The sequence below is a fragment of the Trachypithecus francoisi genome, unplaced genomic scaffold (genome assembly GCF_009764315.1).
Source record: "Trachypithecus francoisi isolate TF-2019V2 unplaced genomic scaffold, Tfra_2.0 Lachesis_group12, whole genome shotgun sequence".
In the NCBI taxonomy this organism is placed as follows: domain Eukaryota; kingdom Metazoa; phylum Chordata; class Mammalia; order Primates; family Cercopithecidae; genus Trachypithecus; species Trachypithecus francoisi.
This window is the reverse complement of record NW_022681457.1, coordinates 56,471,135-56,543,223: the sequence shown is the minus strand read 5'-3', so window position 1 is coordinate 56,543,223 and position 72,089 is coordinate 56,471,135. Positions and strand designations below refer to the sequence as shown.

The window sequence follows — 72,089 nt, the reverse complement described above, 5'->3', positions numbered from 1 at the left end:
GGTTGGGTTTAGAAGCAGCATAACATCCTTTCATGTGAGGGGATACACTTGAGTTAAATTCTGAAAACCTTCTATAAACCTATTGGTGTTGTCAGAAAATTGGACTAAGTCTTCCTTTACTTCTCTAGGGTCCTGTAATAAGAAGAAAACTTGCGGTGGCCCCAAATACTGGGAGTTCTCAGGTGGTTCCCCTGGAAGTTGCTTTTCTAATTCTGGAGGATTATTCTCTATAGTCCTGACTGATATGCCTGTTAAAATAGCACGGCTGATTTTACAATGCTTGCAAAGGTTCAGTAAAAATGCCATACCCTTGTGCAAAAGAAAATGAGTTGCTTTTTTCTTCAAAGTCCTGAGGTTAAAGAAATTCTAGTGTTTCACAGTGCACTCCAGAGGGGTGCAAGGTGAAGATCGTCTGTTACCCATCTAGAAAAAGAAGTGAGAATAAAAGCATCCTTTTAGTTTTCCTTCTTTCATTGTGACCCAGGGCGGAGGGGAAGATCGTGTGTCTCCCGACCATTCTCTTTTCTTGGTTCCTGGATCCTGGCACCGTGTTAAATGTGCTGCCCACGGTTGTCGGTGTGGCTTTCCAAGCCACAGAACCAGATGAACTAAGTGATAGGATTAACCGTGCTTTACCCATGCAACCTTAGCTTATCCACCTGTGATCCCCTTTGACTTTCTAGACTTGTGTGATCTTCCTGGCTCCCCCAAAAAACGAATCTTTGCAGAGAATCTAATAGTCACCTTTGGGCAAGGTTTCTTTAACAACAAAAAATTTTGCTAGATTGCCTGCTATTATGGCTCATGATAAAACATTCACCCTTAGAAAAGTGTTTCTGATTAACTTCTAAACTTAAAATTCTCCTTACTAATTAAGTACTTTTCTAATTAGAGGCAGACTGGGTGCCTTAAATGAAGGTAGGGACCTAACGGAGATTTTTCCTACCGACGGGACAGTATCAGAACTAAAATTTGGCTATGGAGGATATTTTACTCCTAATTGTTGAAGGCAGAGCTTTCCCATTCACAGAAGTGTTTTTTCTAACCGCACGAAAATAATTAAGAAACTGCAGTGTTATGGTAAATGACTGAAATGTGTCTCATGAAGAGAATTTCTATTTTCACTAGGTGACACTGTTGGCTTAGAAATACCATGTGCTCACTAGAGGAAAGATACAGATGCTTATCGAGTTCTGCCTGAGGCATTTGCCAATCTTTCCTAATGAAAGTGTTTCTCTGAACTGCAAATCTTCCTGCACATTGCACACACTGAGAGAATAAGACACATGTGACACCAGATAGAAAGAAAGGAAAATTTTGAGACAGGATAACTGAAGATCTTTTACCAACATTCAGATGGGCTGTCACAGGCTGGCTTCAGTCCAGAAGGCTTTGAATAATGCCAGGGTGTGCCCTGGACAATAATCCTCAGTTGCTTCAGACTTCTTCCAGCCTCACGTGATGGTTAGGACCTCTGTGAATAAAACTGATTTGAAGAAAGCCTTGAGATTAAAAGACAGACTTGAGGTCCACTCCATACTCACCAATCCGATGTTTGTATCTTCTGTTCCCATCCTGATCCCAAGTGAGAACCCCCAAATGAAATAGCTTTGTTGTCTGGGCCTCTACTTGTGGTTCTGTGTCTTGAATTGAGAAAGAATTCAGGACATAAACACACACAAGCAGGGTGTTTAGAAAACAGAAATTTTAATAGACAGAAAGAAGAGAGAGAGAAAAAGCTTCCTCATTCTGAGAATGTGCGTTACCCAAGAGAGGGTCTTTGATTTGGGGCAGAATGTGACTGATTTCATACGGTGGCTTGAGAAGGCAGTGATTGATTTACATAGGTGATGATTGATTTACAGGGGATTGGTTTGACTAGGTCTGCCAATTACATAGCCCCTGAAAACAAAGACCCTTAAAGTATCCACCCATACAAGAAGGCACTGGATGCCCTTTGGTTTTGACATGTGGGTGAAGTTTATCTTCCAGACCTCCCTTGAATAGCTTCCCACCCTTTGGGTTCAGAGAGGGAGAAGCTGTCTGTTGAGGAGATTACCTTTAAGATAGGCTTCAAAAGTTTTAACAACCTATGTGACTGTTTTGAATAAGTTATCTCCTGAAAACAATCTCTGGGCATATTGACAAGTTTTATTCTTTCCACAAGTGAAAAGCTTGGTGAAGCATTTTAAGGACTTTCCATTGGCTAGAGACTGGCAAGTGGAGTTTGCCATTCTTTAACTCTAGCTGTTCTGAGGGCTGGAAAGTGTACCCTTGAGTAATGACCCGTTTTATCTCTGCAGGAGAGTACTGGGGCCTATTTTTTCTCACGGAGCCTTCCCGTATTAGAGGGGTATGAAGTATGTTGTTGCCCTGAAGCTTCCTTTCTGCTGATTTAACTGCCTGATCAGCTAAACTATTTCCTTCGGCTACTTCCTGTTTTCTTTTTATATTCCTTAGAATGCATTACTGCTACCTTTTGTGGAAGGTAAACTGAGGATAATACCCTGTTGATTTTTTGATGGTTTCCATTTCACATTGCATTTTTGCACTCTGAATATTGGGGTGTTACAGGGTTTGAGGAGGGCCTAGATTTTTAGGTTACTAATAATGGCTTCTAGCCCTTTTTTATCCTTTGGCTTTAGGAGATACTTTTTCTGGTTAGAAAGGAAGTGGAATCCACCAAGTGTGGTGGCTTACACCTGTAATCCCAGCACTTTGGAAGGCTGAGGTGAGCAGATCACTTGAGGTTAGGAGTTAGAAACCAGCCTGGCCAACATGGTGAAACTTTGTCTCTACTTAAAAAAAAAGAATTACGCAGGCATGGTGGTACATGCCTATAATCCCAGCTACTCGGGAGGCTCAGGCAGGAGAATTGCTTGAACCCCAGAGGCGGAAGCTGCAGTGAGCCCAGATCATGCCATTGTACTCCAGCCTGGGCAACAAGAGTAAAAACTCCATTAAAAAAAAAAAAAGACAAATCAATAAATAGATAAATAAATAAAAAGAAAGTGGAATCCTTAAGTTGGATCCAGACTGGCCTCATATTTACAGCTTGACCTATTCTTCTTTGAATTGCCCACACTTCTGGATTAATATTATCTTCCACCAGATAAAGACATAGAAGTTGTCCTGGGCCTGTAAGGATGCTGGTCCCCATGCAAGCTAGAATGTCTCTAATAAAGGAGTGAAACTTTTTCAGGCATGATTTAAAAGCCATGTGTAAATAATAGGACCTTTTAACACAACTAAGGGGTTGAGAAAAATGTTGGATTAGAGTTTCTCCTGAGATGTCTCTCACAGTCATGCTATGGGAAAAGGGTAGAAAATTAGAAGAAGAGAGAGGTTGACTCCAGCTTCCAGAAGGAAGTCTACCTTCCTTCAATTTTCAGAATCACCTGGGGATCCTGTGCTGTAATGGCACTTTGAGCCATTGGGACCTGGGGTTTGAGCCCTGGGACCCGTAAAGTCCTTCTGGACCATCTGTGAGGCTGGTTCGGAAGCTGATGACCTCCATTTCTGGAAGCAGTTTGATTCCAGTGGACCATGTCACAGGCTGGACAGGGTTGAGGTGTATTCCTCTGGGTGCCTGGGCCCTCATTCGCAAAGTGCACTGACTTGCCACGTGGGTAGCAATTAGTGGATGCACCTTGGGATCCTGGACTTTGTAAGCCTGCAAAGCACCTACCAGAGCCTTTGTTCTTCTCTTGTGCTTTCTCTCTTTCTTTGGGAACTCCTCCTGGTCCCTATTACAAAAGACTAAGTTGGCCTCCCTCAGGAGGTTCTCCAAGGTGCTGTCTGCTCCTATAACCTGCTTCTGCAGTTTTCTTCTAGTATCAGGAGCTGCCAGTGTAATAAACTTGTTCTTTAGGATTAGCTGTCCCTTAACTGAATCAAGGGATAAGGAGGTGTGTTTTATTAGTGCCTCTCTCAGCCTTTTCATAAAGGCTGCAGGATTCTCATCTAACTTCTGGTCTATCACGGACAGTTTAGAGTAATTAAGAGGATTGGCCTTCTCCATAAGCCCTTCAATATGCACATTAAAAAATGTTTGATTTTCTATTTATCTGTGGCATCATTGGGGTTCCATTCAGGATTCTCAAGAGGTACCGCCTCTCTTTCTGTTGGGAATAATGTTTCTCCTATTTTTTCACTCACTATTTTCTTTTTTCCTTTTTGGCCTACTATAGGAGAAATATTGCTCATCTCCCAAAATTTTCTGCCTGCAGTCCTTCTCATTTTTCAGCTGCTTAGCAGCAGCATAACATCCCTCTATATGAGGTTAAACACCTGAGGTAAATTTTGAAAAGCTTCTATATACCTATTGGGATCATCAGAAAATTGGCCTAAGTCTCCCTTTATTTGACTAAGGATCTGTCAGTACATGGGAACTTGAGGGGGTCCTGAATAATGGGGATCCTCAGATGGTTCTCCTGGAAGTTGCTTCTCTAATTTTGGAGAATCACTCCTATAGACCTGGTTGATATGACTGCTAATAGAGCTGGGTTGATTTTGCAGTGCTTTCAAAGGTCTAGTAAAAATGTCAGTCCCTTGTGCAATAAGTCAATTTTTTTTTCTTTTTTCAAACTCATGAGGTTCTAGGAGTGTCAATGCTTCTAAATGCACTCAAGAGGAGTGCAGGTCAAAGATGGCTTGTTACCCACTAGAAAGAAAAGTGAGAGAAAGGCATCCTTTTAGTCTCCTTCCTTTCCCTTGAAGTGGTCCAAGGTGGAGAGAAAGACAGTGGTTTTGACTTTGGTGGGACACTCTGCTCCTAAAAAAATCACAAAACCAGCAACCCCTTGAGCTATCTTTCCAGTTACTATTGGCATTTTCGGATCTTGCCTAACAGGATTACTTTCCTGAACTGTGAAAATTCCTGCAGCATATGAAGAGAGGATAGAAGACATGGTGGTCACAGACAGGAAAGGGAGAAAACTTGTGATAGGGAAGGCTTGGAAATCTTGTTGCCAACAACCAATTGAGCTGTCAGAGGCTGGGATTGTTCCAGAAGCCTTCAGATAAAACCAGGGTGTGGTCCAGAAAAGAAATCCTCAATTATTTTAGGATCTCTTCCAGCCTCATGTGATGGCTAGGACCTCCATAAATGAAAAGCAGTTTGAAAAGTAGCCAACATTCATTCAGATGGCCATAAGACACCTATTTCTGGTTTTCTTTGATTTAAAATGGAGTGTGAGAGCCCCAAAATAAAAGGATAGATTTGAGGTCTGGTTTGTTTTGTTTTGTTTTCAGACAGCGTCTCGCTCTGTCGCCCGGGCTGGAGTGCAATGGTGTGACCTTGGCTCACTGCAACCTCCGCCTCCTGGGTTCAAGCAATTCTACCTCAGCATCCTGGGTACCTGGGATTACAGGCATGCACCACCACGTTTGGCTATTTAGTAGTTTTAGTACTAAAAATACATGTTGACTAGGCTGGTCTCAAACTCCTGACCTCAAGAGATTCGCCCACCTCAGCCTCCTAAAGTGCTGCAATTACAGGTGTGAGCCACTGCGCCTGGCCAGCATTTGCTTTGTTACTTGCCCTTCCTATAATCCTGGGCAAGCCCCCACAACAAAGCGGTGTCATTCACCTGGGGTAATACCTGAGGTTTATTGCCTCACAGCAAGAAAATTAAGGATGCAAACACATGAGGAGTGAGTTTAAAAGCAGAGGTTTATTTATTTATTTATTTTTTTGAGACGGAGTCTTGCTCTGTCACCCAGGCTGGAGTGCAGTGGCCGGATCTCAGCTCACTGCAAGCTCCGCCTCCCGGGTTTACGCCATTCTCCTGCCTCAGCCTCCCGAGTAGCTGGGACTACAGGCGCCCGCCACCTCGCCCGCCTAGTTTTTTGTATTTTTTAGTAGAGACGGGGTTTCACCGGGTTAGCCAGGATGGTCTAGATCTCCTGACCTCGTGATCCGCCCGTCTCGGCCTCCCAAAGTGCTGGGATTACAGGCTTGAGCCACCGCGCCCGGCCAGGGAGAGCAGAGGTTTAACAGGGAAAAGAGAAAGAAAACCTCTCTCTCCTGCAGAGAGAGATGGGCTCTCGAGCGGGTCTTCCAGTTCTGTGGTGAAATGCATGGGGTTTTACAGATGAGCTTGAGGAAGTGGTGTTTTTGATTTACATAGGGACTAAAAGATTGGTCACACAAGGTGTGCCATTTACACAGTGCATAAAGAAGCTGGCCACCTCACTTTAATTTCCTACTATGCACATGGGTTCTTTACCAGGCCAGTGCCCTGTTTCCTGTTCCGTTACACACATGATTCACAAAAAAAACATGGCGCCTCCATGTTGAAAATGCTTGGCCCCAGGTAGCTTTTCCTATTGGCACAGCTGCCGACATTCACCCATGTAAGCTTCCAGCTTGCTTATCTATGTTTGCAGGTGGATTTTACAGGCTGCTCTTTGTTGAAAAAAAAATCAATTGCGGACTGTTTCTTGTTAAAAGAGAACCTTTGCTGAGGACTCTCTTATACTCACAATTTGCCTAAATAATTTCTTTTGCGCTCCTGTATCAATAAAAGCAGAACATAGAACGATGTGGGGTGGAGAAGATGTTGGCCACAAATAGTAAGTATTTCCTATATATTTTTACCTTCACAAATAAGTTATTCTCCTCTCAGTTTTGATTCACCAAGAAATTGAATCATATTCTGAAAAATCAAAACTGAAGGAATAATATATTTGTTAAAGCAATACAGGTTTTATACTGAAATTTTAGAAGCTTAGCAAGACAATGTATTTTCTGCTCATATCACAATTCTTTGAGGGTTTTTTTTTTTCTAGTTAAGAGGACTTCTAAATAATCTTTCAAGGATTATGTTTTCTTTAATCTTCTATCTGTATTCTCCTTTCTTCAGCCAACAAATGAAAAAAGAGATGCAGAGAAGACACATTTGCTTCTTAACCAAACAGAACTTTTACTCACTATTAGTCAATGCGGGTAATGCTGAGAAGAGTAGTTTCCTGGAAGGGCAATAAAAAACACACTGATAAAAAAAAAAGTATAAATCTTTCATCAAAAGCTAATGTATTTTAAGTAAAATAAGCATGTGCATCAATAATAAAATGCTTGTGGTAAAATATTTCTTTGGTTGATTTCTATTGAGCTCAGGTAATATTTGACTGAAAGCTAGCAAATATCTAACAGAAAAAAATATTATTTGAAATAAGAATATTGTGAATGAAGTTATTCTGTCAAGAGAAGTAAAAATATGAGGATCTCATACTAATAGTTTCATCTTCAGTCGTACGACATCAAATGCTACTTTTTAAAGTATTTCATATAAGTATTTCACTTGTATTTACTTTTGTTTTATATAAGTCTTCCATTTATGTCAGCTTCCTTCACTATTTCAATGGCCTCTCCCCTTTATATCAGTGGAAAACAGTCTAGCTGGTTTAATAATGATGATGAAGAGAACTTGTTTGGGAGTATTTCTGTGCCAAACACTGTTATTTGGCCCAAAGTACTGGTTTTCTATTTGTCTCTAAATTTAGTAATAAAATACAATTATTGGCTAAGAACACTTCATCTTATTCAAATATGTTTTATAAAATTTGGTTGAAATTTAAGTGTTTGTGACTTATCCAGAGTATTGACATTTTATATAAATCCAAATTGAGTACTTTAAATAAACAAACTTTTAGTAAAAGGCATTGTGAGGCAGAGTAAGATTCATAAAATTTCTTTATAATATGAAATAAATGTGTTAACCATGTTCCCAGTAATCACTCTGAACACAACATTCTCAGGTCCCCGGAATTCACCCTTAGTCACAAAGGAGAAATTGGTATCTCTGTAAACAGGCACAAGGAGGTGCTGAGTGGAGGTGCATGGCACTGCACATCAATGCTTTATTAGGGTTTTAATTTTATTGGACTGTCATTTGCATGGCTAGATACTTACCGAATCTACTCATGCTATTTTTTGACAGCTACTGGCATCTGTTATCCATTAGTTTTATACACTTATTTGCCTAGCTGAAAAATAAATCTTTTGTTAATTTACTCTAAATTGAGAAACTAGATTTGCAATCTTTAATCTTCCAATGTTAAAGCAAATCAGAGAAGTGCAATGTGTGTATATAGAATGCACTTTCCTGCCTATTAAAATTCTTCTTGTATTACCTTGGAAGCCCTAAAAAGTCACCTAAAAAATATTCTTTTTAAAATCTTTGGCCGGGCGTGGTGGCTCACACCTGTAATCCCAGCAGTTTGGGAGGCTGAAGCGGGTGGATCACCTGAGGTCAGTTTGAGACAAGCCTGACCAACATGGAGAAACTCCATCTCTACTAAAAAATAAAAACTTAGCTAGGCATGGTGGCACATGCTTGTAATCCCAGCTACTCGGGAGGCTGAGGCAGGAGAATCGCTTGAACTCAGGAGGCAGAGGTTTTGGTGAGCCAAGATCGTACCATTGCACTCCAGCCTGGGGAACAAGAGCAAAACTCCGTCTCAAAAAAAAAAAAAAAAAAAATCTTTAGCCAAGATTTCAAATGTCAAAATGTTCAAAAACTTAAGCCAAAGTCTTGTCTTTGCATATTGTTAGTAATCTAGCCATTTTAAAAAGCACAGCAATTATGACCACTTATTGGAAAGATGCGGTTTTGATTAATTTTATCCCATTTCAAATGTTTTTGCTAATTGTTCTTTTATGTTAACCTACAAGAAACTATCTGCATAACTTTTCTGGATTCAAGAAACATTCTTATTAGGCTGGGCATGGTGGATCTCACCGGTAATCTCAGCACTTTGGGAGGCCAAGGTGGGAGGATCACATAAACTCCAGAGCTTGTGACCAGCCTGGCAAAAATGTAAAAACTCCATTTCTACTAAAAATACAAAAATTTGCCAGTCATGGTGTTCCACGTCTGCAATCCCAGGTACTTGGGAGGCTGAGGCATGAGAATAGTTTGAACCCGGGAGGCAGAGGTTGCAGTAAGCCAAGATCAAACCACTAAACTCCAGCCTGGGCTATTGTCAGCAAGTTGTTTTTCTCAGTGGCTCTTTCTGTTCCTCTGTAAAATAAGAATAATTATAATACTTATGGTATTAAGTTACTGGGAGAATGAAACTCATTAACACGTGCATAGTGTTATGGTTAGTGCTCAGTACAAACCAGTTATTATTAATATTTAATGCTGAATTACATTAATACATGCTTAACACAGAAATGCCTTTTCATAACCCAAGTTTTTCAGCCAATAATAAATATATATTTAAATTTTTTAAAAAATTTGACATAGATGCACAATGGAATACTATTCAGCCTTAAAAAGAGGAAAATCCTGACCAGGTGTGGTAGCTCATGCCTATAAACCCAGCACTTTTGGAGGCTGAGGCAGGCAGATCATGAGGTCAAGAGTTCAAGACCAGCGCGTCCAACGTGATGAAACGCCATCTCTACTAAAAATACAAAAAATTAGCTGGGCATGGTGGCGGGCACCTGTAATCCCAGCTACTTGGGAGGCTGAGGCAGGGGAATTACTTGAATCCGGGAGGCAGAGGTTGCAGTAAGCCAAGACTGTGCCACTGTACTACAGCCTGCATGACAGAGCAAGACTTTGTCTCAAAAAAAAATAAAAATAAAAAATAAAAAACAAACAGGAGGAAAATCTTATCGTTCAAAAAATATGGATAAATTCAGAAGACATTATGCTAGATGGAAGAAGCCTGATACAGAAAAAATAATACTGCATGACCTCATTTATATGTAGAATCTAATAAATTTTAACTCACAAAAGTATAAAGTGGAACAATGGTTACCAGTTGTTCCACTGGTGTGGTGGGAAGAAAATAGGGAGTCGTTGTCCGGGTTTGGTGGTGCATGTTTATAATCCCAGCTACCCGGGAGGGTGGAGCAGGATAATCACTTGAACGCAGAAGATGGAGGTTGCAGTGAGCCGAGATTGCACCAATGCACTCCAGCCTGGGCAACAGAGCAAGACTCCACCTCAAATAAAGACAAAAGAAAAAGAAAAAGAGAGAGAGAGAAAGAAAGCAAGAAAGTAAGAAAAATAGGGAGCTGTTGATCAAAGGGCACAAAGTTTCAAATAGGTTAAATAGCTTTTGAGATATATTGCACAGCAGTGTGATTATAGTAAATGACAATGTATTGTATATTTCAAAATGACTGAGTAAATTTCAAATATCTCACCATGAAAATGATAGTTGAGTGAGTTGATATGTTAATTTGACTTTTTCATTCCATATTATATACATATACCAAAACTTCATAATGTTCCCCATAAATGTATATGACTCTGATTTGCCAATAAAAAATATTAACACTTTTTAAAAATCAGACAGAAAAAAAAGCTTTAAGAAATTTGGCCAGAGAAGAAAGTGCTGTTCATCTTAAAATTTTCAGGAAACACACACACACGCGCACACACACACACAAACACACACATATGTGAACATATGAGAATTTGCCAAGGATAGTATTAGAAACATTCGACTACTATGCAGCCTCAGACTGGCTGAGTAGAATGAACATAAGTTACAATCCACTGATGTGGTCACCTGGTTTTTAGGCTTAACATTGATCAAAATCTAACAGAATCAACAAATAAGAGATAAAATTTTTGTACACTTATTATGTGTTGGATGCTCTTCTGGGACACTATTTGTATTCCTTGCTCTAATTTTAACAAAACCCTAGGATTTAGGCACCATTATTCTCACTGTACAGCTGAATAGTCAAGCACATAGCGGTGAAGAAACTGTATTCAGGTCATACAGCCCATAAATAGCAGAACTCAGATGCAATCAGGAACCACTTGATGTCAAGTTTGACTCTTTTTTTTTTTTTTGAGACGGAGTCTCGCTCTATTGCCCAGGCTGGAGTGCAGTGGCCGGATCTCAGCTCACTGCAAGCTCTGCCTCCCGGGTTTACGCCATTCTCCTGCCTCAGCCTCCCGAGTAGCTGGGACTACAGGCGCCCGCCACTTCGCCCGGCTAGTTTTTTGTATTTTTCAGTAGAGACGGGGTTTCAGTGTTAGCCAGGATGGTCTCGATCTCCTGACCTCGTGATCCACCCGTCTCGGCCTCCCAAAGTGCTGGGATTACAGGCTTGAGCCACCGCGCCCGGCCAAGTTTGACTCTTAATCATTGCACCCAACATACTCTTATCCAATGCTTGTTTTTATCCCTAACTTAACATTTTGGCTTTGAATTCTCTAACTTAGTAGAAATAAAGAGGAATTTATAAACCACCATTTTGCACTTAGATAGTATGTAGAAATTGATTTTTGGTTTAAAGTAGTCATTACTAAGCCTAAGATATACATTTTCGTAAATGGATTCTACCAATGATATCCCTCTCATGACTTAAAAGAGCCACTAATTTTACTTTTGAAATAAAATTGAATTTTTAAATTAAAAGCTAGGATGAGACCGGGTGAGGTGGCCCACGCCTGTAATCTCAACACTTTGAGAGGCCAAGGTGAGCAGATCACGCGAGGTCGGGAGTTCGAGACCAGCTGAACCAACATGGAAAAACCCCATATCTATAAAAAATACAAATTAGCCAGGCATAATGGTGCATGCCTGTAATCCCAGCTACTCGGGAGGTTGAGGCAGAAGAATCGCTTGAACTCGAAAGGTGGAAGTTGCAGTGAGCCAAGATTGTGCCATTGCACTCCAGCCTGGGCAATAGAAGCAAAACTCTGTCTCAAAAAATTCAAAAAATGAAAATAAATAAAAGCTAGGATGAGCCTATTATCATATAGAAAATTTGTCTCCATGTACGTCATCATCCATTAAGTGGTCCACAGTTTCTAAAAGTTTCAGAAACACTAATATAAGAATACTTTTTTAAAAATATTTTTTAAATAATTAGAGGATATTAGGGTTTTTTCAGTGGTTAAAATGAAATAGATTGGAATTACTAATCAGTCACTTAAAACGTGGTTTTAAATCTTATTTAACGAACAAATGTGTAGTTTCTTTTAAACGTATTTTAAAAATTAATTTTATTGGTTTTCATTGTTTGTTTGTTTTTCAGACTGAGTCTTGCTTTTTCACCCAGGCTGGAGTGCAATGGCACAATCTCGGCACACTGCAACCTCTGCCTCCCAGGGTTCAAGCGATTCTTCTGCCTCAGCCTCCCAAGTAGCTGGGATTACAGACACCCGACACTATATCTGGCTAATTTTTGTATTTTTAGTAGAGACAGGGTTTCACCATCTTACTCAAGCTGGTCTCGAACCCCTGACCTCAGGTGATCCACCTGTCTCGGCCTCCCAAACTGCTGGGACTACAGGCATGAGCCACTGTGCCCCACCACTTTTTCTCTTCTATTAGAAAAAAATATTAAAATGTCTGCTACTGCAAGCCTATGCATTTTGCACAAATCTAAACAGTACTAATTTTAAAAGATCTGGGCCGGACACGGTGGCTCCCACCCGTCATCCCAGCACTTTGGGAGACCAACGCGGGTGGATCACGTGAGGTCAGGAGCTTGAGACCAGTCTGGCCAAGGTAGTGAAACCCGGTCTCTACTAAAAATACACAAATTATCTTCTCTCCAAAATTTTACATCTCTCTGATTAGAGATATTGAGCAATTTTCTGCATGCTTATTGGCAGCTTTTAGTCTTCCTTTGAGAAGTATTTATATCACTTTTCTTTCTTATTAAATTTGTTATAGATTCCATGTATTAATCCTTTGCAATATGCAGTATACAAATAATTTATTCCACACTGTAGACTCTATGTTTATTTGTGGATAGCTTTTCACTGTGTAAAAGCTCCTTAGTTTGCTTAGGCGCCATTTTAAAATTTTAATTTTTGTTGCATTCACTTGTACCTTCTATGTGTTCTTCCAGGATTTCTGTGGCTTGAAGACTCAGTTATAAATCTATCTTGTCATATTTCTTATGATATGAGGCAGGGATTCAATTTTCTTTTGCATATGACTAGCCAGTTTTCCCACTGTCATTTATTGCATAGGAAGTTATTTTTCATTTATTTCTATAGACTTTTTCAATAATAAGTTGGAGTATTGTAGCTTTATTTCAGGGCTCTCTCATCTTTTGCTTTGGTCTATATGTATATTTTTGTACTAGAAACATGTTATACAGATTACTGTAGCTTATACTACAGTTTAAAGATAAGTAATGGAAGATCTCCAGCTTTGTCCTTTTTGTCTAAAGTTGCCTTTACTATTTGGATTCTTTTATTCTTTCATACATATTTTAAAAGTTTTTTTTTTTAGACGGAGTTTCACTCTGTCGTCCAGTCTGGAGTGTGCAGTGGTGTTATCTCAGCTCAATGCAACCTCTGTCTCCCAGGTTCAAGCAATCCTCCCATCTCAGCCTCCTCAGTAGCTAGGATTACAGGCATACACCACCACACTTGGCTTTTTTTTTTTTTTTTTTTTTAACTCTTAGTAGAGATAGGGTTTCACCATGTTGGCCAGGCTGGTCTCGAACTCCTACTCCAAGCGATCAGCCTACCTCAGCCTCCCGAAGTGCTGGTGCTACAGGCGTGAGCCACTGTACACAGGCTTCTTTTCTTAATTCTATTTTTAAAAGTCATTGATAGTTTGAAACAGCACTTAATCTGTAGCTTGCTTTATGCAGCATAAACATTTTAAATGTTGATTCTTCAAATTTATGAGCATGAAATGCTTTTCCATTTATTTGCTTTGTATCATTTTTTCAGCAGTGTCTGATGTTCTTCTTGTAGAGATACTTTACTTCCTTGATTTAATGCATTTCTACATATATTATTTTTTCTTTGTGGCTATTGTAAATAGAACTATGTTCTTGAATTTTTTTTCTCAGCTTGTTATTGGTGTACAGAAATGCTACTCATATCTATATAGTAATTTTGTATCCTAAGACTTTGCTTTAGTCTTCTTTTAGGCAGAGGGGTCTTCTGGTCTAATCTTTAAAGGTTCTAGAAAAAGAATATCATCAGTGCAGATAATTTGACTTCTTAATTTAGATTCCTTTTCTTTCTTTTTTGGATTGCTCTTACTAGGACTTCCAGAATTATGTTGAATAGGACTGTTTAGAGTGAATATTCTTGTATTATTTTTATTCTTAGAGAGAATGTATCCAGCTTTTTCCTGTTCAGTATGATGTTGGCTGAGGATTTGTCATACAGGCCTCTTATTATTTTGAGGTATGATTCTTGAATGCCAAGATTTTTGAGAATATGTTCATGAGTCAATATTGAATTTTCTTGAATGCTATTTCTGCATATATTGTGATATATACTTTTTTGCTTAAAATTATATTCACATGCTGAAGTACACTTATTGACTTGCATATGATGAAACATTCTTGCATTCATAGAATAAAGCTCACATGACTGTGGCAAAATAACTTTATTTCCTTATGAACTCAGCTTCCTAGTATTTCATGGAGGATTTTTGTTTCCATGTTCACCAGGAATATAGGCCTGTAATTGTTTTTGTTGTTCTGTCTTCACTAGATTTTGAGAGCAACATGATACTAATTTTATGTAACAAGTTAGGGTGGAATCCCAACATGATTTTTTTGGAATACAATCAGTACAATTAGGACCAGCTCATCTTTGCATATGTGATAAAATTTTCTGCGGATTCATCCGATCCAGGGCTTTTTGTGGTTGGTAGGTTTGTTTTTTTAATTACTAATTCATTATACACTTTATACTCTTTGCTCTCTTCAAGACTTCTGTTAATTCCTGATTCAATCTTGGAAGTTGTTTGTATTCAGTTTATCTATTTTCTCTAAATTTTGTAGTTTGCATGCATAGAGATGTTCATAGAAGTTTCTGAGGATGTTTTGTATTTATGTAGAATTATTTGTGATTTCACAACTCTACTATATAAATAGATGCAGAATAAAAATTTGACAAAATTCAACATTCCATCATAATACATCTCTGAAAAACTTAGGTATAGCAGCAATGCAACTCAAGCTGATAAATGCTATATGTAACCAAAAAAATGCACAGCTAACAACATACTAAACAAAAAAAGTTAAAGATTTTACTCTAAGAGCTAGAACAAGGCAAGAATGTGCACCTTTTTTAGTCTTATTAAACATAACAGAGAAGAGAATAACACCAAAGGCATCCAAATTGGAAAAAGTAAATTATCCTTGTTTAATAATCTTTTATTTCTATATGCAATCTTAAGTATAGAAAAGCCTGACTTGACTAAAAGCTATTATAATAAACAAATTCATTAAACTCACAGAATACAAAGGCAATACCCAAAATTCAGTAGCATTTCTGTACAATAATAAATATATCAAAACGAAATTTAAAAACAAATTCCATCTACAAAAACTGTAGTAACTAAACTTTGAAATACTTTTAACCAAAAAGTTGAAACACTGTGGAGTATAATCTAAAGAACATTATAGTAAGAAATGAAATACATTTCACACAAATATAAAGGTGACAATTTCTTAGAGAAAGAACAGTATCTTCAAAAAATGGTTAAGGAAACTTTACACTCACATAGAGAGCAATGAGACCCTAATCTCATACCATATATAAAAATCAACTCAAAATAAATTAGGTTATTAAATGTAAGGCCTGAAACTATAAAATTAGTACAAAAAATATTGTGAAATCATAATAACATTGACCTAGGCAGTGAGTTTTTAAATTTAACCTCAAAATCCCAGATAACCAAAGGAAAAATGGACTACTCAGATTACTTTTAATTAAAAAGCTGCCACACAGAATGATAAAACAGAATGAAACAACTAAAAAGGGGACAAAATATTTGCAAATCATACACATGACAAGAGTTTAATATCAAAAATATATAAGAAACTCAAGGCCAGGCAGGGTGGCTCACGTCTGTAATCCTAGCACTTTGAGAGGCTGAGGTGGGTGGATCATGAGATCAGGAGACTGAGACCATCCTGGCCAACATGGTGAAACCCCATCTCTACTAAATATCCAAAAATTAGCTTGGGGTGGTGGCGCATGCCTGTAATCCCAGCTACTCAGGTGGCTGAGGCAGGAGAATCACTTTAACTAGGGTGTTGGAGGTTCCAGTGAGTTGAGATCACACCACTGCACTCCAGCCTGGCCACAGAGAAACACCCCATCTCAAAAAAAAAAAAAAAAAAAAAAACCTCAAATAACTATACAACAAAAAACTAATAACTACTGAAAATGAGCAAAAACCTTAAATATATTTCAAAACATATACATGTACAACAAATATATTAAAAAATACTCAGTGTCAATTATTATCAGAGAAAGGCATGCCAAAAAACAAAAAATACAAGATACCAGCTCACCACTGTTAAAATGATTTTTATTAAAAATAAAAAAAATGACCAAGCGCGGTGGCTCATGCCTGTTTAAGTGTGAATTTTTGAAGTTGGCAAAATGTAATCCCAACACTTTAGGAGGCCGAGGCAGGCAGATCACCTGAGGTTGGGAGTTCAAGATCAGCCTGACCAACAAGGAGAAACCCTGTCTCTACTAAAAATACAAAATTAGCCAGGTGTGGTGGCACATGCTTGTAATCCCTGTCACTCGAGAGGCTGAGGCAAGAGAATCGCTTGAACCTGGAAGGCGGAGGTTGTGGTGAGCTGAGATCGTGCCATTGCACTCCAGCCTGGGCAACAAGAACAAGACTCTGTCTCAAAAAAACAAAAATTAAAAATTTTTAAAAAAGTGTTGGCATAGATATGAAGAAAAGGGAATGCTTGCACACTGTTGGTTTTAATGTAAATGAGGATGGTAATTATGAAAAACGAAAGAGATTTCACAAAAAAATAAGATCAAAATTATTATATAATAATTTCAATACCGGACATATATCTACAACAAATAAAATAAGGATGAAGAAACATTTGGCTGGGCACGGTGGCTCATGCCTGTAATCCCAGCACTTTGGGAGGCTGAGGTGGGAGGATCACAAGGTCAGGAGTTCAAGACCAGCCTGACCAACATGATGAAACCCTGTCTCTACTAAAAATACAAAAATTAGCCAGGCACAGTGGTGCGTGCCTGTAATCCCAGCTACTTGGGAGCCTGAGGCAGGAGAATCGCTTGAACCTGGGAGACTGAGGTGGCAGTGAGCCGAGATCAGGCCTCTGCACTCCAGCCTGGCTGACAGAACAAGACCCTGTCTAAAAAAAAAAAAAAGAAAGAAAGAAAAAAAAAAGAAGGAAACATTTGCACTTCTATGTTGTTTGCAGCACTCCTCACAATAGCCAAAATACAGAGTCAACAGTTTGACATCTAATGAGTAAATAAAATAAATGCAGTATACACACAAAATTGAATACTATTCATCTTTTAAAAAAGAAAATTCTATTACTTTCAGTAACATGGATTAATCTGGAGAACATTATATTACTTTAAATAAGTCAGACACAGAATGAATACTATCTTATGCTATCACTTACACTTTTTTTTTTTTTTAAGACAGTTTTGCAAGTTTCCCAGGCTGGATTGCAATGGTGTGATCTCGGCTCACTGCAACCTTCACTGGGTTCAAGCAATTCTCCTGCCTCAGCCTCCCAAGTAGCTGAGATTACAGGTGCCCACCACCTTGCCTGGCTTTTTTTTTTTTTTTTCTATTTTCAGTAGAGACAGGGTTTCACCATGTTGGCCAGGCTGGTGTCGAACTCCTGTCCTCAAGTGATTCACCTGCCTTGGCTTCCCAGCGTGGTGGGATTACAAGCGTGAGCCACCAGGCCCGGTCTCACTTACACAAGAATTCTAAAGAACAATCTCATTGCTGTAGAGGATAAAATGGTGAATACCAGATGCCAAGTTGTTTAGAGTGGGGAGTTAGAAAGAAAAGAATATATAATTATACTTGAATAAGAGGAATAAGTCCAAAATATTTATTGTACAGCACAGTGACTATAGTTCATTCTAATGTATTTCTGGTTTTCAAAAATGTTAAGACAATGCCACATGATCTCACAACAAAAATATTAACTACATGAGGTAAAGCATTAATTACCTAGAATTAAGCATGTGATGAGGTATACATACCTAAAAATATTGTTTTGCAGAATAAATACACATTTTGCCTGTCAACTTGAAAAGTATATTTTTAGCTTGGCATGGTGACTCATACCTGTAATCAGTGCTTTGAGAGGCCAAGGTAGGTGGATCATCTGAGGTCAGGAGTTCAAGAGCAGCCTGGCTAACAGGGTGAAACCATGTCTCTACCAAAAATACAAAAATTAGCCAGGAGTGGTGGCCTGTAGTCCCAGCTATTCAGAAGACTGAGGCAGGAGAATCACTTAAACCCAGTAGGTGGAGGCTGCACTGCACTTCAGCCTGGGGGACAGGGTGAGAACATTTTGGAAAAAAGAAATTTATATGCGCACACACACACACACACACATAATTAAATGGATGCACTGGCTCACACATGTAATTCCAGCAATTTGGGAGGCCAAGGTGGGTGAATCGCTTGAGGTCAAGACCAGCCTGGCCAACATGGAGAAACCTCATGTCCATGGAAAATAGAAAAAGTAGCCAGGCATGGTGCCACCAACCTGTAATCCCGGTTATTCGAGAGGTTGAGACATGAGAATTGCTTGACCCTGAAATGTGGAAGTTTTAGTGAGCTGAGACCATGCCACTGCATTTCAGCCTGGGTAACACAGTAAGACCCTTGTCTAAAAATTATGTATCTATATCTATATATCTATATATAACAATGTTTCAAGTACTGTCTTTGTCTTAAACAGCTGAATACTATCAAAAATAGTTTTTGTCATTTAGTTTGTCAGCCATGACCATAGGAACTCTGATATTTATTATTTATTTTATTTACTTATTTAAGACAGAGTGGAGTACAATGGCACGATCTTGGCTCAATGGAACCTTCGCCTCCTGGATTCAAGGGATTCTCCTGCCTCAGCCTCCTGAGTAGCTGGGACTACAGGTACCCACCACCATGCCCAGTTAATTTTTCTATTTTTGGTAAAGATGGGGTTTCACCATGTTGACCAGGCTGGTCTCAAACTCCTGACCTCAGGTGATCCACCCACTTCAGCCTTCCAAAGTGCTGGAATTACAGGCGTGAGCCCCCATGCCCTGCTTAGAAACTCTAATATTTAACAGCATTTTCTGGACCCAGCAGAGTGTATGGGAAGAGCCAATGTACGTTAGGGCTTTTATTTCAAGCATAGGGTATTTAGAGTTTCTGATGTTGACGGTAATAAGAAAAACACTAAAAGGTGCAGCTGTTGCTTATGGTCCCATGACTGGCCACTCCGTGAGCACAGTAAACTAGTTTTTATGCAAAATAATGGGAAATATTTTAATCCAAAAGCAGCCATGTTCTCCAAAAGTTTTCCAGAGAAAAGGACCAGGGAGTTGACTACAGTTAGGTGACAAAGAGTAAAAACTGTAGACTAGAAAAAAAAAGTGAGAAGTTCCTCCAAATTGTAATATCAACATGAAAAAAAATTACATCAAATGTCAAATCCAGAGATCATTTTATTATTTTGCTAACTTCAAAATTCACACTTAAAAATTGAAGATACTGTATAGAAACATAAGTCATGCTATAAGTACATTATAAAAATTAAATTTGAAATTGTTCACTTACAATCAACTCTTAAAAATTAAATTTCTAAGACATCTATTTTAGCAAACTATATTTTTCACTCTTTGTGTGGGAATCTAACAAGGTTTTCCTTTTATAAACAAAACCATGCTAACTGATATATTATTCTCATTGATATATATTCTATGCTGATATATTCTTGTGGAAAGTGTTATGTCTTTTAATTAACTAATCTGAAAGTTATGTTAATAAGCAAACTCTAGTTAAAACCAAATTTTCAATGCATTAAAAAGTACCAACTTTCTCATCAGAACCTACAAAGTACCATGTGAAATGACATGGCATGGAGGTAAGTGAGAAACCTGTAACCGTAATAGAGCAAGAAGAAAAAGGGCTTGACACATAGTTAGAATACACATAAAAAATTTTTTAAAAAGTCAAGATAATTAGGAAATTAAAGCAGCAGAATCTCTCTTTAAATTCAGCAAGATTCAGCTTTGCAGCCTGAAAAACAAAGTGCCCTCTCCACATGAAAAAAAAAAAAAAATCAATGTTGTATCTTCAGCATTGGTATTTTATGTTTTTGAGAAAAAAGTCTGTCGCCCATGCTGGAGTGTAATGGCATGATCTCAGCTGACTGCCACCTCTGCCTGCCACATTCAAGCAATTATCATGTCTCAACCTTCCAAGGAGGTGGTGTTACAGGCACCTGCCATCATGCCTAGCTAATTTTTGTATTTTGGTAGAGCTGGGGTTTCACCATGTTAGCCAGGCTGGTCTTGAACTCCTGACTTCAGGTGACCTACCCACCTCGGCCTCCCAAAGTGTTGACATTACAGGCATGAGCCACCACACCCAGCCAGTTTTTGTTTGTTTTTCTTTTTCTTTTTTGAGACAGAGTCCAGCTCTGTTGCCCAGGATGGAGTGCAGTGGCAAAATCTTGGCTCACTGCAAGCTCCGCCTCCCAGATTCACGCCATTCACCTGCCTCAGCAACCTGAGTAACTGCAACTACAGGCATCCACTACCATGGCTGGCTAATTTTTTGTATTTTCAGTGGAGACAGGGTTTCACTGTGTTAGCCAGGATGGTCTCATCACCTGACCTTGTGATCTGCCCAACTCTGCCTTCCAAAGTGCTGGGATTATAGGCGTGAGTCACTGCACCTGGCCCAATGGTATTTTTCATTTCTGAATCAAAGTTACAAACTAAGTTCAGCACGAATATTTCTGCCTTATTATGGAGCATCTGTTACACAGCAAGTGCTGTCATGTTTGTTGATATATTTTGCATATAAAAACATCCTCAAAAGTTACGAAGCTTCCCTAGTACCTACCTGAACAAATTGACTCAATAAATAAAATTTATGTCAATAATAAAATTAAAAAATAATAACTAAATAAAGATAGGCTCAGCTGGGTGCGGTGACTCACACCTGTAATCCCAGCACTTTGGGAGGCCGAGGTGGGCATATCATTTGAGGTCAGGAGCTCGAGACCAGCCTGCCCAACACAATGAAACCTTATTTCTACTAAAAATACAAAAATTAGCCAGGCGTGGCCGCAGATGCCTGTAATCCCAGCTACTTGGGAGGCTGAGGGAGAAGAATCACTTGAACCCGGGAGGTGGAGGCTGCAATGAGTCAAGATTGCATCACCGCACTTCAGTCTGGGTGATAACAGTGAAACTCCATCTCAAAAAATAAAAAATAAAAATAAAAGTAGGCCTATGTAAATTTCTGCACTTATAAGAACAAAATGGAATGTTCTAACACTAAATAAAACTCAATACACTAATGAAATTACCTTTGAAAATTACTTTGTGTGCACTACTAAATTTCACAAAAACAATTCCTATAATCACTGACCAGCTAACATAACGAATACTTTATAAAACAGAAAGAAGAAATCTGCCCCACAGACACCGCGGGCCACACAGTTTCAGTAGTCTGTGGGTTTCCTGCCAGCCGCACTCTTGGACCATAATCATGGTGGACATGATGGAGTTGCCGAGGTTGCGCATCAATGCCAGCATGCTAGCTCAGTTCATAGACAAGCCTGTCTGCTTCATAGGGAGGCTGGAAAAGATTCATCCCACTGGAAAAATGTTTATTCTTTCAGATGGAGAAGGAAAAAATGGAACCATCGAGTTGATGGGACCCCTTGATGAAGAAATCTCTGGAATTACGGAAGTGGTTGGAAGAGTAACTGCCAAGGCCACCATCTTGTATACATCTTATGTCCAGCTTAAAGGATATAACCATCCTTTTGATCCTGGACTTTACAACAAAGCTATGAAAATTATCCATGAGTTCCCTCAGTTTTATCCTTTAGGGATTGTGCAACATGATTGATCTTGGTGGATTTTCATACAATTGCAAATGAGCTATATTAAAGACTATTAAAGGAAGCCCCTCTTGTTTGAGGGAGAGATTTCTGTGCTTTCTCATATTTAACTTGCTCTTTTTAAGATATTTCAACCTAGAGTTTTTGATGGAACTGATATATTGACAGGTCTCACCTAAGTCCTTTTATAAAGAATTGCTACTCCAATATGTGGTCAGATTAGATGCAAGAATAAAGCAGTTCTCTGAGTTTAGGTTTCTATTTTATTAATAAAAACTAAAAGGGTACATACCAAAACAAAAAAAAAGAAAAAGAAAAAAAAAGAAATAAGAATCAAGAAAATAATGGGTCTAGTATGAGTACCAGAAAAATTAAAAAAAAAAAATTGCATGTAGAGATTCTGAATTGTAAGCCATAAGAATTTACAGCAATAAATTTAATACATTTTAAAGGCTTCTATTTTCTGGAAGATCTTTTGACAGTAATTGCACCTTTAATGTTTGTATTAGCTCTCTGATGTTAAGATGTGAGCAGTTATTAATGGCTTTGTCACATTCTTTATATTTGTACAATTTGTCTCAAAAATAAATTATTTCCTGTGCACTAAGGTATGAGCATTAGTTAAGTTTTGCCACATTCTTCACACTTGTAGGCGTTTTCTCGAGTATAAAGTATCTTACCTACAATCAAATGAGACAACTATTTAAATAGCCTTTAAAGGCTTTGTCATATTCTTCACATTTCTAGTTCTCTCCAGCATGATTTCTTTCAAATTTAAAAAAGTTTGAGATTTCGTAAAAAGCATTGTCACATCTTTAAGGTTTGTGGTTTCTCTTTAGTATGAATCATCTTATGTAGGTTAAGAATTGAGGGCCGGGCGCGGTGGCTCAAGCCTGTAATCCCAGCACTTTGGGAGGCCGAGACGGGCGGATCACGAGGTCAGGAGATCGAGACCATCCTGGCTAACACGGTGAAACCCCGTCTCTACTAAAATATACAAAAAATTAGCCGGGCGAGATGGCGGGCGCCTGTAGTCCCAGCTACTCGGGAGGCTGAGGCGAGAGAATGGCGTAAACCGGGAGGCGGAGCTTGCAGTGAGCTGAGATCCGGCCACGGCACTCCAGCCTGGGCGACAGAGCGAGACTCCGTCTCAAAAAAAAAAAAAAAAAAAAAAGAATTGAGGACTTGTTAAAGGCTTTGCCACATTCTTCACATTTGTAGGGTTTCTCTGTAGTATGAATTATCTTATGTTTAGTAAGGGATGAGGATCGGCTAAAACCTTTGCCACATTGTTTACATTTGTAAGGTTTTTCTCCAGTATGAATTCTGTTATGTACAGTAAGGGATGAGGATCGGTTAAAGGCTTTGCCACATTCTTCACATTTGTAGGGTTTCTCTCCAGTATGAATTCTGTTATGTGTAGTACGGTGTGCACGTATTTTAAAAGCTTTGCCACATTCTTCACATTTGTAGGGTTTTTCTCCAGTATGAATTCTCTTATGATTACTAAGGCTTGAGGACACATTAAAGGCTTTGCCACATTCTTTACATTTGTAGGGTTTCTCTCCAGTATGAATTCTCTTATGATTACTAAGCCTTGAGGACATACTAAAGGCTTTGTCACATTCTTCACATTTGAAGGGTTTCCTTCCAGTATGAATTCTCATATGATTATTAAGGCTTGAGGACACACTAAAGGCTTTGCCACATTCTTTACATTTGTAGGGTTTCTCTCCAATATGAATTCTCTTATGATTATTCAGGTTTGAGGACTCACTAAAGGCTTTGCCACATTCTTCACATTTGTAGGGTTTCTTTCCAGTATGAATTATCTTATGTTTACTAAGGCTTGAGGACACATTAAAGGCTTTGCCACATTCTTCACATTTGTAGGGTTTCTCTCCAGTATAAATTCTCTTATGATTATTAAGACTTGAGGGCATACTAAAGGCTTTGCCACATTCTTTACATTTGTAACGATTCACTCTAGTATGATTTCTTTCATGCTGAGTTAGGTGTGAAAGCATGCAACATGATTTGCCACATTCTTTACATTTGAAAGAATTATTTCCAGTATGTCTTATCTTATGGCTATTTGAACTTGAAAATTTATGGAAGACTTTTACATATTTATCACATTGAAATATTTTGCTCCAGTTAGTTATCAAACATTGCTTAAGTTTATCATAACCTCCTTTGTGCATCTTACACTCATCCACACTTTCACAGCCTTTTCTTAATTGTAAATTGTCATGTCCATATTTTCCATATCTTCTCAGTATTACTTTTGGGAAAGAATCTTTTATGCCCTGCTCTGGCCAAAGGTCTTGGGCAAAATGAGAATACACAACTGAAAAAAATAAAAATAACAAATTACTTCACTTACTAGACTCAGATGGATATACTTTAGAAATCTAAGCTATAAAATTATACAAAGTACATAAGCAAGATGGCATTGAAAAATATCACAGGCCATAATTACTTCATAGACATACAAATGTAACAAAACATGCAGACCAAAATACATTTGTGGAAAATGCATAAATGAGTTAAGTAGGTGCAGTGTCCCAAAGACCCTCATAGAATGAAGAGAAAAGTTTATTACATCTACCCAAAACAGCTCTTCCTGCTCCCCAATATACCAAAGAACCTTTACAATAAAATTGTAAGCTCCTGAATTCTTTTTTAAAAGACAAGTAAAATACTGGCACATTCATCTTTATTTCCGTCTTCTAGGGGCTTTTCCAGACACTTGGTTTCTGTTCCCAATGACATAAAGTCATATACTTTGAAGTGACACTTTGAGTTTGCTGAGACTAAATGTAAATGTTACAGTAGCAGAGAAACTGCAGTATAACAGGGAACAGGTGTAGCAAGTCATGACTCTAAAGAAACATGAATAAACTTCTTTAGTAAGTAAACACTAAATTCAGACAAGACATGTCACAAGAACTTGTCTGACAGACTCCCAACATCTCTAACCAAGACAATTATTTTCAGACTATGCCATAACTGATGTGACAGGTAGCTTTTAATAACGTCCAAATCCTAAAGATTACAATGTATACAAAATAGGGCACCACAGTTCCATCAAATATATCATAAAGTTTTCAGAAATAAATTATAAAAAAGATGTTTATAGGCCAGGCACGGTGGCTCATGCCTGTAATCCCAGCACTTTGGGAGGCCAAGACTGGGGGATCACAAGGTCAGGAGATCAAGATCATCCTGGCTAACACAGTGAAACTCTATCTCTACTAAAAATACAAAAAAATTAGCTGGGCGTGGTGGTGTGCGCCTATAGTCCTAGCTACTAAGGAGGCTGAGGCAGGGGAATGGTGTAAACCCGGGAGGCAGAGCTTACAGTGAGCCGAGATCGCACCACTGCACTCCAGGCTGGGGGACACAGCGAGATTCCATATCACACACACACACAAAAAAAAGATGTCTGTATTTAATTTCAAAAATTGAAAATAAAGCGAAAAATACTCAATGAGTGAAACAGAAACAGACAAAGATAGAAAAACAGAAAAATGAGGGTAACGAAAGTATGAAATATCAAAAAAACAGAAATTATGGAGGTAAAAAATAAAAAAATATATATATAACTAAAAAATTCTAGCCAGGAACGGTGACTCATGTCTACAATCCCAGCACTTCGGGAGGCTAAGGTGGGAAGATCATGAGGTCAAGAGATCAAGACCATCCTGCTTAACACGGTGAAACCCCCTCTCTACTAAAAATACAAAAAATTAGCTGGGTGTGGTGGCAAGCACCTGTACTCCCAGCTACTCAGGAGGCTGAGGCAGGAGAATTGCTTGAACCTGGGAGGTGGAGGTTACAGTGAGCCAAGACCACGCCATTGCACTCCAGCCTGGGAGACAGAGCAAGACTCTGTCTCAACAAAAACAAACAAAAAAATTCTAATAGAAAACATAAGGCCGGGCGCGGTGGCTCAAGCCTGTAATCCCAGCACTTTGGGAGGCCGAGACGGGCGGATCACAAGGTCAGGAGATCGAGACCACCCTGGCTAACACGGTGAAAGTCTCTACTAAAGAATACAAAAAACTAGCCGGGCGATGAGGCGGGCGCCTGTAGTCCCAGCTACTTGGGAGGCGAGGCAGGAGAATGGCGTAAACCGGGAGGCGGAGCTTGCAGTGAGCTGAGATCCGGCCACCGCACTCCAGCCTGGGCAACAGAGCCAGACTCGTCTCAAAAAAAAAAAAAAAAAAAAAAAAAAAGAAAACATAAAATAAAAATGAAGAAGCTCAACAAACTAGGAAGCACACAAAAATATTTATAGCAAACACATATATAGGCACACTTTTAAAAGTCACAGACAAAAAGAGAATCTTGGAAAGTAGTGATATATCACAAGCAGGCTTTCAGATTGTCAACAAAAATTGTGGAGGCCAGATGAGAACTGTGTGATATAGTCAAAGTCCTGAAAAAATAGCTACCAACTGAAAATAATACCATCAGCAAATCTGTCCTGCCAAAAATAAAACAAAAAAACCTTCCAAAGTAATCAAATTCTGAAAAAGTATATTGGCACTGCGTGTGCCCTATGTATAAAAGATACTGAAAGCAGTTTCTTCCACTGAAAATAACATGATTCAAGAAAACAACAGGCTAGGTGTGGTGACTCACACCTGTAATGCCAGCACTTTGGGAGGCCAAAGCAGATGGATCACCTTAGGTCAGGAGTTCAAGATCAGCCTGGCCAACATGGCAAAACCCTGTCTCCACTAAAAATACAAAAAGTTGCCAGGTGTGGTGGTGTGTGCCTATAATCCCAGCTATTCAGGAGGCTGAGGAGGGAGAATCACTTGAACCCAGGAGGTGGAGGTTGCAGTGAGCCGAGATTGCACCACTGAATTCCAGCCTGGGTGACAGAGCAAGAATCCATCTCAAAAATAAAGAGACAGAAAATAACACATTAATCATATAAAAATACATTATTTTCTAGGAAAGATATGCACATACATAAAAATGAAATTTCTTATCATTGTTATAATGATGCAGAAAACAATTGTAATTATTCTATAAAACTTAAAGAATTCTAGAGAACAATATAAAAATTAAAAATTTGAGGAAGCATTTTTTTTTTTTTTTTTTTTTGAGATGGAGTTTCAATCTTGTTGCCCAGGCTGGAGTGCAATGGCACAATCTCAGCTCACCGTGACTTCTGCCTTCCAGGTTCAGGTGGTTCTCTTGCCTCAGACTACAGAGTAGCTGGGATTACAGGCATATGTCACCATGCTCGGGTACTTTCATATTTTTAGTAGAGACAGGGTTTCTCCACGTTGGTCATGCTGGACTCAAACTCCCGATCTCAAGTGATCTGCCCACCTCAGCTTCCCAAAGTGATGGGATTACAGGTGCAAGTCACCAAGCATAGCAGAGGAAACATTTTTATATTCAGCTGAAGTTCACTTTTTACTAGATTAAAATATATTCTTACATCTTTTAGAGGTTTTGTGTGATCCCCTAGGTACTGCAAAGAATATATGTTTAGATAAACAAAACAAAATAAGAAGTAAAAGCATAATACAAAAATAAAACAGACCCAAAAGAAGACAAAGAGAGAAAATGAGGGACAAAGATACTGGAATCAAATAAAACAATAAAAAATTATTAAGTTCTTCTGTTTCAGAAAATTATTTAAATATATAAATTTTCCAATCAAGAGACATATTTTCAGTAAAAGGATTTATTTAAAATATCTTAAAACCCAAAATCCAACTTATTTTCCTGCAAAAGTCAGCTGAGATCTAATGATTAAAAAAAGACTGAAAGTGGCAAGATGGACATAGACATTCTGTGCAGATATTAACCAAATGAGAGTAGAAGAGATCAAAATAACATTACATAAGCTATATCTTAAGTCAAAAACTGTCATATTTTATAAAATGTATTCTAAGTCAAAACTACATGGAGACAGAGAAGGAAATTAATAGTCATTTACTGTAAACATAAATGTGTGTGTGCCTGTGTATCTCACATTTGGCTTTCAAATAAATAAAGCAAAGAGCGATAGAATTAAACACCTAGAGAGCAATATCATTATAGTAGGATATTTTAATACCCCACTGTAATAAAAATAAAAGAAGATAGAATATTGTTAAGGAAAGAGAACATTTGAAGAGTATAAAACATTTCTAAAAGAAGTACAGAGAACACTCCTCAACAACATCAGGATACACACTCTTCTCAATAGCTCATACGGCCAGTTGCGATGACTAAAGCCTGTAATCCTAGCACTTTGGGAGGCCAAGGCAGGTGGATCACCTGAGGTTAGGAGTTTGAGACCAGCCTGGCCAACATAGTGAAACTCTATCTCTACTAAAAATACAAAAATTAGCTGGGCATGGTTCAGATGTCTGTAATTCCAGCTACTTGGGAGGTTGAGGCAGGAGAATCACTTGAACCTGGGAGGAAGAGGTTGCACTAAGCCAAGATCAGGCCACTGCACTCCAGCCTGGGTGACCGAGCAAGGCTCCATCTCAAAACAAAAACAAAAACAAAAACCTCATATAATCATACAACATTCTCCTTGAAAAAAGTCTTAAGAAATTTTTTTAAAACAAAATTTTTATGCATTACTATATATGACCAAAATGGAATGAGGATATTAAACAATAATAGAAAAATACCTGAAAAATGTGTAAATACATAAAAATTAAACAGCCTACTCTTGAGAATGTATCTATTCAAAAATTGAATTAATATTTTGAAGATGCCCATGCTGTTCAATGTAATCTACAGATTTAATGCAATTTTTAATTCAATTTCTCACCACATTTTTGAATAAGTATAAACAGCAATACCAAAAGTATATAGAATATCAAGAGAAAATAGAATCCTCAACAATCCTCAAAAAAAGAAACCTTGTTGAAGGCATTACAGTTCCTGATTTCAAAACACATTACAAAGCTACAGAATTAAAACAATTTACTATGAATATAAAGGTTAAAAAGTAGAATAATAAAAGAGAATGCAACACATATATAAACTGTCATATATATGGTTATATAAAAAGCTGTTTGCATATCTATAATAATTGCAGTGTTTTTACTGAAAGCCAATATCTAAAAGCAATGAGAATTTGTCACCAAATCATTCAGTAGAAATAATTTGCAATATAAAAATACTGGAATATCATTCAGGATTTAATAAGCAGAAAATATTCTTAACAACTATAAAGCTTGATGATATTATGCAAAATGAAATGAGCCAGTCACACAAAGTCAGAGATTGAATGAGATATACGTAGCAGTTACATCTTAAAAACAGAAAACAGAGTGGTGTTTGAAAAGCACCAGGAAATGAAAAAAATTGGTAGTTGTTCAATGTGTATTGAGATTCAGCTTTGTGAGATTAAAACATTCTAGGGATATGTTGCATAGCATTGTCAATACAATTAACATGTCTAAACTGAATATTTAAAAACATTTGATTGTAAATATTGTTATGTGTTTTTGACAAGTAAAAATGAACAATACTTAATAAAGTTCTGATAAGTTTATAAATTATCAAGTCCAAAATTTTTCCCCATACAAAAATAATATAGATTCACAAATAGATGCTTAAACTAGTAAAATTATTATAACTGCTTACCTAGAAAAGATGAAACAACCATTCACAACAAACCTACAGAAAACATATAGTCATAAAAGATATGGAGATAATATTTATACAAGCAAACATAAAGATAACTATGTTGGCAACACATATGAATGATTAATATTTGATTTTGCTCTACCCATTGAAGTACAGACTTCAATATTGTCATACAAAATTATAATATAACCTAAAACATCAAAACACAATTAACTGCTATGAGGTGGCATATTCTAAAATATATAACACAGAAACATAAAATTGTAAAACCCTAAACATGCAATGTAAAGCTTATTGGACACTATAAAGTAAATCAATATATTTATGAAAGAAATGTTAGAAGAAAAATATAAGGAAAACGTAATACAAGATTACTTGAATACAACAAAAACTGAGAACTTTACCAATTTTGATGTTATAAAAAAAAATTCTAGCTGGGCACATTGGCTCACACCTGTAATCCAAGCACTTTGGGAGGCCGAAGCTGGCAGATCACCTGAGGTTAGGAGTTCAAGACCAGCCTGACCAACAAGGAGAAACCCCATCTTGACTAAAAATATGAAATTAGCTGAGCGTGACAGCGCATGCTTGTAATCCCAGCTACTCAGGAGGCTGAGGCAGGAGAATCGCTTGAACCCAGGAGGCAGAGGTAGCAGTAAGCCCAGATGGTACCACTGCACTTCAGCCTAAGCAACAGGAGTGAAACTCCATCTCCAAAAATAAAAATTCTAACAAGTAATACTTTATTTAAAATTATTTTACTTCAAAAACAAGATGAAAATACTTTCCAAAATGAAAATGAGGGAGTTCATCACCACTAGCACAGTCCTATAACAAATGCTACAGGGTGGCCAGGAACAGTGGCTCATGCCTGTAATCCTATAGCATTAGGAAGCCAAGACAGTCAGATCACTTGAGACCCGGCATTCAAGATTAGCCTGAGCAATATAGTGAGACTGCATATAAATAAAAAAAATCCTAAGATGAGTCCATTATGTTGAAAAATAAAATCTGAGGCCGGGCGCCGTGGGCCACACCTGTAATCCCAGCACTTTGGGAGGCCGAGGCGGGTGGATCATGAGGTCAGGAGATGGAGACCAACCTGGCTAACAAGGTGAAACCCCGTCTCTACTAAAAATACAAAAAACTTAGCCGGGCCTGTGGTGGGCGCCTGTAATTCCAGCTGCTCAGGAGGCTGAGGCAGGAGAATGGTGTGAACCCAGGAGGTGGAGCTTGCAGTGAGCTGAGATAGCGCCACTGCACTCCAGCCTGGGCGACAGAGCGAGACTGGGTCTCAAAAAAAAAAAACAAAAAAAACAAAAAAAACAAAAAGAAAATCATGCTGGACAGCATCATAAAATCCCAGCACTTTAGGAGGCCAAGGTGGGCAGATCACCTGACGTCAGGAGTTCAAGACCAGCATGACCAACATGCTGAAACCCCATCTCTACTAAAAATAGAAAAATTAGTTGGGTGTGATGGCTCAAGCCTATAATCTCAGCTAGGCAGGAGGCTGAGGCAAGAGAATCGCTTGAACCCATGAGGCAGAGGTTGCAGTGAGCTGAGATCGCGCCATTGCACTCCAGCCTGGGCGACAGAGAGAGATTCCGTCTCAAAAAAAAAAAAAAAAAAAAACAGAAAAAAAAGAAAAATAAAATCATGCTGGACAGCATCATAAAATCCCAGCACTTTAGGAGGCCAAGGTGGACAGATCACCTGACGTCAGGAGTTCAAGACCAGCCTGACCAACATGCTGAAACTCCGTCTCTACTAAAAATAGAAAAATTAGTTGGGTGTGATGGCTCATGCCTATAATCTCAGCTATGCAGGAGGCTGAGGCAGGAGAATCGCTTGAACCCGTGAGGTGGAGGTTGCAGTGAGCCGAGCCGAGATCATGCCACTGCACTCCAGCCTGCATGACAGAGCAAAACTCCGTCTCAAAAAAAATAAAAGAATATATATATATATGTATATACAGAGAGAGCTCTCTGTTAAATGTAAATATAGAGACACATACAGAATTCTATTATAATGATGGTACATAAAACCATTAAACAACTTCTGTAAATATAAAAACCAAGACTAAATCTGCATACATTTGTTAATAGATACACAATATATTTATAATAACAATAACAAACTGGAAAATACAAAGCTATAGGTTTTGTATTCAATTAAAGTTATCATATTAAAATGTATTGTTTTAACTTTGAGATGTTTTATTTAATCTCCATTTTTCAAAATGATTACATTATATTTCAGGATGACTGCATTATATTTATAGAAAGTATCTGAAACAATAAAAATAATCAAGGCATGTCACAAAAAAATTAAAATAAAAATTAAGGCAGTAAAACAGGAAACGAGAAAAAACATATCTACAAAAAATACATGAAACAATAATAAAATGTTAATAGTAACTTCATATCTTTAAGCAATTATTTTAAATTTAAATTAAACAACTTAATAAAAAGAAATGTAGTCAGGCATGATGACTCACACCTATAATCCCAGCACTTTGGGAGGCCGAGGCAGGAGGATCACCTGAGGTCGGGAGTTTGAGACCAGCCTGGCCAACATGGAGAAACCCCGTCTCTACTAAAAATATAAAACTAGCTGGGCATGATGGCACATGCCTGTAATCCCAGCTACTCAAAAGGCTGAGGCAGGAGAATCATGTGAACCTGGGAGGCGGATCTTGTGGGGAGCCAAGATTGCGCCGTTGCACTCCAGCCTGGGCAACAAGAGCAAAACTCCGTCTCAAAAAAAAAAAAAAAAACAAAAGCAAAAAACAGAAATGTAATTATGTAATCCCAGGACTTTGTGAGGCCCAAGTGGCCTTATCACTTGATCTCAGGAGTTCAAGACCAGCCTGGGCAACCCCGTCTCTACAAAAAATACAAACAAACAAAAAATCTAGCTGGGTGATGATGGCACATGCCTGTAACCCAGCTACTTAAGAGGCTGAAATGACATCATCTGAGTTTGGGAAGGTTGAGGGTGTGGTGAGCTGTGATAAGGCCACTGCAAACTAGCTTGGTTAACAGTGAGATCCTATCCTAAATAAATAATTAAATTTAAGGGCCGGGCACGGTGGCTCACGCCTGTAATCCCAGTACTTTGGGAGGCCAAGGTGGGCGGATCATGAGGAGATCGAGACAATCCTGGCTACATGGTGAAACCCCATCTCTATTAAAAATACAAAAAATTAGCCAGGCATGGTGGCAGGAGCCTGTAGTCCCAGCTACTCGGGAGGCTGAGGCAGGAGAATGGCGTGAACCTGGGAGGCGGAGCCTGCAGTGATCTGAGATGGCCACTGGCACTCCAGCCTGGTTAGAGAGCAAGACTTCGTCTCAAAAAATAATTAATTAATTAATTAAATTTATAAAAAGAATAAGAAATAAGATGTGTGAGAGGATTAAGTAAAAAAGCATACAATATGCTATCTATAAGAGACTCATTTTAGCATTGAGTCAAACAGAGTGAAAGTAACATAATGGAAAAAATCTATATTCCATGCAAATAGTAACCACAATTATGTGAGGTGGTCATAATTATATTAGGCATAATATGCCTTAAGTCAAGTACTAATGTGAGACAAAGATTGATATGTAATGGTCAAAGGGGTCAATTTACTAGGAATCTATAACTATCATATATATTATGATATATATATAAATATATATCATAATATATGAGACATATATCCAAAATATATAAAGTAGATATTGGCAAAGTGAAACAGAAAATACATAGCAACGCAATGATTTTAGACACCAAAATCCCATTTTAAATAATAAATTAAAAATTCAGATAAAAGATCAATAAGAAAACAGGAAGCGTAGACAACGTTATAGATTGTATTAATTCTTTTGCACATAGAGGAATACCTGAAAGTGCATAACTTATAAAGAAAAGTCAGAGTGACAGAGTGAGATTCTGTCTCAAAACAACAACAACAAATAAACTTAAGACCAAAATCATACACTATGAGTATTCTGACCAAAACTGAATGAAACTAGGAAAAACAGGCAAATCCAAAAATATATAAAATAAAACACACGGGACAGGCATGGTGGCTCATGCCTGTAATATTAACAATTTTGGAGGCCAAGGTAAGAGAACTGCTTGAGCCCAGGAGGTTGAAACTAGCCTGCACAACATAGTAAGACCCTGTCTCTAAAAAGGGATTAGAAAAATAAATAGACATAAAACACACTCTTCAATATATACTTGCTGAAGGGTCAACAAATTTTATTTTGTTAACATGTCAATACAACCTACAAGGGTGAACAAATTTAATATAATCTTTATAAAATCCTAATAGCACAGAGTTTTTAAACAAATATGTTGTTCAAAATTTTTAAATTTGATTATAAACTATAACTAGCCAAACACCCCTGAAAAACAAGTATTATACTTCCTGTTTTCAAAACATATTAAAAGCTACAATCCCAAAAGCAATGTGATACTAACACAAAGACAAACAGAAGAAAAAAAACGAAAGAATAAAGAGCTCAGAAATAAAAGCTTCTGTATATGATCAAATGATCTTCCACAAAGTTACCATGAGCACACAATGGAGAAAAAATAATCTCTTCAAATAATTTTGAAAACTGGATACCTACACTGATAAAGCTGGATACAAAAAGTCTTTTAGGGCCATGCACAGTGGCTCACACCTATAACCCCAACACTTTGGGAGGCCAAGGTGGGCAGACTACCTGAGGTCAGGAGTTTGAGACCAGACTGGAGAACATGTTGAAACCCCGTATCTACTAAAAATACAAAAATTAGCAGAGCATGGTCGCAGGTGCCTGTAATTCCAGCTATTCGAGAGGCTGAGAGGCAGGAGAATCACTTGAACCCAGGAGGTGGACGTTGGAGTGAGCCGAGATGATGGCACTGCACTCCAACCTGGGCAACAGAACAAGATTACATCTTGTAAAGAAAAAAAAAGAAAATTATATATATATATGTATACAGGGGTGTGTGTGTGTATATATATACTTATATGATACTTAGAAATAAAAAATAACAATTCCTTTATAAAAAATATAGGGGAAAGATATGAAATTGGTCTTGGCACCATTTTCTCAGATATGACATTAAATGCATGAACAACAGAAAAAAGAAAATAGAAATTTAACCACACCATACTTCAGTATTTCTGCACATCAAAACAAAACAACAACAACAAAAAATTCAAAACAGTGACAATGTCTCTCTTCAAAGGAAATTGGTAAAATATTTGCAAATTGGTAAAACTATTTGCAAATCACATGCGACTGGCCCAAAGTGGTGGCTCGCACCTGTAATCCCAGTACTTTGGGAGGCCTAGGCAGGTGGTTCACCTGACATCAGGAGTTCGAAACCAGCCTGACCAACATAATGAAACCCTGTCTCTAAAAATACAAAAAGTAGCTGGGTGTGGTGGCTCTTCCCTATAATCCCAGCTGTGGGGAAGCTGAGACAGGAACATCACTTGAACCCAGGAGGCGGAGGTTGCAGTGAGCTGAGATCGCGTCACTGCACTCCAGCCTGGGCGACAAGTGCAAAACTCAATCTCAATTAAAACAACAACAACAACAACAACAACAAGCACAGTGGCTCACACCTGTAATCCCAGCACTTTGGGAGGCCAAGGTGGGCAAATCGCCTGATGTCAGGAGTTCAAGACTAACCTGGCCTACATGGTGAAACCCCGTCTCTACCAAAACACAAAAATTAGCTGGGCATGGTGGCACATGCCTGTAATCCCAGCTACTTGGGAGGCTGAGGCAGGAGAATCGCTTGAACCCAGGAGGTGGAGGTAGCGGTAAGCCCAGATCGCGCCATTGCACTCCAGCCTGGGCAACAAGAGCAAAACTCCACCTCAAAAACAAACAAACAAACACAACTCCAGTGGTATCTTTTATATAGTAATGTAAAATACAATCCTAAAATTTACATGAAACTTCAATAAACTTTGAATAGCCAAAGCAGTCTTGACAAAAAAGAACTGGGAGGATGTCATACTTAATAATCCCAAACTGTATTTCAAGACTATACTAATAGAAACAGGATGAATTATGCAGAAAAATGAGAAAACAAATGGAACAGAAACCACTACTCTTACATATTTTAAACATGGTAAAACAAGAGAACTTAAAAAATAGTTTAACATAGGTTTTTTTTGTTGTCTTTTTTTTTTAACTTTGAGACAGACTTTCTCTCTTCTCACACAAGCTGAAGCGCAATGGCACGACACCAGCTCACTGAAACCTCTGCTTCCTTAATTCAAGCGATTCTCCTGCCTCGGCCTGCCAAATAGCAGGGATTACAGGCGTGCACCACCACGACCAGGAAATTTTTACATTTTTAGTAGAGAACGAGTTTCACCATGTTGGTCAGGCTGGTCTCGAACTCCTGACCTCAGGTGATCCACTTGCCTTGGCCTCCCAAAGTGCTGGATCTACTGGCGTGAGACATTTGCCCGGCCTAACACAGAGGTTTATAAAATTATGCAGATATTTATGGTTCCCCTGAAAATATGAAAATATAGATTTTCTTAAAACTATTTTCTTTGGAACACAGCTTCCCAAAATCTATTTTAAGGACTGGTTTTCTCCTTAACCTTTGGATCTCTCATCTGTGTTGTCCATTGTGTTCACTCTCACCTACCTGAGGGTTTGGCTACCATCTTGTGTCTTTTCATATTCCAGGGCTCTTTTCCTTGCTCCAGACAGGTGATCAAATCTGGTTTAGGGACACCAATACCTGTTTTATTAAAAATAAGTAACATGAATGTTGCTCATATTCTTCAAATAATGTGCTCAGTAAAGAGAATGTAATAGAATATTCCAGTATATTAACCCCAAAACACTAATTTATAACAGTAACTTCTAAATATTTAGAAAATGGGCTGGGCACGGTGACTCATGCCTGTAATCCCAGCACTTTGGGAGGCAGAGGAGGGTAGATCACTTGAGGTCAGAAGTTCGAGATCAGCCTAGCCAACACGGTGAAACCCCATCTCTATTAAAAATACAAAACTTAGCTGGGCTTGGTGGCACACGCCTGTAGTCCCAGTGACTCAGAAAGCTGAGGCTGAAGAATCTCTTGAACCCAGGAGGTTCAAGTGAGCCAAAATCGCGCCATTGTACTCCAGCCTGGGCAACAGCAACACTCCCTCTCATAAATAAATAAATAAATAAATAATAGTTTAACTACTCAGTACCAATGAATCAAAAGCTGGTGTTGACAATTACATGTTAAGATGTGGGCAACAATATTTTATGTCATTAAATTTTGAAATTGTCACTAACGTAGAATAAAAAACACAGGTCTGCTCAGGAATGTGGAAAGTTCAGATCAAGGTGAACTTCAAGATGTTTATCTTAAAGAAATTCTTTTCTACACTGACAAATTCCCAAGATTTTCTTCAAAACAGTGATGTGAAACTCATTTATGCAAAGCATTAATTACCAAAAAACATTCTACAACAACAACAAAAAAGAAAAATGTAGAGTATCTTAGAATTGTGGATTGAAGTTATTCTCACCCAGGAAGACCAGGTTTCTGTAGTTCTCTAACATCACATCCCTATATAAATTCTGCTGTGCAGTGTCCAGGAATTGCCACTCTTCTGGAGAAAATTTTATTACCACATCCATGAATGTCAATGGTCCCTGAAAAACACACATACACAAACACACATCAGGTGGCCAGGGGCAGAATTTTTAATTTGACTAAAGGTGAAATGAGAGTAAAGAGAACAGGTTCTGACTTATAGGAATGACTAAATCATCCAATAAATTTTTTTTTTCTTTTTTAAGACAGAGTCTTGCACTTGTTGCCCAGGCTGGAGGGCAATGGTGCAATTCAGCTCACTGCAACCTCTGCCTCCTGGGTTCAAGCGATTCTCCTGCCTCAGCCTCACAAGTAGCTGGGATTACAGACGCCCACCACCATGCCCAGCTAATTTTTGTAATTTTAGTAGAAATGGGGTTTCACCATATTGGTCAGGTTGGTCTCAAACTCCTGACTTCAGGTGATCCATGTGCCGTGGCCTCCCAAAGTGCTGGGATTACAGGCGTGAGCCACCACGCCTGGTTGAAAATAATTTTCAACACAGAAATACTCTCTTATATATTCTCTAACTCTGAAAAAAGAGTGGAATAAGATCCACAACATCAGTGAATATATGATACTTTTCTGGATAATAAAGTATAAAACAAAGGCATGTATAAAAAAAGTATAAAAATAAATAAAATATAAAATTAAGGCATGTATTCTGGATAATAAAGCATAAAATTATAAAAAGGTATAAAAGCATAAAAGTAAAAAATTAAGCCTGTATGTTTTTGAGTGTGATGTTAACATCCTAGACAATGAGTTCTGTGTATTTTTGAGATGAAAAAGACACGTTGAGTTAGAAGGTACCTATCAAATTTTAATGTGTACAATAGACTGGAGATCGTGTAATGGAGATTTTTTTTTTTCCAGAACATCTGGAATAAAGTCTGAGCTTCTGAATTTCTAACAATCTCACCAGTAATGCCAATGATTTTGGCCTAAGAAGAATATTTTATCAAACATTCAGTATGTTGAAGAACCTGTGTTATTCACAGTTTTTCTGGACTACAAAAGAAGATGAAAGTCTTTATTTTCCAAGGACAGATATAGGCAAAAAACCCTAAGAAAGAAGAGCAGCCAACAGATTAAATTTGATAGTTTATACACATCAGCTGCATAAAGATACTTAATAATGAAGAGACTCAAAAAAAAAAAAGACCTTTACAAAAATTAGCCTGGCATGGTGGTGGGTGCCTGCAGTCTCAGCAACTTAGAAGGCTGAGGCAGGAAAATCGCTTGAACCTAGGAGGCGGAGGTTGCAGTGAGCCAAGATCGCACCACTGCATTCCAAGCTGGTCAACAGAGTAAGACTGTTTCAAAAACAATAATAATAAGATAAAATAACAAAGAAAAAAATAATTAACTCTATAGTAAAAAACAAACAAAAAAAATCTGTCAGAGAGCACTTATCCAAGTGAATCATAAACATAAACAGCAATAGGACAAATTTTTATGATGTGCTGATACACACAGAAGAACACAGCATCACTGCTGAAATACTGTTCCCAAAAAGTAAATTATAGGCTGGTCGGCAGTGGTGGCTCCCAGCATGGCAACAAGAGTGAAAATCCATCTCAAAAAAAAAAAAAAGTAAATTACAGGCTGAATGTAACCAAACGGAAACATCAGTTTTATGCAAAGTTCAAGATACAGATATTTCCCATTTTTTGTAATTTTTAGTAGTGATTTTAAGGAGTCTTTTTTGAGCACCCTAGAGAGCAGTCATCTCCTGATAATTATCTTCTGAACTTTCTGGGTAATAAATCTCATCTTTTTTTCTTAAGACAGAGTCTCACTGTGTCACCCAGGCTGCAGTGCAGTGGCATAATCGCGCCTCAGTGCAACCTCCACCTCCTGGGTTCAACCGATTCTCCTGCCTCAGCCTATTGAGTAGCTGGGATTACAGGCAAGTGCCACCATGCCTGGCTAATTTTTGTATTCTTAGGAGAGACGGGGTTTCGCCATGTTGGCCAGGCTGGTTTTGAACTCCAAACCTCAGGTGATCCACCCTGCTCGGCCTCCCAAACCACTGCGATTACAGGCATAAACCACTGCATCCGGCCCTCATCTTGTTTAAATAAGCATGTCCTTAATCCCGTTCTGCTAAGTGCTAATGGTGAACACAAATGGAGCCTCAACATTACCTGCTCTCCATCTTTACTAAGGATTCCAGCTTTTCCCCAATAGAAATCTTGAGTATCCCCACCTTCTCATGTTCTACAGCCACAAAGGAAACATTTTTAATATTGCAGATCATAAATTATGATTAGAATCCTGCATGGCATATAAAAAGCCATGATGTTGAGAATTTAGAGAAGGTTCTAAAAAGAAATATTTTTCAGAGACCCTTGACTATCAATGAAGTTTTTAAAAGTAGTTAAAACAAACTCATTAGGGAGGAAAAACACAAGAGAAGTTAAAGGTTTGCAAGTACTAAATGGATGGAATTCCAGAAAGCAGAGTGGAGACACGTTTAGCTAAAAAAAAAAAAAAGGCATATTATTTTCCCTCTCTCCTCCTCCTCTGGGACACCTTTTCAGTTGAGATTCTCTCGACAAATTACAACTGCATCTTGAGAATATGCCTTTACAGGTGTCAGCACCACCTGTTTACCTGCTACCTCCACACCCACAGGCAGAAGTACCAAGACCCACTGAAAAAGTCCACCCACTTCTGTCCTTTATAACATGAAAAATTCAGGAACAATTAGTTGGTCCATGATGATGGAAACATATGTTTCTCCTTTCCTGTCTTCGGTGCCCTTCCCTGCCACAGATACCAACAATCGCTGCTACAGTAATAAAAATATGGGCCACACTGCCCTGTCCACACCAAACCCAAACAGAACAGGCCCTATGATGACTCTGTAGAAAACAGCTGAAACTGAACTCTCACGAGTGTATCTTCAACCCCTCATACTTGATTCTAGCCTCACCTTAGAGTCACATGAGGCACTTAATTAAAACAACATGGATGTGTCCAACAATAAAAAGAACCCGTGGAAAGGCTTGAGCAAAGATATTTCTGTGAATTGGCAATGTAATTTGAGTATCCACACCTAAGTAATCCACATTACTTACAATGGCAGAAACTGTAATAACTTTTGCACCAAACTAATAGAACCCTGGGTTTATAACCACTTAGCTAAGCATTGCCTCTCAAGCTTTAATGAGCTTATAAACCACTCGGTAATTTTAGTCCCTCTCTATGTAATGTGATTCTGCAGGTTTTCAAAGGGTACATGAATGTGTGTTTTAAATAAGTCCCCTGTCAATGCTGACAATGCTCCCATAGGCTCATCATTAGCATTTGTTAGAGAAGCAGGCACAGGCCAGGCGCAGTGGCTCAAGCCTGTAATCCCAGCACTTTGGGAGGCTGAGACGGGCGGATCACGAGGTCAGAGATCGAGACCATCCTGGCGAACACGGTGAAACCCCGTCTCTACCAAAACACAAAAATTAGCTGGGCATGGTGGCACATGCCTGTAATCCCAGCTACTTGGGAGGCTGAGGCAGGAGAATCGCTTGAACCCAGGAGGTGGAGGTAGCGGTAAGCCCAGATCGCGCCATTGCACTCCAGCCTGGGCAACAAGAGCAAAACTCCACCTCAAAAACAAACAAACAAACACAACTCCAGTGGTATCTTTTATATAGTAATGTAAAATACAATCCTAAAATTTACATGAAACTTCAATAAACTTTGAATAGCCAAAGCAGTCTTGACAAAAAAGAACTGGGAGGATGTCATACTTAATAATCCCAAACTGTATTTCAAGACTATACTAATAGAAACAGGATGAATTATGCAGAAAAATGAGAAAACAAATGGAACAGAAACCACTACTCTTACATATTTTAAACATGGTAAAACAAGAGAACTTAAAAAATAGTTTAACATAGGTTTTTTTTGTTGTCTTTTTTTTTTAACTTTGAGACAGACTTTCTCTCTTCTCACACAAGCTGAAGCGCAATGGCACGACACCAGCTCACTGAAACCTCTGCTTCCTTAATTCAAGCGATTCTCCTGCCTCGGCCTGCCAAATAGCAGGGATTACAGGCGTGCACCACCACGACCAGGAAATTTTTACATTTTTAGTAGAGAACGAGTTTCACCATGTTGGTCAGGCTGGTCTCGAACTCCTGACCTCAGGTGATCCACTTGCCTTGGCCTCCCAAAGTGCTGGATCTACTGGCGTGAGACATTTGCCGGCCTAACACAGAGGTTTATAAAATTATGCAGATATTTATGGTTCCCCTGAAAATATGAAAATATAGATTTTCTTAAAACTATTTTCTTTGGAACACAGCTTCCCAAAATCTATTTTAAGGACTGGTTTTCTCCTTAACCTTTGGATCTCTCATCTGTGTTGTCCATTGTGTTCACTCTCACCTACCTGAGGGTTTGGCTACCACCTTGTGTCTTTTCATATTCCAGGGCTCTTTTCCTTGCTCCAGACAGGTGATCAAATCTGGTTTAGGGACACCAATACCTGTTTTATTAAAAATAAGTAACATGAATGTTGCTCATATTCTTCAAATAATGTGCTCAGTAAAGAGAACATAATAGAATATTCCAGTATATTAACCCCAAAACACTAATTTATAACAGTAACTTCTAAATATTTAGAAAATGGGCTGGGCACGGTGACTCATGCCTGTAATCCCAGCACTTTGGGAGGCAGAGGAGGGTAGATCACTTGAGGTCAGAAGTTCGAGATCAGCCTAGCCAACACGGTGAAACCCCATCTCTATTAAAAATACAAAACTTAGCTGGGCTTGGTGGCACACGCCTGTAGTCCCAGTGACTCAGAAAGCTGAGGCTGAAGAATCTCTTGAACCCAGGAGGTTCAAGTGAGCCAAAATCGCGCCATTGTACTCCAGCCTGGGCAACAGCAACACTCCCTCTCATAAATAAATAAATAAATAAATAAATAAATAAATAAAAGTTTAACTACTCAGTACCAATGAATCAAAAGCTGGTGTTGACAATTACATGTTAAGATGTGGGCAACAATATTTTATGTCATTAAATTTTGAAATTGTCACTAACGTAGAATAAAAAACACAGGTCTGCTCAGGAATGTGGAAAGTTCAGATCAAGGTGAACTTCAAGATGTTTATCTTAAAGAAATTCTTTTCTACACTGACAAATTCCCAAGATTTTCTTCAAAACAGTGATGTGAAACTCATTTATGCAAAGCATTAATTACCAAAAAACATTCTACAACAACAACAAAAAAGAAAAATGTAGAGTATCTTAGAATTGTGGATTGAAGTTATTCTCACCCAGGAAGACCAGGTTTCTGTAGTTCTCTAACATCACATCCCTATATAAATTCTGCTGTGCAGTGTCCAGGAATTGCCACTCTTCTGGAGAAAATTTTATTACCACATCCATGAATGTCAATGGTCCCTGAAAAACACACATACACAAACACACATCAGGTGGCCAGGGGCAGAATTTTTAATTTGACTAAAGGTGAAATGAGAGTAAAGAGAACAGGTTCTGACTTATAGGAATGACTAAATCATCCAATAAATTTTTTTTTTCTTTTTTAAGACAGAGTCTTGCACTTGTTGCCCAGGCTGGAGGGCAATGGTGCAAATTCAGCTCACTGCAACCTCTGCCTCCTGGGTTCAAGCGATTCTCCTGCCTCAGCCTCACAAGTAGCTGGGATTACAGACGCCCACCACCATGCCCAGCTAATTTTTGTAATTTTAGTAGAAATGGGGTTTCACCATATTGGTCAGGTTGGTCTCAAACTCCTGACTTCAGGTGATCCATGTGCCGTGGCCTCCCAAAGTGCTGGGATTACAGGCGTGAGCCACCATGCCTGGTTGAAAATAATTTTCAACACAGAAATACTCTCTTATATATTCTCTAACTCTGAAAAAAGAGTGGAATAAGATCCACAACATCAGTGAATATATGATACTTTTCTGGATAATAAAGTATAAAACAAAGGCATGTATAAAAAAAGTATAAAAATAAATAAAATATAAAATTAAGGCATGTATTCTGGATAATAAAGCATAAAATTATAAAAAGGTATAAAAGCATAAAAGTAAAAAATTAAGCCTGTATGTTTTTGAGTGTGATGTTAACATCCTAGACAATGAGTTCTGTGTATTTTTGAGATGAAAAAGACACGTTGAGTTAGAAGGTACCTATCAAATTTTAATGTGTACAATAGACTGGAGATCGTGTAATGGAGATTTTTTTTTTTCCAGAACATCTGGAATAAAGTCTGAGCTTCTGAATTTCTAACAATCTCACCAGTAATGCCAATGATTTTGGCCTAAGAAGAATATTTTATCAAACATTCAGTATGTTGAAGAACCTGTGTTATTCACAGTTTTTCTGGACTACAAAAGAAGATGAAAGTCTTTATTTTCCAAGGACAGATATAGGCAAAAAACCCTAAGAAAGAAGAGCAGCCAACAGATTAAATTTGATAGTTTATACACATCAGCTGCATAAAGATACTTAATAATGAAGAGACTCAAAAAAAAAAAAAAAGACCTTTACAAAAATTAGCCTGGCATGGTGGTGGGTGCCTGCAGTCTCAGCAACTTAGAAGGCTGAGGCAGGAAAATCGCTTGAACCTAGGAGGCGGAGGTTGCAGTGAGCCAAAATCGCACCACTGTATTCCAAGCTGGTCAACAGAGTAAGACTGTTTCAAAAACAATAATAATAAGATAAAATAACAAAGAAAAAAATAATTAACTCTATAGTAAAAAACAAACAAAAAAAATCTGTCAGAGAGCACTTATCCAAGTGAATCATAAACATAAACAGCAATAGGACAAATTTTTATGATGTGCTGATACACACAGAAGAACACAGCATCACTGCTGAAATACTGTTCCCAAAAAGTAAATTATAGGCTGGTCGGCAGTGGTGGCTCCCAGCATGGCAAGAAGAGTGAAAATCCATCTCAAAAAAAAAAAAAAAAAGTAAATTACAGGCTGAATGTAACCAAACGGAAACATCAGTTTTATGCAAAGTTCAAGATACAGATATTTCCCATTTTTTGTAATTTTTAGTAGTGATTTTAAGGAGTCTTTTTTGAGCACCCTAGAGAGCAGTCATCTCCTGATAATTATCTTCTGAACTTTCTGGGTAATAAATCTCATCTTTTTTTCTTAAGACAGAGTCTCACTGTGTCACCCAGGCTGCAGTGCAGTGGCATAATCGCGCCTCAGTGCAACCTCCACCTCCTGGGTTCAACCGATTCTCCTGCCTCAGCCTATTGAGTAGCTGGGATTACAGGCAAGTGCCACCATGCCTGGCTAATTTTTGTATTCTTAGGAGAGACGGGGTTTCGCCATGTTGGCCAGGCTGGTTTTGAACTCCAAACCTCAGGTGATCCACCCTGCTCGGCCTCCCAAACCACTGCGATTACAGGCATAAACCACTGCATCCGGCCCTCATCTTGTTTAAATAAGCATGTCCTTAATCCCGTTCTGCTAAGTGCTAATGGTGAACACAAATGGAGCCTCAACATTACCTGCTCTCCATCTTTACTAAGGATTCCAGCTTTTCCCCAATAGAAATCTTGAGTATCCCCACCTTCTCATGTTCTACAGCCACAAAGGAAACATTTTTAATATTGCAGATCATAAATTATGATTAGAATCCTGCATGGCATATAAAAAGCCATGATGTTGAGAATTTAGAGAAGGTTCTAAAAAGAAATATTTTTCAGAGACCCTTGACTATCAATGAAGTTTTTAAAAGTAGTTAAAACAAACTCATTAGGGAGGAAAAACACAAGAGAAGTTAAAGGTTTGCAAGTACTAAATGGATGGAATTCCAGAAAGCAGAGTGGAGACACGTTTAGCTTAAAAAAAAAAAAAAAAAAAAAAAGGCATATTATTTTCCCTATCTCCTCCTCCTCTGGGACACCTTTTCAGTTGAGATTCTCTTGACAAATTACAACTGTATCTTGAGAATATGCCTTTAAAGGTGTCAGCACCACCTGTTTACCTGCTACCTCCACACCCACAGGCAGAAGTACCAAGACCCACTGAAAAAGTCCACCCACTTCTGTCCTTCATAACATGAAAAAATCAGGAACAATTAATTGCTCCATGATGATAGAAATATATGTTTCTCCTTTCCTGTCTTTGGTGCCCTTCCCTGCCACAGATACCAACAATCTCTGCTACAGTAATAAAAATATGGGCCACACTGCCCAGTCCACACCAAACCCAAACAGAACAGGCCCTATGATCACCCTGTAGAAAACAGCTGAAACTGAACTCTCATGAGTGTATCTTCAACCCCTCATACTTGATTTTGGTCTCACCTTAGAGTCACATGAGGCACTTAATTAAAACAACATGGATGTGTCCAACAATAAAAAGAACCCGTGGAAAGGCTTGAGCAAAGATATTTCTGTGAATTGGCAATGTAATTTGAGTATCCACACCTAAGTAATCCACATTACTTACAATGGCAGAAACTGTAATAACTTTTGCACCAAACTAATAGAACCCTGGGTTTATAACCACTTAGCTAAGCATTGCCTCTCAAGCTTTAATGAGCTTATAAACCACTCGGTAATTTTAGTCCCTCTCTATGTAATGTGATTCTGCAGGTTTTCAAAGGGTACATGAATGTGTGTTTTAAATAAGTCCCCTGTCAATGCTGACAATGCTCCCATAGGCTCATCATTAGCATTTGTTAGAGAAGCAGGCACAGGCCAGGCGCAGTGGCTCAAGCCTGTAATCCCAGCACTTTGGGAGGCTGAGACGGGCGGATCACGAGGTCAGGAGATCGAGACCATCCTGGCGAACACGGTGAAACCCCGTCTCTACTAAAAATACAAAAACTAGCAGGGCGAGGCGGCGGGCGCCTGTAGTCCCAGCTACTCGGGAGGCTGAGGCAGGAGAATGGCGTAAACCCGGGAGGCGGAGCTTACAGTGAGCTGAGATCCGGCCACTGCACTCCAGTCCGGGCGACAGAGCGAGACTCTGCCTCAAAAAAAAAAAAAAAAAAAAAGAGAAGCAGGCACAGCACAGAGTCCCTTACACTTGGCACTCTTGTCACAACACAAATACTTCTGGCACAAATGAAGACAACTAATCTCCCAGAGTCCCTTACACTTGGCACTCTTGTCACAACACAAATACTTCTGGCACAAATGAAGACAACTAATCTCCATCCTAAAGTATCAAATTCTTTGCTGGTTCTTTAAAGTTTACAGAGGCAATAAAAGGTAGCAGTGCCTGAATAAGCCTGCATTTGGAAAACATATACACATGTACTAATGCAATGCTTACTAAGCAGGTACTATGTGCTCAAGAGTATGTTGCAGAGCACTGCGCTAGAAATAACACATTATGTGATTTAATCCTCATAACACACTGGGAGTTGGTACTAAGTGTTTAATAATTCCCAGCATTAGGTGAAGGGCCCAGCATATGTATTTCACCTTCTGTTTGTGTTCTTAGTTTTTTAAAGAAAATGTATAGAATAAAAGCTAAATGTACACAAATTACCTGAATAGAGAAAAGTTTAATGCAGTTTACAGAAACTTTTACTGTTTATATATATATATAGTGACTAGTGGAGCAACTACTGAATCTCCAGGAATAGAAAACAAGATGCTAAATGGAATCTGCAAGCACTGATTTAATAGAAAATTTAAAAATTAAGACCTTAAAATATATACTTTACTTTTCCCATTTATCTCCTTTTGGGTTCAGAAAATTGTGAGCACCAGCTTTAGAAACGCAGCAGGATTCACCAGCCAAAACACTCATCTCTTCCAATCAGTTCTGTAAGGCAAGACTCCAGAGCGGGGCCAGATCTAAATAAGACCCCCAAATAGAATGAATCTGAACAGAACTGGGGTAGGGAGTGGACCTTATGTAGAATTCTGTTATCTGTGCCACTGGGGTATTTCCAGTTCTGTTTTCCTAAGCTTGCCTAAGAGAAACTTAAATCTCAGAGTTTGTATAATTTTTTTTTTAGCCACTGCCCTGTCAATTATATAATGCATATTAATAAGCAATTTAAATAATTAAGGTTCTCTAGGGTAATTATTATAAGATAAATATGTATTCTTAGCAGGTAATAGAAACGCATATAATAATAACCCTTCTGTTCATAAATATCCCTCCAGGTGATAACATAAGTTACTACAATATAAAGAAAGTGGCCCAAATAAAGCTCAAGGTTTTTTGCACACATCTCTTCAATGAATCAACCATATGATGCTTAATTCAACCCTTTATTCAGTTGCTAGTCTAGACTAAAAGTTCCTGGATGGCTCCTGGATGACTGCTTCATCTATTTTTCTAATGGCCATGTAAAATAAAAGCAATTAGTTGATTTGTTTGAGTCTCCAGACATCCTGGTTGTTTTTCACCCAAGCATCAGAAAACTGGAGAAAACACTCATCTGGGTACCCACCAAAGTTATCTCTTGTGTGAGGGGAGGAGAAGACACAGGATGACTCAATTTTTTACACTGAGACAGAAGCAGAATTAGCCACTTTTGTTACCCTGGCACAATTCTGCTCTGGGCATCCTCAAATGTCTCAAAGACACCCAGCTGATTGTGAGAGTTCCCAGTGACCCTGGGCTGATGGCCCAGTGATAAGCCAGGCAGGAGAGACTCAGGCTACTTCTAAATAAAAAATTAAACTGCCCTGGAGAAGCTCCAGAACCTGGATCACCTGTCCTGATTTATCTAGCTCTTAGGTAAGAGGAAGAACAGGAATAGTCTCGTCCAGTCCCACATTTTACAGGTAGGTATAGTTGTGGTTATGGCTTTGGATACATTATCACCTTGATCGCTCACTCTGAAGATGCTTGTTCACACTCATATATTCTGCCATCAGATTCTATTTACACCTGGTGCCCCTCACATAACTGTAGCAGGTAGCACTGGACAAGATCTGAGAAGCTGAAAATATCACATTCTCAGAGGGGAACTTTAAGATGTCTATGTTGACATCTCACAATGCAGAAAATGTCTCTTGTTGGTTTTCTCTACATTCTCAATTCAAAGTCTGGCCTTATCTTGTAAATTCCAGGAAGAGGCCAGACCTTATTTGCAGATTCTAGGTGGGATCAACCTGGCTCTTCATTCTTGGGTGTTACAGCACACAGAGTACAATCAAAGGAAAGATCCCCTTACAGAGGCTGCTTTAACACACCAAGATATGTCTACCTAAAAGAAAAAAAAGCTAAGGCAACATGAACATAAGTAGATAGTTTATTTGGGCAAAGCTTGAGGATTGTAACTTGGGAGCAAACCTTCAAGTTGCCTGTCGTCTACACTTTGATTAGGAGCAGTTACAAGTCGATCTGAATAGGCAAAAAAAGAGGGACAGAGAGATGATGGATATAAAGTTGTTTACCAGAAATTTTTACTATATTTACAGAAATGACATTGATTATTGATTGGATATGCATCATTAAAATTTAGAGTATGGGATATAGTGTCCAGTGTGGCGTTATTAATTCATAGTTACTGGTGGCAATAGCTAACAGTTTTAAGAGATAAAAAAAGCCTCTTCATTCAGGGCCAGGTGCAGTGGCTTATGCCCGTAATTTTCCAGCACTTTGGGAGGCCGAGGTGGGTCGATCACCTGAGGTCAGGAGTTCAACACCAGCCTGGCCAACATGGTGAAACCCCTTCTCTACTAAAAATACAAAAATTAGCCAGCTGTTATGGCACATGCCTGTAATCCCAGCTACTTGGGAAGCTGAGGCAGGAGAATCCCATGAACCCGGGAGGCAGAGGTTCCAGTGAGCAGAGATCGCATCACTGTACTCCAGCCTTGGCAACAGAGCAACACTCCGTCTCAAAAAAAAAAAAAAACAAAAAACAAAACAAAAAAAACACATAGTTCAAAGATGGGAGAAAGACAAAATTGTGTCGTCATTTTAATGTCTCTATGAGTTTGACAACCAAAAGGACTTGCATTCCTCAGATGAAAGGTATTTTGTTGTTGTTGTTGTTGTTGTTGTTGTTTTTATACTTTAAGTTCTAGGGTACATGTGCATAACGTGCAGGTTTGTTACATATGTATACTTATGCCATGTTGGTGTGCTGCACCCATCAACTCATCAGCACCCATCAATTCATCATTTATATCATGTATAACTCCCCAATGCAATCCCTCCCTCCTCCCCCCTCCCCATGATAGGCCCCAGTGTGTGATGTTCCCCTTCCCGAGTCCAAGTGATCTCATTGTTCAGTTCCCACCTATGAGTGAGAACATGCGGTGTTTCGTTTTCTCTTCTTGTGATAGTTTGCTAAGAATGATGGTTTCCAGCTGCATCCATGTCCCTACAAAGGATGCAAACTCATCCTTTTGGATGGCTGCATTGTATTCCATGGTGTATATATGCCACATTTTCTTAATCCAGTCTGTCACAGATGGACATTTGGGTTGATTCCAAGTCTTTGCTATTGTGAATAGTGCTGCAATAAACATACGTGTGCATGTGTCTTTGTAGTAGAGTAATTTATAATCCTTTGGTTATATACCCAGTAGTGGGATGGCTGGGTCATATGGTACATCTAGTTCTAGATCCTTGAGGAATTGCCATACTGTTTTCCATAATGGTTGAACTAGTTTACAATCCCACCAACAGTGTAAAAGTGTTCCTATTTCTCCACATCCTCTCCAACACCTGTTGTTTCCTGACTTCTTAATGATTGCCATTCTAACTGGTGTGAGATGGTATCTCATTGTGGTTTTGATTTGCATTTCTCTGATGGCCAGTGATGATGAGCATTTTTTCATGTGTCTGTTGGCTGTATGGATGTCTTCTTTTGAGAAATGTCTGTTCATGTCCTTTCCCCACTTTTTGATGGGGTTGTTTGTTTTTTTCTTGTAGATTTGTTTGAGTTCTTTGTAGATTCTGGATATTAGCCCTTTGTCAGATGAGTAGGTTGCAAAAATTTTCTCCCATTCTGTAGGTTGCCTGTTCACTCTGATGGTAGTTTCTTTTGCTGTGCAAAAGCTCTTTAGTTTAATTAGATCCCATTTGTCAATTTTGGCTTTTGCTGCCATTGCTTTTGGTGTTTTAGACATGAAGTCCTTGCCCATGCCTATGTCCTGAATGGTACTACCTAGATTTTCTTCTAGGGTTTTTATGGTATTAGGTCTAACATTTAAGTCTCTAATCCATCTTGAATTAATTTTTGTATAAGGGGTAAGGAAAGGATCCAGTTTCAGCTTTCTACTTATGGCTAGCCAATTTTCCCAGCACCATTTATTAAATAGGGAATCCTTTCCCCATTTCTTGTTTCTCTCAGGTTTGTCAAAGATCAGATGGCTGTAGATGTGTGGTATTATTTCTGAGGACTCTGTTCTGTTCCATTGGTCTATTTCTCTGTTGTTGTACCAGTACCATGCTGTTTTGGTTACTGTAGCCTTGTAGTATAGTCTGAAGTCAGGTAGCATGATGCCTCCAGCTTTGTCCTTTTGACTTAGGATTGTCTTGGCAATGCGGGCTCTTTTTTGGTTCCATATGAACTTTAAAGCAGTTTTTTCCAATTCTGTGAAGAAAGTCATTGGTAGCTTGATGGGGATGGCATTGAATCTATAAATAACCTTGGACAGTATGGCCATTTTCACGATATTGATTCTTCCTATCCATGAGCATGGTATGTTCTTCCATTTGTTTGTGTCCTCTTTGATTTCACTGAGCAGTGGTTTGTAGTTCTCCTTGAAGAGGTCCTTGACATCCCTTGTAAGTTGGATTCCTAGGTATTTTATTCTCTTTGAAGCAATTGTGAATGGAAGTTCATTCATGATTTGGCTCTCTGTTTGTCTGTTACTGGTGTATAAGAATGCTTGTGATTTTTGCACATTAATTTTGTATCCTGAGACTTTGCTGAAGTTGCTTATCAGCTTAAGGAGATTTTGGGCTGAGACGATGGGGTTTTCTAAATATACAATCATGTCATCTGCAAACAGGGACAATTTGACTTCTTCTTTTCCTAACAGGATACCCTTGATTTCTTTCTCTTGCCTGATTGCCATAGCCAGAACTTCCAACACTATGTTGAATAGGAGTGGTGAGAGAGGGCATCCCTGTCTTGTGCCAGTTTTCAAAGGGAATTTTTCCAGTTTTTGCCCATTCACTATGATATTAGCTGTGGGTTTGTCATAAATAGCTCTTATTATTTTGAGGTACGTTCCATCAATACCGAATTTATTGAGCGTTTTTAGCATAAAGGGCTGTTGAATTTTGTCAAAAGCCTTTTCTGCATCTACTGAGATAATCATGTGGTTCTTGTCTTTGGTTCTGTTTATATGCTGGATTACGTTTATTGATTTGCGAATGTTGAACCAGCCTTGCATCCCAGGGATGAAGCCCACTTGATCATGGTGGATAAGCTTTTCGATGTGCTGCTGAATCCGGTTTGCCAGTATTTTATTGAGAATTTTTGCATCGATGTTCATCAGGGATATTGGTCTAAAATTCTCTTTTTTTGTTGTGTCTCTGCCAGGCTTTGGTATCAGGATGATGTTGGCCTCATAAAATGAGTTAGGGAGGATTCTCTCTTTTTCTATTGATTGGAATATTTTCAGAAGGAATGGTACCAGCTCCTCCTTGTACCTCTGGTAGAATTCAGCTGTGAATCCATCTGGTCCTGGACATTTTCGTGGGTAGGCTATTAATTGTTGACTCAATTTCAGAGCCTGCTATTGGTCTATTCAGGGATTCAACTTCTTCCTGGTTTAGTCTTGGGAGAGTATAAGTGTCCAGGAAATTATCCGTGTCTTCTAGATTTTCTAGTTGATTTGCATAGAGGCATTTATAGTATCCTCTGATGGTTGTTTGTATTTCTGTGGGGTCGGTGGTGATATCCCCTTTATCATTTTTTATTGCGTCTATTTGATTCCTCTCTCTTTTCTTCTTTATTAGTCTTGCTAGTGGTCTGTCAATTTTGTTGATCTTTTCAAAAAACCAACTCCTGGATTCATTGATTTTTTAGAGGGTTTTTTGTGTCTCTATCTCCTTCAGTTCTGCTCTGATCTTAGTTATTTCTTGCCTTCTGCTAGCTTTTGAATGTGTTTGCTCTTGCCTCTAGTTCTTTTAATTGTGATGTTAGAGTGTCAATTTTAGATCTTTCCTGCTTTCTCTTGTGGGCATTTAGTGCTATAAATTTCCCTCTACACACTGCTTTAAATGTGTCCCAGAGATTCTGGTATGTTGTATCTTTGTTCCCATTGATTTCAAAGAACATCTTTATTTCTGCTTTCATTTCGTTATGTACCCAGTAGTCATTCAGGAGCAGGTTGTTCAGTTTCCATGTATTTGAGCGGTTTTGATTGAGTTTCTTAGTCCTGAGTTCTAGTTTGATTGCACTGTGGTCTGAGAGAGAGTTTGTTATAATTTCTGTTCTTTTACATTTGCTGAGGAGTGCTTTACTTCCAATTATGTGGTCAATTTTGGAATAAGTGCGATGTGGTGCTGAGAAGAATGTATATTCTGTTGATTTGGGGTGGAGAGTTCTATAGATGTCTATTAGGTCCGCTTGGTGCAGAGATGAGTTCAATTCCTGGATATCCTTGTTAACTTTCTGTCTCGTTGATCTGTCTAATGTTGACAGTGGAGTGTTGAAGTCTCCCATTATTATTGTATGGGAGTCTAAGTCTCTTTGTAGGTCTCTAAGGACTGGCTTTATGAATCTGGGTGCTCCTGTATTGGGTGCATATATATTTAGGAGAGTTAGCTCTTCCTGTTGAATTGATCCCTTTACCATTATGTAATGGCCTTCTTTGTCTCTTCTGATCTTTGATGGTTTAAAGTCTATTTTATCAGAGACTAGGATTGCAACCCATGCTTTTTTTGTTCTCCATTTGCTTGGTAGATCTTCCTCCATCCCTTTATTTTGAGCCTATGTATGTCTCTGCATGTGAGATGGGTCTCCTGAATACAGCAGACTGATGGGTCTTGACTCTTGATCCAGTTTGCCAGTCTGTGTCTTTTATTTGGAGCATTTAGTCCATTTACATTTAAGGTTAATATTGTTATGTGTGAACTTGATCCTGTCATTATGATATTAACTGGTTATTTTGCTCGTTAGTTGATGCAGTTTCTTCCTAGCATCGATGGTCTTTACATTTTGGCATGTTTTTGCCATGTCTGGTACCGGTTGTTCCTTTCCATGTTTAGGGCTTCCTTCAGGGTCTCTTGTAAGGCAGGCCTGGTGGTGACAAAATCTCTAAGCATTTGCTTATCTGTGAAGGATTTTATTTCTCGTTCACTTATGAAACTTAGTTTGGCTGGATATGAAATTCTGGGTTTAAAATTCTTTTCTTTAAGAACGTTGAATATTGGCCCCCACTCTCTTCTGGCTTGTAGAGTTTCTGCCGAGAGATCTGCTGTTAGTCTGATGGGCTTCCCTTTGTGGGTAACCCGACCTTTCTCTCTGGCTGCCCTTAAGATTTTTTCCTTCATTTCAACTTTGGTGAATCTGGCAATTATGTGTCTTGGAGTTGCTCTTCTGGAGGAGTATCTTTGTGGCGTTCTCTGTATTTCCTGAATTTGAATGTTGGCCTGCCCTACTAGGTTGGGGAAGTTCTCCTGGATGATATCCTGAAGAGTGTTTTCCAACTTGGTTCCATTTTCCCCCTCACTTTCAGGCTCCCCAATCAGATGTAGATTTGGTCTTTTTACATAATCCCATACTTCTTGCAGGCTTTGTTCATTTCTTTTTCTTCTTTTTTCTTTTGGTTTCTCTTCTCGCTTCATTTCATTCATTTGATCCTCAATCCCTGATACTCTTTCTTCCAGTTGATCGAGTCGGTTACTGAAGCTTGTGCATTTGTCACGTATTTCTCGTGTCATGGTTTTCATCTCTGTCATTTCGTTTATGATCTTCTCTGCATTAATTAGTCTAGCTGTCAATTCTTCCACTCTTTTTTCAAGATTTTTAGTTTCTTTGCGCTGGGTACGTAATTACTCCTTTAGCTCTGAGAAGTTTGATGGACTGAAGCCTTCTTCTCTCATCTCGTCAAAGTCATTCTCTGACCAGCTTTGATCCGTTGCTGGCGATGGGCTGCGCTCCTTTGCAGGGGGAGATGCGCTCTTATTTTTTGAATTTCCAGCTTTTCTGCCCTGCTTCTTCCCCATCTTTGTGTTTTATCTGTCTCTGGTCTTTGGTGATGGTGATGTACTGATGGGATTTTGGTATAGGTGTCCTTCCTGTTTGATAGTTTTCCGTCTGACAGTTGGAAGGACTGTCTGTTGGTCTGTTGGCGATTGCTTGAGGTCCACTCCAGACCCTGTTTGCCTGGGTATCAGCAGCAGAGGTTGCCGAAGATAGAATATTTCTGAACAGCAAGTGTACCTGTCTGATTCTTCCTTTGGAAGTTTCCTCTCGGAGTGACTCCACACTGTGAGGTGTGGGGTGTCAGACTGCCCCTAGTGGGGGATGTCTCCCAGCTAGGCTACTCAGGGGTCAGGGACCCACCTGAGCAGGCAGTCTGTCCGTTCTGGGATGTCAACCTCCGCGTTGGGAGATCCACGGCTCTCCCCAAAGCTGTCAGACATGGTCGTTCGCTTCTGCACCGGCCCCTGCTGCTTCCGCTATTGGACTTCAGCTGTGGGCTGTCCCCAGAGGTGGAGTCTACAGAGACAGGCAGGCTTCCTTGAGCTGCTGTGAGCTCCACCCAGTTTGAGCTTCCCAGCGGCTTTGTTTACCTACTTAAGCCTCAGCAATGGTGGGCGCCCCTCTCCCAGCCTCGCTGCTGCCTTGCGGATAGATCACCGCAGACTGCTGAGTTAGCAGTGAGGGAGGCTCCGTGGGCGTGGGACCCTCCCGGCCAGGTGTGGGATATATTCTCCTGGTGTGCCTGTTTCCTTAAAGCGCAGTATTGGGGTGGGAGTTACCCGATTTTCCAGGTGTTGTGTGTCTCAGTTCCCCTGGCTAGGAAAAGGGATTTCCTTCCCCCTTGCGCTTCCAGGTGAGGTGATGCCTCGCCCTGCTTCAGCTCTCACTGGTCAGGCTGCAGCAGCTGACCAGCACCGATTGTCCGGCACTCCCTAGTGAGATGACCCCAGTACCTCAGTTGAAAATGCAGAAATCACCGGTCTTCTCTGTCGCTCGCGCTGGGAGTTGGAGACTGGAGCTATTCCTATTCGGCCATCTTGCTCTGCCCCCCTTTTTTTGTTGTTGTTGTTGTTCCCAAATCTCAAGACCTAGATTCAGAATTTGGAGCTGCAGCAGATGTTACTTGCACATTTGTGGGTATTTTAGCAATCAGAGGACAGGGAAAGTGGAGATTCTCATGTCTACATATCTACTCAACACTCACATGTTACTCTGGTCCCCTGGTCTCTGGTCCCCTGGTCTCTGAATCAGTTTCAGGTCTGAAGATACAAGAGTCAGTGAAAGAGGTGAAATGGTTGATTGCTCTCCCGTGAAGTTTGTAGAAATCTGTGAGTTTACTGGAAGCCTGAGAGGAAAATTCCCCTGTAGAGAAAAGCTTGGTTGGCGTCTTATGTGTTTATATCATGTCTGCTAATTCTAGACAGTGTGTGGAAAATATAGTTAAAAGAAAAATTTTCTCCAGCCCCAGAAAATTCCAAAATGATAGAACAGAAAGAAACTGTTTTATTAAACAATTTAACCGAATGTGACACACATCATAGTCAATCTGCTCAAGAGACTGCCAAGACAGAAAGACAGTCACCACAGTTAGTCCACAAGTAGAAAAATTTACAGCACCACGGCATACGTAGTTCATCCTAAATTCACCTGGCAACTGGCAAGGCCATAGGTGTATGGTTATTGGTTATATTCAATGACAAAATAAACTTTTCACATCTTCATAACAGGAGGTAATTCTGCAACGTGCAGCCAGGTGCCTGCTGAAGGTAGGCTCCTACTCTCCTACAGAAATGGTTGAATAGGGTGTTATCTTTTTGTCTATTAATATTTTAAAGCAGGCCGGGCACAGTGGCTCACGCCTGTAATCCCAGCACTTTGGGAGGCCAAGGCGGGCAGTTCACGAGGTCAGGAGATCAAGACCATCCTGGCTAACACAGTGAAACCCTGTCTCTACTAAAAAAAATACAAAAAATTAGCTGGGCATGGTGGCAGGTGCCCATAGTCCCAGCTACTTGGGAGGCTGAGGCAGGAGAATGGCGTGAACCTGGGAGGTGGAGTTTGCAGTGAGCTGAGATTGCACCACTGCACTCCAGCCTGGGCGACACAGTGAGACTCCTTCTCAAAAAAAAACAAAAAACAAAAACAAGAAATTTAAAAGCCATGGCTCTAACTGCTTTAGCACTGGGCTAGAGTACCCTGCTTGCCCTATCCTGATGGCCAGTGTCCTCTCTTGACTCCTACCATCAGCCATTGACACATAGGCCACAACAGAAAGCTCACAGCTGGCAGCTCATATCTTACATGAACACCAATTGCCACAGCAGCACTCCAGTGTCACATCAGACAGTGAAGCCTGAGCTGCAGGAGGAGAGTCTGCAGGCCTCCTGGGTGAAACTGCATCTTCACAATAATGAGAATGGGAGCAGTGTTTCAGCCTCAGTTTCTATTTATAATGGTGACATGAAAAAAATACTGCTGATTTCCAGCATGAGTCGGGATAGAGATAGGTCTAAGAGTTCTCCCTGTGACAGCCCACCTCATTCACAGATACCACGGGATGTTAATAGGGCTTCTGAACAGAAACCCAAAGGATTTGAGCAAAAAACAGCTCTCCATCTGAGCAAGATTATATCGAGAGAAAATAAAAAGTTAAAAGCATCTTTAAAAACAAAACTCAGATTAGATATAATATTGATCAAGTCCACCAGAAAATATTCCTCTAAAAAAAAATTTATCTGTAAATACCCAAAGTGCACAACTATTCTCAGCATGAGAACCATGAGCATTATAAAGACACAGGACAGGACAGGTGCAGTGGCTCATGCCCGTAATCCCAGCACTTTGGAAGGCTAAGGCAGGTGGATCATCTGAGGTTAGGAGTTTGAGACTAGTCTGACCAACATGGTGAAACCCTGCCTCTACTAAAAATACAAAATTAGCCAGGCATGGTGGCTCATGCCTGTTATCCTAGTTTCTTGGGAGGCTTAGGCAGGAGAACCACTTGAACCCAGGAGGCGGAGGTTGCAGTGAGCCCAGATCATGCCGTTGCACTCCAGCCTGGGAAACGAGTGAAACTCCATCTCAAAAAAAAAGAAAAAAGAAAATATTAAAAACAATTGCAACAAAAGCAAAAAATTGACAAATGAGACCTAACTAAACCAAAGAACTTCTTCACATCAAAGGAAACTATCAACAGAGTAAACAACCTACAGAATAGAATAATGTATTTGCAAACTATGCTGCTGACAAACATCTAATATCCGTAATCCATAAAATACTTAAAGAAATTTACAAGGAATAACAAACAACCTTATCAAAAAGGAAGCCAAGAAGATGAACAGATGCCTTTCAAAGGAAGGTATACAGGTGGCTAACAAGCATATAAAAAAAATACTCATCATTAATCATTAGAGAAATGCAAAGAAAATACACAATGAGATACCATCTCACACAAGCCAGAATGGCTATTATTAAAACATCAAAAAATTACAGATGCAGGGCTGGGCGCAGTAGCTTCTGCCTGTAATGCTAGCACTTTGGGAGGCTGAGGTGGGTGGATCACTTGAGGCCAGGAGTTTGAGACCAGCCTGGTCAACATGGTAAAACCCCATCTCTACGAAAAATAGAAAATATTAGCCGTGCATGGTGGCAAATGCCTATAATCCCAGCTATTCAGGAGGCTGAGACATGAGAATCGCTTGAACCCGGGAAGCAGGACGTGGAGGTTGCAATGAGCCGAGATTGCGAGATTGTGCCACTGCACTCCAGCCTGGGCAACAGAGCAAGACTGTCTCAAAAAAAAAAAAAAAAAGATCCTGGCAAGGTGGTGGGAGTGTAAATTAGTTCAATCATTGTGAAAAGCAGTTTGGTGATTCCTCAGAGAACTAAAAACAGAACTAGCATTTGACCCAGCAACCTCATAATTCGGTGTATGCCTCAAGAAATATAAGTTATTCTGCCATAAAAGCACATGCACACTCATGATCACTGCAGAACTATTCACAATAGCAAAGACATGAAATCAACCTGAATCCTATCAATGGTAAACTGGATAAAGAAAATATAATACAGAGAAGGGCAGTGGCTCATGCCTGTAATCGCAGCAATTTAAGAGGCCAAGCAATTTAAGAGGCTCAAGACTGCCTGAGTTCAAGAGTTTGTGAACAGCCAAGGCAACATGGAGAAACCCCATTTCTACAAAGTATACTAAAGGAAAATCAGCTGGGTGTGGTGGTGTGCACCTGTAGTCCCAGCTATATAAGGGGCTGAGGTAGGAGGATTGCTTGGACCCAGGATGTTGAGGCTGAAGTGAGCCAAGATCGCGCCGCTATCCTCCAGCCTACATGACAGAGTAAGACCCTGCCTCCCCTTAAAATAAAATGAGAAGGCCGGGTGTGGTGGCTCATGCCTGTAATCTCAGCACTTTGGGAGGCCAAGGAGGGCAGATCACCTAAGGTCAGGAATTTGAGACCAGCCTGGCCAACAGAGAGAAATTCCATCTCTATTAAAAGTACAAAATTAGCTGGGCATAGTGGTGCATGCCTGTAAGGCCAGCTACTTAGGAGACTGAGGCAAGAGAATCACTTGAACCCGGGAGGCAGAGGTTGCAGTGAGCAGAGATCACGCCATTGCACTCCAGCCTGGGCAGCAAGAGTGAAACTCCATCTCAAATAATAATAAAACAAGAAGAAAACAAAATAGAATATTTATATAAAAAGAAAAATATAGTATATAAATATCATGGAATACTGTATGGCCATAAAAAAGAACAAGATCATGTTTTTTGCAGCAACATGGATGGAACTGTAGTCCATTATCCTTAGAAAACTAATGTTGAAAGAGAAAAGCAAATGCATGTTTTCTTTTTTCCTTGAGACAGAGTCTAGCTCTGTAGCTCAGGCTGGAGTGCAGTGGCTTGATCTCAGCTTATCACAACCTGCGTCTCCCAGGTTCAAGTGATTTTCCTGCCTCAGCCTCCTGAGTTGGGTTTACAGGCATGTGCCACCACGCCCGGCTAAATTTTGTATTTTTAGTAGAGACGGGGTTTCACCATGTTGGTCAGGCTGGTCTCAAACTCCTGACCTCGTGATCCACTCGCCTGAGCCTTCCAAAGTGCTGGGATTACAAGCGTGAGCCACTGTGCTCAGCTGAATGTTCTCATTTCTAAGTAAGAGCTAAATAATAAGAACACATGGACACAAATGGGAAAACAACAGACACTGAAGCCTACTTGAGGGTGGAGGGTGAGAGAGCAAAGATTTAAAAAAAAAAAAAAGTTTGGTCTTATACTTAGTACCTCTGTGACAAAATAATTTACATCGAAGTTTCATGACACAACTTTACCTATATAGTAAACCTGCACCTGTACCCCTAAAACAGAAATAACAGTTAAAAGAAAGAAACTCAATGGGTAGGGAAGAGTGCAATGTAGGCAGGTCTGGCTTGTGCTGCTTATTTCTGGGTCCACACAGCAGGTGAGATTATGAACAGGTGGCCCAGAACCCCAAGTTGGTGGAGAAAACAGGTTGCTGCTACAGATTCAGTGTCTGGGGGTAGGGATATGCCAAAAGATTTGTAGACAATTTTATGGGATTTTGCCAAAAAAACACTAGGATCACAAATGCCATGGTTAAGTTTTTGAGGGTGGTGTCTAGTCCTGGGAGTGGTGTGCAGTGTCTAGTGGGCATAACTGTTAGTAGGTGGGAATCCTGTGGTGGCAGCTGTGGAAAAATGGGATCATCAGAGCTCCTATTCTTTTTTTTTTTTTTTTTTTTTGAGATGGAGTCTCGCTCTGTCGCCCAGGCTGGAGAGCAGTGGCTCGATTTCAGCTCACTGCAAGCTCCGCCTCCTGGGTTCACGCCATTCTCCTGTTTCAGCCTCCTGAGTAGCTGGAACTACAGGCACCTGCCACCGCGCCCAGCTAATTTTTTGTATTTTTAGTAGAGATGGGGTTTCACTGTGGTCTCCTCTCCTGACCTCATAATCTGCCCGCCTCAGCCTCCCAAAGTGCTGGGATTACAGGTGTGAGCCACTGCGCCCACCAGAGTTCCTATTCTCCAAGTTTTCAGTCCTCTCTCACCCTAAGAGGAGATCTGGAATCAGAACAATGAGCAGTGTGACAGCCTGTGTACAGGATAGCAGAGCCTCTCCTTCCCACACACCCAGAGTTTTATTCCAGGCCAGGCCTCCGTGATATTTTTTCTGGCACCAGATTGTTTGTTAACACCAAACAATTCTGCAACACCAACTCACTCACTGTCTAACACTTGAATTCTGAAACCACCCAGAGTGAGCACAGACCTTGATTCAGGGCTCTGTCCCACAGTATTGTCCTTACAGCAGATGCCAATCACAAACTCCATGGGCCCACCTATATTTCTTTTTCTTTTCTTTTTTTTTGAGTCAGACTCTCACTCTGTAGCTCAGGCTGGAGTGCAGTGGTGCGATCTTGGATCACTGCAACTTCTGCATCCAGGGTTCAAGTGATTCTCCTGCCTCAGCCTCCTGAGTAGCTGGGATTACAGCCACACACCACCATGCCCAGGTAATTTTTGTTATTTTTAGTAGAGACAGGGTTTCACCATGTTGGCCAGGCTGGTGTTGAACTCCTGACCTCAAGGGATCTGCTTGCCTCAGCCTCCCAAAGTGCTGAGATTATAGGCATGAGCAATCATGCCAGCCCCATCCATATTTCTGAGCTACTGTTTAAAAATTGGGGAATTCCATAATCTCCTTCAAGTTCAGTAATTTGATACAGCTATTCAGACCTCAGTAAAACACTGTAGTTATGCCGACCAGTTTATAATAAAAAATACAACCCAGGAAACGGCAAACGGAAGAAAGATGAAGCATAAAGATAATCTTGGTAAAGTGCTGTAATTAATAAAATTCTCTATCCTTTTTGTGCTTACCTATCACAGCCAGACAGAGACTCTGCAAATCTTTTTCTCATAGAAAAATCGGCTGAATTTGTTTTCAGTGGTCAAAATAGAATACTTGTTATCCAAACTTCACTTATCTTCTTCCAACAGCTCCTGAACTTTGAGCCATTCTCAGTCTGAGCCAACATAAACCCCATTTTATGTCCCTTCTAAGAACATGCTGACTTCATGGTAAAATATTCTCTGATCCAGAATCTGATTTTTCACCCTCCATTTGCCATTCCCCTCCTACCTTCTTTCTAATCTTATTTGCTCCTTCCTATGAAAGAAAGCCCTCGTCTGCCTATCCTTTGCAATCCTTAAAGATATTATAGTTGGTACTTCCACCTACTACAATACTCCTTTAGAATTTAAATTTACAAAAATCTGACTTTATTTCTCAAAGTCTAGAAACTGCCTCAAAGCATGAATAACTTTATCTTCAGTGAGATCATTTCAGCCCCATTCCACCTTAATCTTAACTGCGTCTGCCTGAGGGTCCCCAGCTTTTCAGGGCTCTGTAGCTTCTCTCGCGATAAAAGCTTTTTTCCATGGCCGAGGTGAGCAGGCTAGGAAATCTGCAGGGGAGGCTCCCCAGGAAGAACTAACTAGGCCTTTAATAACCTCCTTTTGCGGGCTCAATATTAGCCTTAGCTTACAGTAACTGGGCTCAAGCTTCAATTTTTATGTCAGTTATTTACTCAGTTTTTAAAACTAAGTGTTTGAAACATCCAGCAAAATTACTGAAACACAGTGTTCATATAAGTGAAAAAAATTTTAAGGTGCTTACATTTCATACCTCAACAAGAAAACCCAAAGTATCTATTCCTTTCAGACAATAAATGTATTATTTGATTATTTGCATTAAAAATTATAGGGCCGGGCGCGGTGGCTCAAGCCTGTAATCCCAGCACTTTGGGAGGCCGAGACGGGTGGATCACGAGGTCAGGAGATCGAGACCATCCTGGCTAACACGGTGAAACCCCGTCTCTACTAAAAAATACAAAAAATTGGCCAGGCGAGGTGGCGGTCGCCTGTAGTCCCAGCTACTCGGGAGGCTGAGGCAGGAGAATGGCGTGAACCCGGGAGGCGGAGCTTGCAGTGAGCTGAGATCCGGCCACAGCACTTCCAGCCTGGGCAGCAGAGCGAGACTCCGTCTCAAAAAAAAAAAAAAAAAAATTATGTAGTAGGCCAGACATGGCAGCTCATGCCTGTAATCCCAGCACTTTGGGAGGCCAAGGCGGGCGGATCATGAGGTCAGCAGATCAAGACCATCCTGGCTAACAGGGTGAAACCCCATCTCTACTAAAAATACAAAAAATTGGCCGGGCGAGGTGGCAGGCGTCTGTATTCCTAGTTACTCGGGAGATTGAGGCAGGAGAATGGTGTGAACCTGGGAGGCGGGGCTTGCGGCAGTGAGCCAAGATTGTGCCATTGCACTCCAGCCTAGGTGACAAAGCGAGACCCCGTCTCAAAAATAAAAATAAAAAAGAAAATTATGTAGTAAACAATTAGTCATATGGGAACACTCCTAAGAGGTACCAAGTTTCATCTTGTAATATTTAGCGTTAAAATCAGAAATTAAGTTCACAGGCTACAGAACAAAAATATTCACTGTCAGAGATTTACCTTGCAAAAAGAAATGAATCTATGCAACTCTACAACCCTCTCTCAGGAAACACTGCACTATGCCACAAGTTCTTGCACTTTCTTACTGGAGTCAGGTTTTTTTCCTGTCTTTGGGGATACTATTTTTTTTTCACTAATCTTAGAGAATCCAGGTGGCAGAAATTATTTCTGTTTTGCTCTCAATACCATCAGCTGATTGGGTGACCAGCTATGTGTCTCCAAGAAATGGAAGCTGGGTTGGGTGAAGACGATCTTAATGTCTAAATGTTAGCTTTCAAAGGAAGAGTATGCCAGGAGATGCCTCTCAGTCCCAGGGCATCCACCTCCTCCCTGGAGCGGATATACTCCATACCTCAAGTTGTCCTAGGGGAGAAAACGACCCAGAAGCTGATACTACCTAGACACTGTAGCAGACATAGACATAGTGGGTATCTTGGTAGAGATACCAAGTATATAGAGAGTACTAAAACCCAGGAACAGAAAAACACTAAATGGTTGCTGCGGACACAAAACCCCTTAAAGTTTCCAAGAAAAAACTGACCCCAAAACGTTTTCGTAAGATCTCTATACCTAGGGAAGATAAAGAGAAAGACACACAAAGATTTATTTACAATGCATTGTCAGGGGATTATTCTTTGCTTTCTTCTAAAGGAAAATACTTAAAAACAGAAAACGAATCTCTTTTAATGTTCCAACCAATGCACTGTCCAAAAAAAATGATTAACTAAAATACATTATCAAGAATGTACACCAGGCTGGGCCCAGTGGCTCACAGCTGTAACCCCAGCACTTTGGGAGGCCAAGGCGGGCAGATCACCTGAAGTCAGGTGTATGATACCAGCCTGGCCAAAATGGTGAACCCTCATCTCCACTAAAAATATAAAATGTAGCCAAGCATGGTGGTGTATGCTTGTAATCCCAGCTACCTGGGAGGCTGAAGCAGGAAAATCACTTGAGCCTGGAGGCAGAGGTTGTGGTGAGCCACAGCACTCCAGCCTGGGCAATAGAAGGAGACTCAAAAAAAAAAAAAAAAAAAGAAAAAGAAACAAAACAAAAAGCACACTAAAAAACAGTGGCCGGGCGCGGTGGCTCACGCCTGCAATCCCAGCACTTTGGGAGGCCGAGGCGGGTGGATCACCTGAGGTTAGGAGTTCAAGACCAGCCTGCCCAACATGGTGAAACCCCGACTCTATAAAAAATAGCCGGGCATGGTGGTATGCACCTGTAATCCCAGCTACTGGGGAGGCTGAGGCAGGAGAATCGCTTGAGCCGAGATCATGCCACTGCACTCCAGCCTGGGTGACAGAGCGAGACTCCATTTCAAAAAATAAAATAAAATAAGTTAATAATCTGAACTGGGGAGGAAAAGTTAGCATTGGAACTTGTCAGAAGGAGCTGGAAATTTGGTATTTTACTTTAAGCCACAGTTAGGCAGGAGAAAAGGAGGACTGGCGGTACATTTGACACCCTGCTTGAAAAAACATGTAAAAAATGCAGGGCATAGCCAGATGCAGTGGTACAGGCCTGTACTCCCAGCACTTTTGGCCGAGGCAGGCGGATCGCGAGGTCATGAGTTCGAAACCATCCTGGCCTACACAGTGAAACTCCCTCTCTTACTAAAAATACAAAAAAATTAGCTGGGCGTGGTGGCGGGCACCTATAATCCCAGCTATGCGGGAGGCTGAAGCAAGGGAATCGCTTCAACGTGGGAGGCGGAGGTTGCAGTGTGCGGAGATCACACAACTGCACTTCAGCCTTGGCAACAATAATGAAGCTCCGTCTCAGACAAAAAAAAAAAAAAGGAAAAGAAAAGAAAAACTATGCAGGGAATAATCAGTCCTCTGTGGAATGTGAAAACAGTTAAGTGACAGGTGGCTCACGCCTGTAATCCCAGCACTTTGGGAGGCCAAGGCGGGCAGATCACGAGGTCAGGAGTTCGAGACCACCCTAGCCAGCATGGTGAAACCCCATCTCTACTAAAAATACAAAAATTAGTCGGGCATGATGGCGGGAGCCTGTAATCCCAGCCACTCGGGAGGCTGAAGCAGGAGAATAGTTTGAATCAGGATGGCGGAGGTTGCAGTGAGCCGAAATCGTGCGCCACTGCACTCCAGCCCGGGCGACAGAGCGAGACTCCGTCTCAAGAAAAAAAAAAGAAAGAAAGAAAAGAAAATAGTCAAGTGACACGGAATTAGGCTGACGTGGAAATCTACTCCCTGGATTCCTACTTTAAAACACACAATCTAACTCAAATGCATTTATTTATTTTTAAATTTCTACATTAGAGGAAACGAAATTCAGTCTTAACCAAATACAAACAGCGAATTAAGCTCTGATTACAAACCAGGAAATTTGTACGCTCAAGGTGGAAATTAGGAAACTATGTCACTGTGCCTGATTACTGAATTTGGGTTTTTTCATGATGCACCTTATAAAAGTCTTTTGTTCCAGCCCCTCTAATGGACCACAAACTACAACCCATAGGGGTGCTCTATAATTTTTGAACAACTCTAATTAAATTCTTTAATATTTTTGCGGTGACTCCCATACATTTTTAAAAGAAGAAAAGGGGACTTAGGAACTCCTGTGGTCCCTGCACAATCTGGGAGAGACGCGGCGCTGCGGTGCAGAGCTGCCCAGAGAGGGCTCCAGGGCAGGGCACAGTCACTGCGCAGGGAAGAGACAGGACAGCCGGAAAGCCCGGCTGTCAGCGTACCGCCATCTTATGGCTGAAGGGGACTGAGAGCGGGGCTAGGAGAACTCGGGGCGCAGAGGGGCTGACTGCGGGGAGGCCTGAGTCCCGCCACAGCCACTTCCCACCACTTCCAACCAGCCCTTCCCCTCTCGGGATGTCAGACCCGGCGCTCTCACCATTTCTAGGCTTCCAGGGAGTCCTGGCGTCTTAGCTGTGGAGCTCCCAATACCTGTAAGTCAGGAGGCCAGGGTGACCAGGAGCTTCCGCTGCTGCTAAACGCAAAGGCAGCTGGCCAAATCCCAGAAGCTGCCCTGTCCGCTTCAGCTGGGGTCTGATTGGACGATTCTTAGCAAGCATCCCTGATTGGATGTCGTTTAAGGCCCCGCCCATTCAGGCCTGGAGTGACGGAAGACGTGTTCAGATACCCGGTTCAATGAAGAAAGAGTGACAGCCCAGCCTGCAGCCTTTTCAGGCAGGGCTTCCTCCATGAGATGAGCCAGGCCCACCCCAGAGGGGATTTGCCATTAGCTTTGTGTATAAGGTCATATACATTTATAAATAATGTACTATATGGCTATTCACAAAGGAAAAGGATAGAATAACAATTATATTTAAATTTCGGCTTTTATGAGTGTCAGGCCTCTGAGCCCAAGCCAAGCCATCGCATCCCCTGTGACTTGCACATATATGCCCAGATGGCCTGAAGTAACTGAAGAATCACAAAAGAAGTGCAAATGCCCTGTCTCGCCTTAACTGATGACATCCTCCCACAAAAGAAGTGAAAATGGTCAGTCCTTGCCTTAAGCAATGATATTATCTTGTGAAATTCATTTTCCTGGCTCATCCTGGCTCAAAAAGCTCCCCCACTGAGCATCTTGTAACCCCCACTCCTGCCTGCCAGAGAACAACCCCACTTTGACTGTAATTTTCCTTTACCTACCCAAATCCTATAAAACGGCCCCACCCTTATCTCCTTTTGCTGACTCTCTTTTCGGACTCAGCCCGCCTGCACCCAGGTAAAATAAATAGCCATGTTGCTCACACAAAGCCAGTTTGGTGGTCTCTTCACACGGACGCGCATGACAATGACCTTCCTGGTGAGACAGGAGAATTGCTCCAACCCAGGAGGCAGAGGTTGCAGTGAGCCAAGATCACGCCACTGCACTCCAGCCTAGGCGACAGAGTGAGACTCCATCTCAAAAAGAAAAAAGAAAAAAAGAAAAATTGCTACAATTTTTGCAATCACTGTTATTCTGCCTTTTTGCATATGTGGTTTATACAACTGTTTTACATCAAAAAACTTGTCCAAAGAGCCACACTTACTAAGTGGCTGGGCTGAAACTCAGAATAAACTGAATTTGTTGATCTATGCTCCTCCATAGATCAAACTATTGGCTTCTGCAGACCCATGAAATACAGGATAATTATACTTTTACAATAGAAGCTGGACTTTTTTTTTTTTTTTTTTAGATTTGTTCCCATGTAGTACTGTTTATTATTGGGAATAATCCTGTCAAGAAATTGCAGAAACACAAGGTGCCTCACAATTGTAATCCTAGCACTTTGGGAGGCTGAGTTGAAAGAATCACTTGGATTCAGTGAGTTCAAGTACAGCCTGGGCAACATAGTAAGATCCTATGTCTATGAAAACAATTTTAAAAAATTAGCCAGGCATGATGTTGCATACGTGTAGTTGCAGGTACTCAGGTTGCTGAACCAGGAGGACTGTGTGAACCAAGACAATTAAGGCTGCAATGAGCGATAATTGGTTATACCACCTACCACACTAGCCAGGATAAAAGAGTGAGACACTGTCTCAAAAAATTGCAGAAGCATTTTGAACAGACATAGAATAATTTGAAAGAATAGCTGAGAGATGAGCTTAGAAAGTCAAAGCCCGGCCGGGCGCGGTGGCTCAAGCCTGTAATCCCAGCACTTTGGGAGGCCGAGACGGGCGGATCACGAGGTCAGGAGATCGAGACCATCCTGGCGAACACTGTGAAACCCCGTCTCTACTAAAAATACAAAAACTAGCCGGGCGACGTGGCGGGCGCCTGTAGTCCCAGCTACTCGGAGGCTGAGGCAGGAGAATGGCGTAACCCGGGAGGCGGAGCTTGCAGTGAGCTGAGATCCGGCCACTGCACTGCAGCCTGGGCGACAGAGCGAGACTCCGCCTCAAAAAAAAAAAAAAAAAAAAAGAAAGTCAAAGCCCAATAGCGTTATTTATTTTTCATCATAAAATGATTTCAAAACTTGTAAAAGAAAAACAAAACTTTACAGAAATTAAATTTAACAGAGTTAAATTGAGCAAAAAATGATTTGCAAAGCAGATACCCATGGATCCAGAGTAGGCTCAGAGATACTGCAGCATAGCCACATGGTGGAAAAAGCAAAGTGACATACAGAAAATGCAAGGAAGGTACAGAAAGGGCCAGATTGATTACAGCTTAGAATTTGCCTGATCTGAACATGATTTGAACAGTTGACATTCTGATATTGTGACTGGTACAAGAATGGGTACCGTCTATTTATATATCAAGTTAGGTTTCAGTTTAGTGTGTAAAAAAAACCTATTGAAAAAAGTTAAACGTGAAAGTGACAGCATTAGAATATAATTAACGATTTTTCTCTTTTGGTCATCTCAATTTTGAGAGATATATCAAAACTTTAGATATTGATATTGGTCTGTTGCCATAAAAATATACTTATTGGCCAAGTGTGGTGGCTCACGCCTGTAATCCCAGCACTTTGGAAGGCCCAGACGGACAGATCACCTTAGATCAGGAGTTCAAGACCAGCCTGGCCAACATGGTAAAACCCCGTCTCTACAAAAATACAAAAATTAGCCAGGCATGATGGCAGGTGCCTGTAATCCCAGCTACTCCAGAGGCTGAGGCAGGAGGAGGCAGATGTTGTAGTGCATGGAAATCTCACCACTGCACTCCAGCCTGGACCACAGAACAAGACTGCATCTAAAAAAAAAAAAAAATAGAATACTTATTTAGTGTCAAATTCTACTGTAAAATGGCAGAACTGTGTGTGTGTGTGTGGAAACATGGGCTTCCGGTTATTTTATTATCTTTGTGTATTTATCTGTTTGTTTATTTATTTATTTATTTATTACTGAGATGAAGTTTCACTCTGTCACCCAGGTTGGAGTGCAATGGCGCAATCTCAACTCACTGCAACCTCCACCTCCCGAGTTCAAATGATTCTCCTGCTTCAGTCTCCCAAGTAGCTGTGATTACAGGGCCTGCCACCACACTCGGCTGATTTTTGTATTTTTAGTAGAGACGGAGTTTCACCATGTTGGCCAGACTGGTCTCAAACTCCTGACCTCAGGTGATCCGCCCACCTCAGCCTCCCAAAGTGCTAGTATTATAGGTGTGAGCCACTGTGTCTGCCCTATTATTTATTTTTTAAAGGGTTAGAAGGGGCTTCCTTGTGTTGAAATCTGCTGTTTCCAGAAGAAAAATATAAACCTGGCCTGTTTTAGGATCTACCTATTTTCTTAAATTTTCCGTTTGATTATGTCACATTTAGCACAGGTGACTCATTTTGGTTTGGTTGGTCTGTTTGGAACTAGTATACAAGCTCAGTTTAGAATGATGGCCTCCAATAACTTTTGTTTTGTTTTTTTGAGGAGTCTCACTCTGTTGCCAAGCTGGAGTGGAGTAGCGCAATCTCAGCTCACTGCAACCACTGCCTCTTGGATTCAAGCGATTCTTGTGCCTCGACCCCCCAAGTAGCAGGGATTACAGGCACATGCCACCACACCCAGATAATTTTTGTATTTTTAGTAGAGATGGGTTTTCACCCTATTGGCCATGATGGTCTTCATCTCCTGACCTCGTGATCTGCCCACCTCGGCGTCCCAAAGTGCTGGGATTACAGGGGTGAGCCACAGCCCCCCACCAACTTTGTTTTTTAAAACCCTCCCTTTTTGGTAAATTTCTTATGTAGGTCAGAGTGTGACCAAAACTCAGGGCCTTAGTGGCACTCTCAATTTCCATTATTTAGGGTTTTTGTCCTTACAATGTTATTCACAGGTTATGGTGTCTTCATAGTCACGTATATCTTTGAGTTTCTGTCAGTCCAGTCAATGACAGACTATTTCACATTCTAGAGATGACTGCATGTAAACATTTTTAATTTTTGAGAGAATACAGTGCAGTAGGGATACTACAATTTTTTTTTTAGACGGAGTTTCACTCTTGTTGCCCAGGCTGCAGTACAATAGCACAATCTCGGCTCACTGCAACCTCCACCTCCTGGGTTCAAGTGATTCTCCTGCCTCAGCCTCCTGAGTAGCTGAGATTACAGGCATGTGCCACCACCCCAGCTAATTTTTTTGTATTTTTAGTAGAGACAGGGTTTCTCCATGTTGGTCACGCTGGTCTCAAACTCCCAACCTCAGGTGATCCACCTGCCTCAGCCTCCCAAAGTGCTGAGATTACAGGTATGAGCCACCACGCCCAGCCTCGGAGACTACTATTTTGACTAGCAGGAGGATAATGCCAAAAATTGAAACAGGCCGGGAGCGGGGGCTCACAACTGTAATCCTAACACTTTGGGAGGCCAAGGTGGGCAGATTACCTGAGGTCAGGAGTTCAAGACCAGCCTGGCCAACATGGTGAAATTCTGTCTCTACTAAAAATACTAAAAATTAGCCAGGTGCAGTAGTGCGTACCTATAATCCCAGCCACTCTGGAGGCTGAGGCAGGAGAATCGCTTGAACCCGGGAGGTGGAGGTTGTGGTGAGCCAAGATCATGCCACTGCACTCCAGCCTGGACTACAGAGCAAGACTTTGTCTCAAACAAACAAACAAAAAACAAAACAAAACAAAACAAAAAGTTGAAACCATGCTTCTTAGCCAAGGTCCCCATGAACAACCAACTGAAATCCAATAGATTAAATAATGAGCTAGATAAATGATCTACTCATTTCAACCAAGCAGCCTGTTCATTAATCCCCTACAACTGCATCTCTGTAATACACGTCGTATTCTACCATGTGCAACTACAAGTATTAGCAACTGCACAGGTAGTTCTCTGTTTATCCAGTAAGTAATCAAAAGAAATTTTATTATTTAGCACAACTTAATTAGAGCTTTTAATGCCTATTGTGTAACCGTAGCCTTTACATTAGAATCTGCTATAGAGCCCTATTTTGGGGGATAAATTTCTGACCATTGCTTCATTTATGCTAAGCCATGGAAAAAATGATCTAACAGATGATGCTCCTTCAGAATAGTAATGGCCTGCTGGCAACGCTCTTTAACCTATTCTGAAGAAGTTATTTTTAACTTATGAAGTAGGTTAAAAGCAGTGGATCGATATTCTGTTTCTGATATTATAAGGCAACAAATGTTTCATTAAAACTTCTCACCCACATTAGCCCTTCATCTTTTACCTATCAAGGTGAAAGTTTTGTTATATATAATGTTGGCAGCAAAATTCTCTACATGTAAGTGTACCCCATGAGTGCATACAAGAGATTCCTTTTTTATTTCTGTTGTTCGTAGAGCCATTAGAAAACTGTGAATGAATTCTTATTGGCTGGATCCAGGTATGACAGTTATCACCATTCCTGTGAACTGAGTTCATACATGAGTCTGAATTTGACTGGTGACTGTATCCACATATGATAGTCACAATTCCAGCTGTGGACTGTGTTCATGAGTCAGATTCAGGATCTTACCAGCAGGCTGTGTCCATGTGAAAGAGTGACAGTTATAACTGTTGCCTGGTGTGCATATGAGAGTCACAGTCTCACCTCTGTGCTGAGCCCTGTGACAATACTCTCTGTACACTCGAGTGCTTTATGCAATATGAGTAAGTGATGTAATCCTTTTTGATATTCTTTTTTTTTTTATTTAAGTTCTAGGGTACATGTGCATAACGTTTATATCATGTATAACTCCCCAATGCAATCCCTCCCTCCTTCCCCCCATGATAGGCCCCAGTGTGTGATGTTCCCCTTCCCGAGTCCAAGTGATCTCATTGTTCAGTTCCCACCTATGAGTGAGAATATGCGGTGTTTGGTTTTCTCTTCTTGTGATAGTTTGCTAAGAATGATGGTTTCCAGCTGCATCCATGTCCCTACAAAGGACGCGAACTCATCCTTTTTTATGGCTGCATAGTATTCCATGGTGTATATGTGCCACATTTTCTTAATCCAGTCTGTCACAGATGGACAGATGCAATATGAGTAAGTGATGTAATCCTTTTTGATATTCATACAATTAGGAAGCCCAGGACATTACTGGTGGCCCTAATGTTGGCTATGAAAGTTGCAATCTCTCCTATTAGCTGAGTCCAGGTATAAGAGTCCTCCTCATCCCTGTTAGCTGGGCGTACGTATATGTCACAATTCCACCTGGGAGCAGAGACCAGGCTACAGCATCACATCCCCTGGGCGCTGCACCAGAAGTATTTCACAGTTCCCCTGTGGGCAGGACCCAGGCAAGACAGTCACATCACCTAAATGCTGGGCCTAGTGAAATGTCACAATGCTCCCTGTGGGCAAGGCACAAAAAAAGAGTCACATTACCTGGGTGCTCAGCCAAGTGATATGGTCCAGGCTTTCCTGTGGGCAAAGCACAGGCAGAAGAAGAGAGTCACATCATCTAGGTGATAAACCCACAGA

The 72,089-nt window shown here is 40.1% G+C and overlaps 2 protein-coding genes across 2 annotated transcripts; one reads left to right on the top strand and one right to left on the bottom strand.

The window, feature by feature from the left end:
* The first annotated feature begins 21,249 nt into the window (after positions 1 to 21,249).
* On the top strand, positions 21,250 to 22,141 carry LOC117093738 (replication protein A 14 kDa subunit-like). Its single transcript, XM_033229254.1, has one exon. The coding sequence runs from the start codon at positions 21,502 to 21,504 to the stop codon at positions 21,865 to 21,867; it is 366 nt and encodes a 121-aa protein (XP_033085145.1). The 5' UTR covers positions 21,250 to 21,501; the 3' UTR covers positions 21,868 to 22,141.
* A 339-nt stretch (positions 22,142 to 22,480) lies between these two features.
* On the bottom strand, positions 22,481 to 65,830 carry LOC117093527 (zinc finger protein 723-like). The gene is made up of 10 exons (XM_033228858.1): positions 65,670 to 65,830; positions 63,192 to 63,315; positions 63,018 to 63,108; positions 42,385 to 42,513; positions 41,489 to 41,588; positions 40,674 to 40,698; positions 37,026 to 37,152; positions 36,146 to 36,241; positions 23,037 to 24,209; positions 22,481 to 22,539 (listed from the first exon to the last, which is right to left on the bottom strand). The coding sequence occupies exons 1-10, from the start codon at positions 65,828 to 65,830 to the stop codon at positions 22,481 to 22,483; spliced, it is 2,085 nt and encodes a 694-aa protein (XP_033084749.1).
* Positions 65,831 to 72,089: the final 6,259 nt, after the last annotated feature.

What these genes read in the sequence shown, in the direction of transcription:
- LOC117093738 (XM_033229254.1), top strand. Translation starts at nt 21,502, where the DNA reads ATGGTGGACATGATGGAGTTGCCGAGGTTGCGCATCAATGCCAGCATG.
- LOC117093527 (XM_033228858.1), bottom strand. Translation starts at nt 65,830, where the DNA reads ATGGGCGGGGCCTTAAACGACATCCAATCAGGGATGCTTGCTAAGAAT. An exon ending in TAGTACTCTCTATATACTTG is followed by an intron (nt 63,109 to 63,191) that starts GTATCTCTACCA and finishes TTTCTCCCCTAG; the next exon opens with GACAACTTGAGGTATGGAGT. An exon ending in CTCTTGTTGCCCAGGCTGGA is followed by an intron (nt 37,153 to 40,673) that starts GTGCAATGGCGC and finishes TGTGTTTTTCAG; the next exon opens with GGACCATTGACATTCATGGA.